The sequence below is a fragment of the Salvelinus sp. IW2-2015 genome, unplaced genomic scaffold (assembly GCF_002910315.2).
Source record: "Salvelinus sp. IW2-2015 unplaced genomic scaffold, ASM291031v2 Un_scaffold1167, whole genome shotgun sequence".
In the NCBI taxonomy this organism is placed as follows: Eukaryota; Metazoa; Chordata; class Actinopteri; order Salmoniformes; family Salmonidae; genus Salvelinus; species Salvelinus sp. IW2-2015.
The window spans coordinates 108,811-166,700 of NW_019942761.1; the positions used below are offsets into that span (position 1 = coordinate 108,811).

At 42.6% G+C, this 57,890-nt stretch overlaps 1 protein-coding gene across 1 annotated transcript; it reads left to right on the plus strand.

Moving 5' to 3' along the window:
- Positions 1-3,937: 3,937 nt before the first annotated feature.
- On the plus strand, positions 3,938-39,089 carry LOC112069947 (fidgetin-like). The gene is made up of 2 exons (XM_024137347.2): positions 3,938-4,077; positions 32,757-39,089. The coding sequence occupies exons 1-2, from the start codon at positions 4,014-4,016 to the stop codon at positions 34,943-34,945; spliced, it is 2,253 nt and encodes a 750-aa protein (XP_023993115.1). The 5' UTR covers positions 3,938-4,013; the 3' UTR covers positions 34,946-39,089.
- Positions 39,090-57,890: the final 18,801 nt, after the last annotated feature.

The following is a 57,890-nucleotide window of genomic DNA, read 5'->3' on the forward strand; positions in this document are numbered from 1 at the left end:
AGAAGAGGTAAGATGAATAACTAGATCTAGCCAAGGACCAGAGCAGAACTGCATCATTTACAGTGAAAATTGTAGAGCGCCTAGCATAGGAGAGCTAAGAGAACCCGATGGCGGTCAATGACGCCAGCACTCTCCCACTCTTCGACATTAAAAGGGCGAACTCAGAATAGACCTTTTCAAGTAGTTAAGTTAGATGAAGCAGTCGTCATTCAGCGGAAGACTACGCCACAAACAAATGAGCTGGTTACCATCCATAGAGGCGCTGTTAAAAAAAATACGGGCTTATCACCAGGAAGATGTGAGTTCCGCTGCGATGTCTATGCAGCACGAAAGAGTCGTCAGGTTGAAATGCACGATAGGTGTCATTATATTTATTGGTGGCCTAATGACGGTCATTATGTGGCCAGCCCTGATTGAATTCCATTTGTTTAGTTTCCACATTTGAGCCGAGTTGGAATAATTACCAATTTAAGTGTCTCCATTAAAATTAAGTAAAAATTCGTTTCTATTCGGCCCAGCAAACGGTCTCTGGACTTTTTTTGAGACTATATACATGTATTCTTGAGTTACTGTGAACTGTTAAGAAGTATGTTTCATTTAGTTTAGTTGGTTAGATGAAGATTACCGATGGAATATAGATATTGGCGAGACGTAATATAGGCTGATTGTTAATGTTGATTTATTGGAATACATCTTAAGCAATTATTGCATAGTGTTAAAATCCCAAAATATGCATTATTAATTAATGTACATTTTAATCATTAAAGCATACCACATGGAAACATTAGACTATTTCAAGGTCCCATCAATGTACCAGTGCATTCGGAACAGTATTCAGACCTTTCGGAACTTTTTCCACGATTTTGTTACGTTACAACTGTTCTACAAAATTGAGGATTTAGTTTAATTCCCTATCATCTCTACACACCAATAACCCAAGCAACATTGACCAAAGGCAAAACACAGTGTTTTTTAGAAATTTCCTTGCAAATGTATATTTTTATTTACATTGAAATAGTTATACATTCTTAAGCACTTATCTTTAATATTCATGGACCTTGCTACCTATGTGACTACTTTGTTAGCGATTACAGTCCTTCTTGGGATACGACGCCTACACACCATTTCTAGATATTGCTTGGCACACCTCTATTTGGGCGAGTTTTTGAAAAACACTCCCACACAGCATGATGCTGCACCACATGCTTCCACCGTAGGGATGGTGCCGAGGTTTGGCATCAGACCAAAAGAGTTCAATCTTCGGTTCATCATACCAGAGAATCTTGTTTCTTCATTGGTCTGAGAGCCTTTAGAATGGCATTTGGCAAACAAAACGCAGGCTGTCCATGCTGCCTTTTATTCGAGGATGGCTTCCGTCTGGCCCCTCTACCATAAGAAGGACCATGAATACGGGTGGGAGAGATGCCAAGTCTATGGATGGTCTGTTCCTTCTGGAAGGTTCTCCCATCTCCACAGAGTACTCTGGGAGCTTACTTAAAAACTATGATTACTCTATTATATTTATTACCGGGTATAACAGATTGTACGGGTATAGTCATAATTTAGGCAGATATAATTCCTGAATATAGCCTACATAACAAGTGAATCCTGGGATACATTACTGTTAGTCTACTATTGCCCAAGCTCAGCGCGTGAAAGGGGTTCTGGGTGCAGCAATTCCGAAAACATAATCGGCATCATAATGATGTGCATTCAAAGCCAGCACAGACAGACGTCAAGGGTCCGTTTGCATTCACGGCGACCATCTGATGCGAGGAATATTCCATTAGGTATATCTATAGTAATCATTTGTTTTCCGAGAGTGGCAACAAAATTGGCCTAGATAGAGTCTGATGGCAAAATGATTTTGATATTTTTAATGCGTTTTAACTTGGAGCACAAGCCTGAAGGATGATAGGCCTACTAGCATGGAAAAATCAACATGTCAGGCCCTAACAATTGCTAAAGGCTCTCACAAACATGTACACGGCATGCAACATATCTCAGTTACATCAGTAACTATTTCCTGACATTATTTTAAAGAAACTGACACAAACACATGCTTGAACAAAGCACGGTCAAAACACCACAATTTAAAAATACACAACACAGTTCATCAAATGAAAGATTGGAAAAAATAACCTACCTAGACGCGCTGCTGCTACTGATCATTTCTCGCTGCGAATAAACGGGGAAGAAGAGGGGAGAGCATTGGATATGGAATTTGGACGAGGAGGAATTCCAAAGGTTGTTTTACATAAGAAGCACTAGCTCTCCTTCTAGTCAGGGTACTCAATACTCATTCTAACCTACATGTATACTATTACAGGGAAAGTGGCCGCTGGCAGCAGAAACGCGCTGTTGGATAGGCGCTGTAGAGGGGGGGGGGGGGGGGGGAAATCATATGATGGTGCACCCACTTGGTTCACACGCAGATCATTTGCCCATTGATTACTGTTTATTATGTTTCGAGAAATTACATGTGGTGATATCCTTCGGCCTAATAAAAATACACCAGGCTCTAGCATAGGCTACTCTCGTGCTTTAACAATAGATGGGCGTGTCAAAGGCCTGTGATATTGCATCCGCTCATGCGAAGTCATAAAGATGCATAGGGATACTTGTTGTAATCACCGTATGCATGTAATAAAAGTTGGCTACTTTGTAAACATTCAATATCGGCCAGCATCCCCACATGCAACTGTCATTCGAAACGAGCAATAGCCTTGGATCGCCTACATAAGAAACAACATACCCATGCGGTTTTAAGTGACACTAATCCAAAAGCGCAATGCGCTACTTTACAATCCTAAACGAACAAACTCGTTGATACAATGTTTGGCAAAACCACTAAAACTTGTTTTTAACTGTGAATGCTTAAATCCGTATGATTCATTGGCGTCTCGGAGGGTGGTGGTGTCTTTACGGATAAAGCGCTTAGGTGCCCTTGCTAAGGCAAGACTCGCTAATATCGGCTACTTTAATTGCGGACATCTCGAATCTGTTCTGTGAAAGGCTTACCTGTATGTGCGACAGGTCGACCTCTGGGGTTAGAGAAACATCGATCCACGGTAGAATTTGCTGATGAATGACTGTGCGGTGGGTTAAGCGAGGCTGCCTGCGATTTAAACCATTCCAAGTTAGCGCAGGCAACACTGACCACAGCCACTGCCATGTTGGATTTCAAACCCTAAAAAGCAGCTGCTTCGGAGACTGCCTACAATATGCTCGCAATTGCCGGGCATGTCGTCTAGCAAAGACCAGAAATTCAAAGTCCGCGTAAAGGGGGTAATTATGGCAAGGTTATTATCTTGTTATACTGCGACGACATCGAGGCAGCATTGTATTGGAAATAAGCAGAGCTCGTGATTGTGTTCAAGTAAAAGCTACAGTGACTATTGTAGCTATGAGATTGGATCTGTCAAGCAGATACTTTTAATCTATGGATTATTTATAATAGCGTGCAGATAAAATAAAGATCAATTGCAAATAAGAAATCAAGTAAGCGCGCCATTGTCCCATAATTGTAGAGAACTATCTGGGAATGTAGCCTATCGTGTGCATGTGTGATGCTGTGTGACACGACGCGCGCACAGCACAGACACGCAACTCATTCGCACTAGGCCGGCAGTGCTTGTATCTCCAATGATAATTATAGCACGCAATGTAGAATTATCTATCTGAGTCGCTAATTAGAGCTGAACTGTCCGCAGTTAACAGCCCTATCAGAAGGTCAAAAAAAACAAATATGTTAAGTGTTGTCTTTTGTGCTCTCCCCGTTTCAGCGAGCGAGGAATGACCCCAAGGGCTGTCTCTTATACACATCTAGATGTGTATAAGAGACAGCCCCTCTACAGCGCTATCCAACAGCGTTCTGCTGCCAGGGTCCACTTTCCCTGTAATAGTATACATGTAGGTTAGAATGAGTATTGAGTAGCCCTGACTAGAAGGAGAGTAGTGCTTCTTATGTAAAACAACCTTTGGAATTCCTCCTCGTCCAAATTCCAATTCCAATGCTCTCCCCTCTTCTTCCCCGTTATTCGCAGCGAGAAATGATCAGTAGCAGCAGCGTCTATGGTAGGTTATTTTTTCCAATCTTTCATTTGATGAACTGTTGTTGTTATTTTTAAATTGTGGTTGTTTTGACCGTGCTTGTGTTCAAGCATGTGTTTTGTGTCAGTTTCTTTAAAATAATGTCAGGAAATATTACTGATGTATACTGAGATATGTTGCATGCGTGTACATTGTTTTGTGAGAGTTTAGCAATGTAGGCCTACATGTTGATTTTTCCATGCTATTAGGCCTATCATCCTCAGGCTTGTGTCCAAGTTAAAACGATTAAAATATCAAAATCATTTTGCATCAGACTCTATCTAGGCCGAATTGTTGCCACTCTCGGAAAACAAATGATTACTATAGTATACCTAATGGAATATTCCTCGCATCAGATGGTCGCCGTGAATGCAAACGGACCCTTGACGTCTGTCTGTGCTGGCTTTGAATGCACATCATTATGATGCCGATATGTTTTCGGAATTGCTGCACCCAGAACCCCTTTCACGCGCTGAGCTTGGGCAATAGTAGACTAACAGTAATGTATCCCAGGTTCACTTGTTATGTAGGCTATATTCAGAATATATTAGTCTGCCTAAATTATGACTAATATACCGGTACAYGTGTTATACTAATCCTCAAACGTTGTTATTATGGATATACTACTAGTAAATGAGTATAATCAAATGATTAGGAGAATACACTATAAGGTTAGCTTTTGTTAGTCTCAGGTGTGGCAAACAATCTGTAATATAATCACAATATATCAGTCATTTATCAGTTTATCAGTTGAATAGAATGTTTCTTATACCAGAAACCTACCCTACAAATAAGAATTATAGATAGTAATTGATTATTAACCTCATCAGAAATGACAAACAGCAGTTTTAAGCAGCTATTAATAACACATTAAGAGATCATCTTTGTCACCATTAGGCCTTTATCAACATTGAACACTGAAATATATAGCCTAGTTAGGCTATTAGACACATATTTCAAATTGATAAAAGACTATTGAGATATTTTGCATCAAAACCAAAATATCCCGAATGAGCATGACAATAATTCTACTTCATCCTGAATATGTGAGCATAGAAGATTTAGGCCTATCCCATTTCTGGACTGGCTTTGTGGCGCTGATCCGTATGCATCATACAAACTATAATGTGAGGTGTGCAATTCAAAATGGACAAGAATTAACTTTTTTAAAGTCACAAAAAATAGTATTTGTTCATTAGATAATGTAGTGAAACATTCATCACAAGGTAGGCCAGACAGAATATTATGCACCAAGTCTAATTTGTATTTCTCTGTGTGTTCCGAGAAATAACAAACAGGACTTAGCCTACTTTCTTCAACATCAACATTTTGTTAATTTGTCATGTTAATCTGTCACTAAGTTTTCACTTGTTGTTTTATACCTTAGTATAGAGATGAATGTTAATATTAGCCTCTCTCTCTCTCTCTCTCTCTCTCTCTCTCTCTCTCTCTCTCTCTCTCTCTCTCTCTGAAACGCACCACAGCTCGTGGTGTAGTCAGTCACATATGTCGATTGATTATCCTTTTCCACCCCCTTACTTTACTAATTCATTAATTTCATGTAAATCCACTATATATTTGCCTGATGATAGAATAGATTTGTTTTCATTAGATTAGCCCACATAATGCAGCTTGTTATAGTGCAGGCTAATACAGCCAAGAACTTCTCTGGAATAAAGATGAAGACTGTTTCAGATCGAGATATTCCGTTGCATTGTAAAAATGTCCCCTTGCTATAATGCTGTTGCTTGATTCGTTCTCAAATGTATTTTGCTTGATTTATACAGCACATCTGTATTCTGATTCTATTACGCACATCATGGAGCCTGTTTGCAAATCCAAATATCTCAGTTTGGGCCCCTACAGATGAGTGATCTCTTGTCGCATAAGTCAAGGCAAAAGCCCGTGTGAACATTAAACACGATTTATTCCTTTTTTAAAATCAGGACAACTATCTGTACTGATATTTACTGGATTTAATTTGGTTATTTCCTAAATAAGGAAGTTGACGTTCTACGTCATTTAGTGTAGTGATGGATAGCTGGTATGCACTGAGCAGTCTCTTAATGGTGTGTTTCTACCCGGTGGTTCTCCTGATAAATTGATAGAGAGAAGGAAGTTGTGGAGGCTACAGGCACAGAGAGTGACTTATACCCCGTGTCATTTATACTGGCTGTTGCTGATGTAATGAGAGTTGTGTGTGTGTGGGACGGGGGTGGAGTGTGTGTATGTGTAGGTGTGTTGGATGTATGTGTGTGTGCGTGTGTGTGTGTGTGCTTATTCACTCTCACATAGTATTATCATGTTGTGCTAAAGATCTAAACACTAAAGATCACTATCCACTACACATCCCTACTATATTAGAAACTGAAACTGACAGCACCAATGATTCCCCTCATTATGTACATAATGTCTCATTTTATGTCTTTGTCAGAAGCGCCGTAATAGTTGCTCAAAGAGATAATGAAGGGGATAGTAGAGATATTAGAGAGGGTTAAAGAAAACGGTCTTCACAAACAGAGACACTAACATATAACAGTCTCCTCGCGATTACTTTGTTTATCTAGCTAGTGATTTTCCCTCTGACTCAGAATGAATACAGAGAGCGGTTTGGCGTTAAGGCTAGCTGGACTATTCCCTGTGGGACTAAAGACAGGAATTAGCCTGACAGTTTCTATCCGTCTGTAATGTTTACCATTAAAGAAGCCCTCTCTCTTATTAACGTTCCAAAATGACTCCCATGCATATACTGAACCCTGGGGAATTACTGCTCAGGAAGATGTATGTAGATGGATTCCTTGTAATGTTAAAGAAAGAGACACTTGTCAGACGCTCTCTCTCTCTCTCGCAAATATCAGTGGATTTCTCTCGTCTGCAGCTCCTGACAAAGGCCGGCTTCAAATGAGATCTAGGCAGGGTTGTCATCTTTTAGCAAATATGTTAAGTGTTGTCTTTTGTGCTCTCCCATTTCAGCGAGCGAGGAATGACCCCAAGGGAGCCTGGCTCCATGCAAATCCCCCCTCTTCTCCTCTCTGTCTCTCTTCTCTCTCTCTCTCATCTCTCTCTCTCTCTCTCTCTCTCTCTCGTCTCTCTCTCTCTCTCTCTCTCTCTCTCTCTCTCTCTCTCTCTGTCTTGCTCTCTCTCTCTCTCTCTCTCTCTCTCTCTCTCTCTCTCTCCTCTCTCTCTCTCTCTCTCTCTCCTCTCTTCTCTCTCTCCTCTCTCTCTCTCTCTCTCTCTCTCTCTCTCTTCTCCTCTCTCTTCTCTCCCTCTCTCTCGTCTTCTCTCTCTCTCTCTCTCTCTCTCTCCCTCTGCTTCTCTCTCTCTCTTCTCATCTCTCTCTCTCTCTCTCTCTCTCTCCAAAAAACTAGTCCTGGACTTGTTGGCAGCTGGGCTATGTTGTCTTTTGTGCGTGTCTCCTCTGGTGTGTGCTGACAACTCTCTCAGTGATCTAAGTTAGAGAGGCACACAGCGCTGGAACGGGAGGCAGCTTGTCTGTTGCTATACTGTCTGTGAGACGAAGAAGCATTCGTTCTGCTGCTGCAAAGATGAACGGCCGCCAATCCGTAAATCCTTGACATCAGGCCTGCCTGCCCTCGCTCTCTCCTGCACCCCCTCCTCGTCTTCCTCCTCCTTCATTTCTTTGGATCAGTCTGTCAGCTCTGGCTGTCTGTTTAGATGTTTTTGGTGTGTTTGGTGTTCCTCTGAATGACAGTGTATGGGCAAAGGCATTCTTTTGGAAGTATGATAGTCCCAGAGACAATGCTAAATCCTTCCTCTAGCCATTTGAACGGTGATCTGTTTGTGTCTTGCCTCCCCTCAGACTGTCATCATGCTGTTATCATTCTGAGTGCTGACAGCCCTGTGTCTTGTGGGGGTTTAGGAGAGAAAGAGGTCTCCTGATGTAGAGCATCTGGTTTAGTACAGTAATACTTGCTACTGTATCTGGTCTAGGAGCATATATACATTGCCTTCAGAAAGTATTCACACTTTTTCTACATTTTGTTGTGTTACAGCCTGAATTTAAAATTAATTCAATTTAGATTTGTTGTCACTGGCCAACACACAATACCCCAATATGTCAAAGTGGAATTATGTTTTTTGAAATATTTACAAATTCATAAAAAATGGAAAGCTGAAATGCCTTGAGTCAAGCCCTTTTCTATTGTAAATCTAAATAAGTCCAGGAGTAAAAATGTGCTTAAGAAGTCACATAATAAAACAAGCAGACATTTGATACACACTTTGGTTGGTGTGTCAATATACCCAGTCACTACAAAGGTACAGGTGTCCTTCCTAACTCAGTTGCCGGAGAGGAAGGAAACTGCTCAGGAATTTCACCATGAGGCCATTGGTGACTTTAAAATAGTTTCAGAGTTTAATATCTGTTATAGGAGAAAACTGAGGATGGATCAACAAAATTGTATTTACTCAACAGCACTAACCTAATTGACAGAGGGAAAAGAAGGAAGCATGTACAGAATACAAATATTCCAAAACATGCATCCTGTTTGCAATAAGGCACTAAAGTAATGCTGCAAAAAATGTGGCAAAGCCATACATTTTTTGTGTTAATACAACACATTACTGAGTACCACTCTCCATATTTTCAAGCATAGTGGTGGCTGCATCATGTTATGGGTATGCTTGTAATCGTTAAGACTGGGGAGTTTTTCAGGATAAAAAATCAATAGAATTGAGCTTAGCACAGGCAAAATCCTAGAGGAAAACCTGATTCAGTCTGCTTTCCACCAGACATTGAGAGATTAATTCACCTTTCAGAAGGACAATAACCTAAAATAGAAGGCCAAATCTACACTGGAGTTTCTTACCAAGATAACAGTGGATGTTCCTGAGTGCCCAAGTTACAGTTTTGACTCAAATCTACTTGAAAATGTATTGCAAGAGCTACAAATTATTGTCTAGCAATGACCAACAACCAATTTGACAGAGCTTGATTAACTTTTAAAAGAATAATGTGCAAATGTTGCACAATCCAGGTGTGCAAAGCTCTTAGAGACTAAACCAGAAAGATTCACAGCTGTAATCTTTGCAGGTGCTTCTACAAATTATAGACTCAGGGGTGTGAATACTTATGTAAATCAGACATGAATGTATTTAATTTTCAATACATTTGCAAAAAATGTCTAAAAACATGTTTTCACTTTGTCATTATGGGGTATTGTGTATAAATGAAAATAAATACATGTAATACATTTTGAATTCAAGCTGTTACACAACAGAGTGTGGAATACTGTAATTCAAGAGGTATGAATACTTTCTGAAGGCACAGTACTTTAGGTATCACCATATACCCAGTAGTAAGGGGAGGGATGTCTTTTTTTGTATGTATGGATGTTTTCATTATGGTGATGATAGTCAGCACTTTGTATTCATTAGCCTATTTAGTATTTTGAGTATGCTATTTTAAGTGGGGCCCATTATTGTAAAATCTATTGTTATCATTTTTTTACCGTAAAATACTTTCCCCATCATTCAACATTACAAGTGGGTTTCAGGGAGTTTTTTTTCTGACGTTGTAATTGTGTATGGTGCAGAAAGACAAGTGTGAGAGCTCAGGTGTGTGTTGAGATTGTGGTAGTAAATTAGTAGATAAGTAAAGGAATCAGTATGGGGCCTGGAAGGAGAAGCAGTGTCAGACAACAGTCCACTAGTGACCATCTACCGTTTCAAACACTTTACCCATCATGCAATTATACTCATCTGTGAACACTTGAGACAGACAGCACACATCTCGGGAACGTCGCACTGTTTCTTCATCCAGAGTTCAGCTGAATTCACCTTGGTGTGAATACAGGAATTAAAATAATATCTTCCCTGTGCATGGCAAGTGCTCAAAGTGTTTGAAGTTCCCCTGTTTTTTATGTAATGCACCATTTTCATAGGTTTAATCAAATCGAAGCTATGGATTTTTCCCCCTCTCTTTTTTTCACTGCCCATTTGGAATTTTAATCAGTCATTTCTCACCCCGCGTGGCTTCTCTGCTGCTCAATCTCTCCATACTACCCATGGCTAAGATTCTCTTAGATATTAACACATTCTACCGAGGTGATGGGAAAAGTTAAATATGCTAAAGACTTATTAAAGCCAACGTCCTGCCACCGGATATTCGGCTTCGTTAGATCCACTATAGACCACGGCTTATCCTGTACATTGTATTTTCAAATGAGACCTTCGATGATTCTAATTAAGTTATTGATATGGACATCTGAGTTAAACGGTGCGTTGATATGCGAATTGCCTGATGAGGGAACCAGTTATTAAACGATGACTGCTTTTTTTCAGGGCTGCTGGGTGGAGAGAAAAGACAGCAGCAGAGAGAGGGAGAGAATTGAGTCATCTCTCATCTGCCTGTGATCTGATCCTATATCTTACTCTGTGCGTCTCGGCTGGTGTACAGCTTGATTAGGCAGACGATCATTGGAGAATCGCGCAATCTCTCTCTCTCTCTTTCTCTTGTCAGCCGCGGTCAAGTAAGTCCCTGCCTGGCATATTTATTCACCCAGCCCCTCTCTCCGCAGAGTTGTGTGTGTGTGTGTGTGTCTGACAGCTTGGCAGGCTGCCAGGGGGTGGCATAAAGGACCTTGGTTGGCCTGGGCTGGGTGTAGTTAGTGATGTGTGTGTGTGTGTCTGTTGTGTGTGGTTGTGTGTGTGTGTGTGTGTGTGTGTGTGTGTGTGTGTGTGTGTGTGTGTGTGTGTGTGTGTGTGTGTGTGTGTGTGCGGCACGGCCAGCACGGCAGCCTGTGGCCTGTCTCCGGGAGGGAATGGTGAGAATCAGACAGCGAGGACGGAGGAGAAAAGTGTTTTGTAAAGTGCCGCGTCCAGCAGAAGCGTGTGCATAATCAGGTTGATCTGCGGGGGACCTGTGGAGAAGGGTGTGTGTCTGTGTGCGGCAATGTGTATGCAAGCATGTTTGTGTCTTTGTGGGTGTGCTTGCCAATTTGTGTGTTAGAGTCTCTATCAGTTTTTGTGTGTTTGTGTCGGGTGCAGGGTTTGGCTGTGTGTGAGAATGTAGACTCGGCTAAGGATGGTACTGTATGCACTGGGTAATGAGATGCAGCTCTGAGCTCCTCAACCTGGTTTCATACATTATCCATATAGGCAGATACACGCGTGGTATTGACTCTTGAGTGGGTGTGCATCAGTCGTGGGAGTTGTTTTGGGTCAAAGAGGAAGATTTTTTTTTTTTTTTTTTAAACCCAACCGATGCAATTGCTTCCATTATTTTCAGAAGGTTTTGTTTGACATGTAGAAAATATATCCTCTTCTACTTTTAACTCRCCACTCGCTTGTTTTAGTCTTATTAGATAGAAAACATGCAAAAATCGGTGTTTGTGTGTGTGGGTGTTCTTCTTGTATGTGTTTCTGTTCTTAGTGTGTGTGTGGCAAAAGAACCTCATCACATTTAGTGTTGAATTGAGAGACTTGGCCAACTTCCACCCTCCACCCGGTCGACACATTAATCCTGTTCCCCACACTCCTCCGGGCCAATGAGAACCCTGGGGGGGCTCAATGACATGATTACTAATGTGTGCTTTGGAAAAAAGACTGCCATTGTGTTCTGCAAAGCTCATAAACCACTGTATGATTTGTCCATTGTTGTCAAATCACTTTGCTTTCGTCAGGAACTAGGCATTTCACTTGAAGGCTTAATGCTTTTGAAACCATCAGCGACGTATTCGAGTTCCTCTTTTGTTACTTTGGCCGGGAAACTGCCAAGAGCGCTGCGCTGAATATTGTTGTCAGRAWAGAAAAGGGGGGTTTTGCCAGAAGAGTCCATTGAGCAGACTGAATGGACCATTCATATTTAAGAAGAATTACCCAGRCGCCATATTGTTGGCGCAACAAGGCTAAATGCTCTCCAACAAGGGCGACATTGTGGGTATTTTGGCGAGTTGTGAAAGTGTAAAAAGCATGGGTCCTTAAAAAAGTTTTTAAAAAGAACTGCGGTGGGCCGTATGAACGGAATAAAATCATTTTTGCAATATTATGAAAAGGAGTGTGAGTATTTTTAAAGTGGTAGTAGAAAGGGCTGGTAATTGGCAGGGACCTCACGGTACAATATTATCACCATACTTAGGTGTCGATACAATATGTATTGTGATTCTCACGGTTCTATATGTATTGCGATTCGAAGATGGAGAACAAGCTATAAAGGGAAAATACTGGAGTTTTAGTGCAGGTACAGCCAACTAGCGCACAAATAATATTGTAGTATTGTCAAAATGGTACGATGCGAAATATCGTCAAAAATAATATCCCGATATGTAACTGTATCGATTTTTTCCCACATCACTAACTGGTAGCTGTAGATTTATCTCAGGGTCGAACACATTTGTCATTTTAGAGACAGCTAGAGGTGATAGTTTTATGGTTGTACTTCAAAGCACCATATTAAATTCACAATGTATTGTTAAGAAAGCAAAAGGTTCACTTACTGTTCTCCAGAATGGGTTTTATTGACGCTCGTGATACTGCAACATTTCAACTGACCCATATTTGTCTGGTGCCAATGTCAGTTATCCCTCTCTTTCCATGAATTTTACAATGCAACCCAGTTATTTGCTACAGACACCTTTCCCCCAGCATTCTCCACTAATAATCCTAATAGCAGAATATTCTTAACAGACATAACCTTTAGAATGTACTACCCAGCTAACACATTTTGATTCCAAGAACATTGTAGGAGAACCAAAGGAGAACCTTTCGGGAATGTTACGGGAATGTTCTGTGCTAGCTGGGTACAGTACCACACCCTTTAATTTGTTCTGAAGCACTAGAATCTCTGCTCCCTTGGAAGGCAGTCCAGTCCTGTTTACAGTACGGTATTCGCTCGCTAGGCTAGCCCTTAGCAGAGTGTCATCTAGTCTAGAGCCTTTATGTCACCCTGGCCATGCATTCACCCGGGTATTAATCACCACTGTGGATCTGCGTCTTAGAGGATKATCAAATTTATTGTTTGGCTGCCYGGGACTGTAATGGGTGTTTAATTACTCAATAAAAGCGCTTTTATRGATTCCAGTCCTCCCGTGTATCGAGCAAATGGTATTGATCTGGCTCTCCSCTGCAACATGATCGCCTGTGAAGGAGAATTAGAGCTGCCCGCCTGCCTGCCAATGGGCCTGCTCGTTCATTAGTAGCACATTACATACTGRGTTGGTTCAGACATAAGATTGGTAAGATCAGGGTCTAGACGAGACAAACAGTTAGCGTCTGTACCTTAAACGTGTAGATTTCCTGATATTACACATTTATCATAAGGTAGTCTGATTTCAGTAGAATCATTATCAATATGGTTATGTGGTGTTCTGTTAGCACAATTAAGGCTCTCTCCGTTGACTTGCTATAGTCTAGCTGAGATAGAGTTAAGCTCTGAGATGTCTACCTGCTAAACGGCTTGTTTCTGTAATCTGYATGCCCATTGTGGTCTCCCAGGCACAATGCTCATAACACCGTATTTCTCCAGCCCTCCCCCTAACGATTACAGGGGTGTGAAATCATCCTAACATGAGGGAAAATGTACGTGTATTAGGAGATTATAGTAGTTGAGTGCTATCTTTAGGTAGGTATTTCATTGTGTGTGCGTGCATGCGCACATGCGTGAAATGACAGTACCAAATATCTGTGTTTTGCGATCTCTTGATTTTTAGGCCACACCTGACTAACTCGATAAATACTACATCTAAATCCTCAATACTGTAATTTGGGGTTCACTGGTGAACTCATTGGAGAGTAAGCTTATAGGTCACCTAAGGCCAATCAATCTTAGTCTCTCTCATATCTTCAAGCATTTCAAAGGAACGTTTCCCCACTTAACAGTGAGACAGAGGAGTCCGTGTGGAGATGTTAGTGAAAAAAGGAGAGGACCGCGTATCGTGGGGGAGACGGTCCTCGACAGACCATAACAGCAGCGCTGTCCAATATGGACTACAGTGCCTTTGTAGATAAAGGGAGTTTCATGGCGATTCACTTGAACACAGACATGGGTGAAATGTGCTCGGACTGTGGATAATATGAAGTTATTCTCACCKCTCGCAACTATAGTTGAAGTCCTGTGTGCTGCTGGTCAGGCAGGGGTCTTTTGCGGTTGTATTTAATAGATATTAGATTTAGAGCTTAGTGTCCGTGTGCGGCCACATCAGTCATCAACCACACTCCATCACTTGTAAATAACCTGAGATGATCATTACTTCAGTCCCGGGGTCGGAATGTATTTATCCACCATTTCCAACAATTGGAGACCAGAACGAACGAACATCTAATATTCATGACCGGGCCAGAGTATCCACCTAGTCTGCCCTCAGAATTAAATACCATATAGGAAATTGGACATATGAGTGAGCCAGCTCCGAGAGGATCATGTAATTTGCATTGATATAAAACACCCGAAAATATGGCTCATTCTCCCGGGGCGGACGGGCTTCTTTAATGGAAATGTTTGAGGGGAACGCCCGGATTATTCTAAACATACTTGTGTCGCACTTGCATTTGTCTATGTCTTGATTAATGTACATGAGCAATCTGTAAACATAAAGATATGCATATCCCTCCCCTTTTACCCTCATGTACCCCCCCCCAGTACCATCTCTCTGGTCAGAGTGAGTGTTGGAGAGATTTCATTCCGTGCTGAACCGGTGAACTAAGTAATCTGAATGGTGCAAGAGGGACAGACCTATTGGTTTACAAATCAATTGGCTGCATGTCCATGCCATTAGGTTGACATGTTACGACGCAGTAAGAAGTGGTCGTAGAGGCAGGCTGTGGTTTGTTCCCCTGCTCCCCTGGACCTAGTCCAGCTTACTAGACTCGCTTATCTCTTTTTCCATTCATTCTCTCTGTCTTTTCTTCGCTCCACCACTGTTTGGCTATTCTCAGTGGATGAGTGCTTCAGGGGATATTGCTTACTGGAAAGTAAGTGTGTGTTGTGTGTGTGTTGTGTGTGTGTGTGTGTGTGTTGTGTGTGTGTGTGTGTGTGTGTGTGTGTGTGTGTGTGTGTGTGTGTGTGTGTGTGTGTGTGTGTGTGGAGAGAGAGGAGATATTTTGGCCAATGAACCCTTGTTTAGCTCCATCCTCCAGCTTCTGCTTTCTTGGAGTGAGTAAGTGTTCCCAGGAGAGAGGGCGTAGTTTACCAGCCACACACACACACACAACACACACACCACACACACACACACACACACACACACACACACACACACACACACACACACACACACACACACACACACACACACACAACACACACACACACACACACACACACACACACACACTGGGCTCAGTGATGTGTGGTGCTGTGGGATAGAAAACAAAAGTAATCTTAACAGATTCCCATGTTGACACGGCCTCATAGCCTCATTTTACTTGGCTGAAGTCAATTTAGGACTATGTTTGAATAGCTAATTTAATACACAGTTCAAAATTGCCTCCGCCCCCATAATAAGGCCATAGCAAAATTTATATGTAATTCACTACGGTACCTTATGAGCTAGTCATAGCTGGGCTAGGATGTTGTAATTCACTACAGGTGTCATGTACAAATCTTCCCAGCGTGAAATAGTTCCCAATCGTTCTGATTGTGAAGTCATGTTGTAAACATTTTCACGCGAGGAAAATTGCCCAAAAATTGTGAAATTGCACACGCATCTGGGTGGTGGCTGAGTTCGTGCATATGTTTCTCTCACTCCTCCTCGCCTTGATTTAGCTAGCTAACTAGCATAATTAGCGTGTAAACTGGTGCGAGATGATTCTTCTCAGAGATGTGCAGTTTTAATTTGTTTGTATAGCTAAATAACTAACTAACAAACAAATATATTGCACTGTCAATCGGAAAACGTAGCGCCAAGTCTTTGCAATCGCAAAAAATCTCTCCTTTCTATCAACCCTCAGCACTTTGAACATGTGAGTCCGGGTATTATATGCTGACCTCAACGCCTCACAACCTTTGATATGTCAAAAGTCAATACTCCTGGCCACAGGACTGGCAGAATTTGGAAGCAGAACACAGAACCGTTTTTCTGAGGTCGATGGCAGGTGTGAGAGAAACGATCCACACGAGCTCGAGCAGCCATTTCCACATTACAAGAGATGAAGTCTCAGCCATCTCACATAAAGAGATGAGCTCATCAGCCATCCACATAAAGAGATGAGCTCAGCTAGGCCACATAGATGAGATGAGGTAGGAAACCACAACATTAGGTGCTCAGCCATCCACAATAAAGAGATGAGCTCAGCCATCCACATAAAGAGATGAGCTCAGCCATCCACATAAAGAGATGAGCTCAGCCATCCACATAAAGAGATGAGCTCAGCCATCCACATAAAGAGATGCGCATGCAATTATTTAACTGGGAACATTTTCACACTGGGAAGATTATTACATGACACAGGTACYTGTGTGAGCTAGGCTAGCTGGGCAACATGCTAATCCAGCGAGCGTTGCTCACTTGGTACTCTACCCTGCACCTTAGAGACCTCTGCCCTATGCACATGGTCATTGAACACTGGTCACTTTAATAATATTTACATAATGTTTTACCCACTTCATATCTATATACTGTATTCTAGTCAAGGCTCATCCTATATAACTACTGCCATACACACCTTTGCTATTCATATACTGTCCATACTGTCTATACACAACATTATATACATATACACTGTATATATTTATACTCCCGACTGACATTGCTCTTTCTTTTTCTTAATTTCTTTTTATTTTGGGGATTTTTGTGTATTGTTACGTATATTGCACTGTTGGAGCATGAGCATTTTGCTGCACCTGCAAAATATGTCTAGCAACCAATAACATTTGATTTGATTTGTAATTGGGTGTGAGCTAGGCTAGCATGGCTATCATGTTGTAATTGGGCTAATGTATAGAGCTAGGCTAGCTGGGCTAGCATGTTGTAATTGGGTTAATGTGTAGAGCTAGGCTAGCATGTTTTAATTGGGATAATGTGTAGAGCTAGGCTAGCTGGGCTAACCTGTTGTAGTTGGGCTAATGATTAGAGCTAGGCTAGCTGGGCTAGCGTGTTGTAATTGGGTTAATGTGTACCTGGTCTTCGAGGGTCAGTCAAGTGAGCGTGTCAGTGTGGTGTGTCGCATTTCCTTTCCTTTATTTTCCTTTCCTCTCTCATGCTCTCTCTTTCTGTTAGCCTCCCCCTCTCTCTCTCTCACTGATTGTCTGAAAGTGTGATCACAGTAAGGTAGGAGATGACTGACTTATTGCAGTACTGTGTTGTCCAGAGGAAAGGGGGTAGACGTTGCCCCTAGCAACTGATTTAGGGTCAGATATTTTCACCGAAGCTAATGATGTCATCTCCTCAGCACCGTGAAGGTTCATTGCACTCTTTCACTTTGACCCTTGCGAAGCCATTTTAGACATTCTCATTCAAATCAATGTCCTTGTTTTTTTGAAGTGAGATACTGGTCAAATGTTTGATGGTGCTCACAAGAAAAGTCTGTTTCTAATATCCGCTTTATACGGGTTTATCTGTAGTACAGCTTAGACCACTCTAACACCTTTCGGGTACATTAACAGTGAATGTGATTAAAGCCAGAGATCGATAGAGACTGACACACTGCTGGTGGGTGTCACTAGAGGTGTGTGTGTGTGTGTGTGTCACGGTGCACCCACCCCAGTAATGGGAGAGCAGACGCTGCCTGTTAACAGGCCTACAGCTGCTGTCAGGCACTCTCTCTAACTCTGTTAGGGCCCTTATTGATTGCTCATTATTACTGTTCCCTGAAAGATGAGCTTCCCTTATGATTACATTAAATCTGCTCTCTCTTATTCCTCTGAGACACCGTCTGGCTTATTGCTACCCCCCATCACGTTCCAACCTCCAAGATGCCATATTAAGGAGGAGGTAGGCATTTTGTAGTCGCCGCGGTTTTGACTGTTTAGTTCGATGCTTCCAAATACCTGTCTGGAAATTGTTTGAGGAATTGACTAGCCTGGTCTCTCTGAAATGGAAATAAGCGATGATTGATATTATTTTTTGTCAATTGTAATTATACTTTTTGCCAAACTTACAATAATGATTTTCTTTTTTGATTTCCTCCCCACTAATTTGATGTAATACTAAAACAGTCATTGTTCAACAAAAGGGAAAATAGAGGATAGGAGATGAAATAATGACCATTGACACTAAGAAAATAGTTTTAAAATGAAGCAAGTATCTGTGTCTTTCCTCGTTCTGTGGTGTGATATCATGAGTGAGTTGTCTGAAATATTGATCCGTCAGTCACGGGCTGGTTCTTTTAAAGTTTGGACTTTTTCAAATCTACCCCTCAGTCTCAGAGCTGCATCAGAGGCCATCTTATCACTCAGTCCCGATGAATTATTCAAAGGAATCGACTGCGTCAGTTCAGTCTGAGGACCTGTGATGATGTTACGCTGACTGCCTAGCTGGCCTGATATTCACTCAGAGAACTGAAATGGATGCCCTCATAGAGTCAAACTAACAGCTCATTCCAACTTCCAAAGACACAAATGTCTCGGGAGCAAAGAGACTGAAATATTTGTGCTGTAGTTTGGTTGGTGTTATTTATATTTTGAGTGTGTGTGTGGGGGGGGGGGAGTGTGTGTGTGTGTGTGTGTGTGTGTGTGTGTTGCGGCTCCTCAGCGGTAGACTGGGGAACGCTAGTGAGAATCTCTTGCCCCCTCGACACGTCTGGCTCAGTCTCAATGCCACAGATCGATGGCCATATTGATCCACTGTTTGAGTGCTTAGACAACCTGTGTGAGTTACACCAGAATGAAATCCACATTGAATTCAAAGTAGAGGTATTTTAGACTCCAAATGAGTCTGGAATTAACCAATGGTTTCGTCACGTTTTACAAAATTGTTCAATATTATGAGCAATGTTAAAGTAAACGCATTTTTCTTATTCAGTATAATTTCAGATATGAATGAAAGAATTGCAAACTGTCAATAATGTCCTTTTATTTGGTGYGTCTGTATCCCTTCATGTAGATGTTTGTTGGATGAAAAACCCGCCTGAGCTGGCAGGGCCTGATGTGAAGTGTGAAAGACTTGACACCTTTGACGTCCAAACTGATCCCATGCATTTACAGTTCAATATGGAGGTTGGGGTTATTTCAGAATGGTGCTGTTCAGTAGTAGAGACAGGCTGTGCTCTGCTGAAGGCAGTTTTTAATCTGAGCCAACTCCTGTTTGGAGCGGGCCTCTGACCCCCATCTCACCAACACGCGGTCGCCCGCCTTTTCCTCTTTTGGAGGATTGTCAGGGTGGCTATCATCAGATAATTAGCAGCAGCAGAACTCTTAACTGGTGACTCCTSTCTCTGTTGGAGGGGTTTGCACTATTGGCTATGGCAGTGTAGAATTTATTCTGACACAAACAACTATCAAGAAGTGCATGCATTTGATGCACGCACGCACGCACATTCATTCACAAACAGTGTCACTTTGACAGCCACGCCTGGCTCGTCTGTCAAGAGCTTAACGTTACCGTGTCTGCCGCAGCGCACACACACACAGACAGACAGCCAGTGACAACAGACAAAGTGAAACATCGTTGGGAATCCGCTTTTTCTAACATTCAGGAGGAAATCAGTGGCTGGTGTTAAATAACCATTCAAGAGGAAACTCTGATTCCACTGTTGTCCGAAGGTTAAAAGTTATGTGACAAAACTCTTTCAAATGAAGATAATAGTAATTGTAGATATTTCTTGTACGTTAAATGTACCAAATTGGCTTTAATTGACATTTGATTTCGATGAACAATATTTTTCAATAGCTTTAGTGTTTACGATGTTGATGGATTATCTAATGAGAGATCACAGCTGTTTTTTAATTGGCTGTGCACCCCCCAAGTTGACACCATACTGGCACTCAAGGAATTACACAGGAATTTGAACAAATTGGAAACAGCAAACTGCATATCTTGAGGCCACATTCGTTGTAGCCGGGGACTTTAACAAAATACATCGAAGGAAAGTTCTCCCAAAAATCCACCAACACATCTCTTGCCTCTTGCAGGAAAAATAAGTTGGACAATTGTTATTCTCCATTCCGAGATGGATACAAAGCCTTCCTTCGACCCCTTTCGGAAAATCAGACCACACCTTCATTCTGATCCTGCAAGTCTACAAACAAAAATTAAAGCAGGAAAAGCCATGGTAAGATTTGTTAAACGCTGGTCTGACCAATCAGAATTTATGCTACAAGACTGAGAAATTGTCTGGGTTGCCTCTGACAATAACATCAACGAGTACACAGACTCAGTCACAGGGTTCATCAGGAAATGCATAGAGGATGTTATCCCAACAATGACTATTCACACATATCCCAAACAGAAACTGTAGTTCAATAGCAACATCCGTGCAAAACTGAGAGCGCGAACCAGCGCATTCAACTTGGATTTCTGGGAATATGGATGAATACAAAAAGACCAGCTACGACCTCCAGAAATAAATCAAAAGACGAAAAAAGACAGTACAGGGATTGCATTTAGACGGCTGACGCTTGAAGCATGTGGCAAGGACTACAAACCATTGCGGACTACAAGGGGAAAACTATCAGCATGGCGAACACAGATGCCTTTCTCCTAGACAAGCTAAGCATCTTCTACTGTATGCTCATTTCGAGGAAATCAACACTGATCCCTCTACGAGGCCCCCCACTGCTGTAGAGGACTGAGCTCTCAATCTCTGTGACTGATGTGAGTAGGACCTTCAAGCATGTGAATACTCGCAGAGCAGACGGCATCCCCGGCCGCGTCCTCAGAGCATGTGCACACCAGCTGGCTGGAGTATTCAAACTCTCCCTGTCCCAGTCTGTGGTGACCACATGCTTCAAGATGTCCATCATTGTCCCTTTATCCAAGCAAACTAAGGCAACCCGCCTAAATTACTATCACCCTCGTAAGAATATTCAGCGATAAATACAAAGTGCAGAGAACTAGAGATCAATGGAACTAGTTGTTTTTCAGTTCAACATCTGTTTAGAATCTGTGTAGGGCTTCCAGTTTGGGACTCATAGCGCGTGTGGCAAGTTCTCATTGGTCCAAACTATCTATACATTGAAGCCTGAAACAGGATACTTTGTATTTGGCCATTGGCCCAATTTTACTGCAGTGAATTCTAGTTAGTCAACAACAGGCTAGGCGTCGGTATAAACTACATCCTGTCTCAGTGGAGAAACAACGAGAACAGGGAAGAATGACCATCGAACATCCACTTTCAAGCATAACAACTATGATTTGTTCTCTTTGAATAAATCTATTTTTCTCCCCCTGATTTGCTTTGGGGTCTGTGTTGTTGAAGAATAACATCAACTGCTAACATCCTGTAGCACTTACATCTGTTGTCATGAAGTGCTTCAAGAGGCTGGTCAAGGACCACATCAGCTCCACCTTACCTGACACCCTGGACCCACTCCAATTTGCATACCTCCCCAACAGATCCACAGATGACGCAATCACCATTGCGCTACACACTACCCTATCCCACCTGGACAAGAGGAACACCTATGTGAGAATGCTGTTCATTGCCTACAGCTCAGCGTTCAACACCATAGTCCCCTTCAAGCTTGACACTAAGCTCAAGGCCCTGGGTATGAGGACCATCTGCAATTGGATCCTGGACTTCCTGACAGGCAGACCCCAGGTGGTGAGGGTAGGCAACAACACCTCTGCCACGCTGACCCTCAACACGGGGGCCCCATACGGGTGCATGCTCAGCCCCCTCCTCTGCTCCTTGTGGTGTCAGGGAACAGCCTCTCCCTCAGCGTCAGCCAAACCAAGGAGCTGATCGTGGACTACAGGAAACAGGGGGAGGAGCCCTCCCCTATTGTCATTGACAGGGCTGCAGTGGAGAGGGTCTAAAGCTCCAAGTTCCTCGGCGTCCACATCACAGAGAACCTGACATGGTCCAATTACACTACCACCGTAGGCGCCTGAAGAAATTCGGCATGGGATCTCGGATCCTAATGAAGTTCTACAGCTGCACATTTGACAGCCTGGTACTCCTGGTATGGCAACTGCTTCGCCCTAAACCAGAAGGCCCTATAGAGGGCCTAATACATCACTTGGGGCGGACTTCCTGCCTTTCAGGACATCTACACCAGGCGGTGCCTGAGGAAGGCCCAAAAGATCATCAAGGACTCCAGTCACCCGAGCCACAGACTTTTCACTCTGCTACCATCCGGCAAGCGGTATCGGAATATCGGGTCCCAGACCAACAGGCTCCGAGACAGCTTCAACCACCAGGCCATCAGACTGCTGAAAAACTCAACCTAGCTGTCTCCCTGCACAGACCTGCTGCACATTAGAGACTATTTGCACCGGAGACTATATATGGACCATAGAAATTATTTGCACTGACTACCCACATATCCAACCCTTACACACAAACACACAAACACCCATAAACACACACATAAGCACACACAGAACTCTCACACACACACACACACACACACACACACACAGTCAACGCTGCTGTTCTATTATATACTATTGATCTCACTACCCACTTAATATTAGAAAATACAGTGTAAATCCAGTCCATTATTAATGTACAACTAGCTCTATTACATCTACTATTTTGGACTCTTCTCATTGTTATTATTAATCACTGGTTAATGTACTGCATTGTTATTATTGATCACTGGTTAATGTACTGCATTGCTATTATTAATCACTGGTTAATGTACTGCATTGTTATTATTAATCACGGGTTAATGTACTGCATTGTTATTATTAATCACTGGTTAATGTACTGCATTGTTATTATTAATCACTGGTTAATGTACTGCATTGTTATTATTAATCACTGGTTAATGTACTGCATTGTTGAGGGAGCTAGGACATAAGCATTTCGGTGCATCTTTTATACCTGCTGTAAATTGTGTTTGGAACAAATACATTTGATTTGATTTGACAATGAGATGTATGCATATGCTGATATTGTGTCTCATTTAGTACCTACGGACCGTGAATCCAATGGCCTGCTCTGTGATTTCGTTGTGTTTGTACGCGTCGTCGTGTGGATTATTCTCTGACTACAACATTAGAATAATGAGCGGGGAAAGAGCCTTTCTCTTCTAGTGTCTCTTTGTGCTGCCGCGGTAACGACCTCATGAATAGTTCTTCTGGATGACCTATCAAAGTCTTCTCTCGCCAAGCACCCAATAGATGGTACTTCCAGAAATGAGTCACTTGAAAATGATCATCGTCCAACACCGTGTAAGGTAATGGATAACCATCACACTCCATTTCCCTGCCTCCTCACCCACACAAACGCAGCGCTCTTGAAATATGATGCATCTACTGTGCTTAGCGGGCACTTAATGTCTGAAAGMAACCTGTTTGCGTTGATTTACCGACCGCAACGGTAAAAAAAAAGAGTGCGCCTCGCGACGTTCAGTGTCTCGCCKCTTGTTCACTCAATAATTATCTCATTTTATTTACGCAGACAGACAGCTTTAGACGAGGTGAGAGGCTTCCCTCCATTATCTGTGGGTGGGCCTCTCTCTCTGTCTTTCTACTACACCCCCTCTTAGTCCACAGTCCCTTAATGACGTCCTCCACGTCGAGGACTTTTCCAAGTTTCGATTTCACAAGGCACACACAGTGCACACACAGTGCACATAGACATGTAGGCACGGATGTGTGCACACACACACTCCACCTGTGTTAAAAAAAATAAACGTTGAACTAAATGACACAATGACTCTCCTCTGCCGGTCGTCCAATCAATGTGGTTTCTAAAAGGATTAGGGCCTTCAGTCTGAAATCTATTTTAATTACTTAACAAGCAGGTAAACAAACTCGCGGTCGCACCGCCGGTATAGATCCAGGCTGGGGTGTATCAATACCACCTAGCCCTGTGTTAACCCCTGCAGACCCCCTAAAGAAAGGAGATCTTGGGCCCCTCCCAAATGGCACCTTATTACCTATAAAGTGCACTACGTTTGAACAGGGCCCATATGGCACTGGTGGAAAGTAGTGCACTGTATAGGGAATAGGGTGCCATTTGGAACAAAGTCCTGGACTACGCCACCAGGAGGATCCCATCACCTCTAACAGGTTTAGAATATATGTAGATGAGGTCCCTCAGCAGTGGCTTACTGTTTTAAATGAGCCCTGTTTTTTTCTACCGTCCTGAGAATGTCAGCACATTCTGGGGACGTATTAGGACATGTCCATGCTTGTTAAGATGAATCTGCAGGATTGCAGTTTGTGTGTGATGGTGTGTGTGGTATGTGTTGGAGATGAGGGAGGAGTAAGAGGGGGGGTCATTAGGTTGGCTAACAGCGGTGAAAGGCATTGTCGGTGTTAACACTGGGTTAAAATGATCTGGTGTCTTGTCTCAGTGGGCTACAGGCCCGGTGTGTGTTTATGTATGTGTGTGCTGTGTCTTTGAGAATGCCATCGTGGGTATAACCGGGTGATTAGGCACGGTGCGCCAGTCACAGGAAATGGACTGTCTGAATGACAGGCCCGACTGCATTAAAGATGAATGGCGAGGCGCTAGGGCGTTAGCGTCCCCGTGTCGCCGCCGCGGCTTAGAGCTCACTCTGAATATCTCTCAATTTCCYCCCTGACTGACACGTGAAGCCATGCACAATTTCCTTGATCCGGAGCATTTGTTTAACTGCGCTCTCCGTTTAACCCAGAGCTCTGATAGTAGGTCTAGTRAAAGGCAATTTATCCAGTGTCAATTTATTATGCAGCTCAGGGGAAAGTGTCACTATATTTGCCTAGGTAGATTTGTTAGTGCTCAATGGAGTAATCAAAAGTGTCTGTATTGTCATGGGACATGGACTCTTCGTAACATTAGATCACTTTTAAGGTCTGAAACATCTGGCAAACCTTTACTGGAGTGTGAACTATCACTTTAACTATCCCTGAAAGCTGGCGGGTTATAGTTTGTAGAGCAAATCCATATATGAGGGAGAAAACTTGGTCCAAGTACTGTATTATTAGTAGGGATGAGGGATCACCAAATTACTAGGAATATTTCAAGGATATCTGCCGGATTTCCTAATATTACCTGTCACTCTGAATTTCCTGAATTCCAGTCGGTTTATATGTTTTTTTTAAATATAAAATCTCATTTTCATTGATGACAGCTTATCTTTTGTGTCTGTATTGAAAGTGGAAAGTCACTGCTTGCTGTCTGCGCTTTTATTAACTTGCTCTGTTTTCGTTGTTGTTTTCCCTCAGTCGAGTTGTTGTCATGGTAAGCCACTGAACAGCGGTTGGGCTTCAAAGACTGCAACGCTTGGTTTTTGTTTATCTTTACAGTTTCAGAAGAAATGGGGGGGGTGTTTGGTCTTTGCTTGGTCTGTGGGGGTTCGTAACTAATTTGACAGGCTTTGGGTTCAAGTTATTTTATTTTCATTTTGTTTTATATATATTTCTGTTTTGGAAGGGATCTGTGGAGTGACAGATAATATTTTTTGGGATGAAATAATCTAATCCTCAGACATTGAAATTGAAACTTTCACGCAGGGCATTTCAGCTCCATCTTCTCAGACACAAAGTACCTTTTTAAATCTGCATTTACATACCAACAGAGAGACAAATACTTCAAATATAACTTCATTTGTTCTGTTGTCTTTGAGGTTGAACCCAAGACTCCCAAGTCCTCGCTTTCTCTTCTGTTTCAAGCTTTATAACAGGCAGCTTGATTCTAAGTGGAGTTTTTTGCCTGACAATCTATTGTATACAGGTACCCACATTTCTGAACAGCACTATGAGTATTCGTGGGCCACCACACAATAGTTACCTTCATTAGAAGTACACAAGCGTTTATGAATCCAGATGACAACATTGATGCAATGTTATAGCTGGGTCATACGCTAAGAGTCAAACTGTAACTTCTTAGCTTAGGGACCTGACATCAGTATTTGTAAGTGCAGAGGTKCAATCAATTAACCAAAACACTGAAGCAATTTTGATTGCAGTGTCTGACACTCATTCACGACTAATTACTTAATTAATTGCATTTTAGAGGGCTTAATCACATTATTTTACACGGCAGGTAGCGTGCCAATACGGCATCGCCACTGGCTTAGTAACAGTGTCAATGTGGCAGCCTCATTAACAAGGTGACACACACACGCACACGCACACACACACACAATATCTCGCTGAATTCGGGGTTAAATGATGCCCTCTGCTCTATTTCAGTAATTGCTGTGACCGTTTCCTCATGAAATTTAATTGGTCTCTTATTCTCATTTGATGAAGTTAGATCACTTGTCAATCAGTTGCTGCCACAAATTCAGTCTTTCACCACATTTAATTTCAAAACCCGCTGCTGAACGTGTTCTGAATATATTGCGGCATAACTTGTTTGGTGTGCATAATATGAGATGACTCGTCGGAAGAGAAGGATCTTTGGATGTGTGTTTGTTCACGTGTCTGTCGCTGTAAAGGCATGGATCTTAATTATGACAGGGCTGAAATAGGTAGTCGCTCACACACTCTCTGTGCAGAATCACACAGCTTCAAAGAGCTCATTAGTGCTTTCTGAAGACCTGTTTACTCCACACACACAGACACACACGCACGCATACACACACACACCCCCCGTTCTAATATACAGCCGCGTTGATGCCAATGTCCAGAAGCAGAAACGAGTTTGATTCGACCTTCTATATGACGGACAGAAAAGACACGGACATGCCTTGATGCTCTTAGGACGCATCCAAATGTTGTTGGATGTTGTTGCAGCTGAGTGCGTTAATGCTCGGCCAGACTCACACAATCTCACTCTCTCTCAGAGAGCACACGCGCGCACACACACACACACACACACATACAAACACATAGTTTGTGATCAACGTCTAGTTGCTCTTGACAATTTTGCTACATGGTCATTCATGGTGATCCAAATTCAATCTTGCGTTAGATGTTGATATTTAGAATGTTTTCAATTCGAGAGGAATAATAGTTTTTATAAGATTAGAGATGTGTGTATTCCATGTTTTAACCATCGCATAGACTACAATGTACGATTCAAGTGCCAGTCTCAGGGCCTTATTCCATGTGTTTGTGGAAGTGCATGAGGTTCAAAGCCTTGAGTTCAAACTCATATGCCCTCATCTGAATAACGGGAGAGTAATCAGTGTTACCTGATTTAAATAGTGCAAGTTATCATTTGGCCCTCATTTGCATAGTGGAGGTAATCACTCTGGATGCGTCTCAAATAGCACCCTATTCCCTATATTCTGCACCTCTGGACCAGGGCCCATAGGGCTATGGTCAAAAGTAGTGCACTATGTAGGGAATAGGATACCATTGAGACGCATGCTGTGGCTTTACATTAACCCCCTGATTGGAGAGATGAAGGCACTGATGGAGCCTGACACGTCTCTTAGAAGTGTTGGCTTTATTGAGGATGGAATTATAAAGATTCCATGTTTTCTAAATGGATTTAAATAAGATAGGAGTGATTGAGGTTTTCTATGTTAATATTACGGTGATAAAAGGGAGGTTAGGGGGTTGTTTAAGTGGGCTGGAATTTGGAAGATGTGTTGTTGTTTTTTTACTGCGTAGAAGGTCGTGTGGGTGTGTATTTATTTGTGTGTGGGTGTGTATTTATGTGTGTGTGTGTGTGTGTGTGTGTGTGTGTGTGTGTGTGTGTGTNCACACACACACACACACACACACAATATCTCACTGAATTCGAGGTTAAATTATGCCCTCTGCTCTGTCTGACGAGGATATCAGTAATTGCTTTGACCATTTCCTCGTGAAATTGAATTGGTCTCTTATTCTCGTTTGATGAAGTTAGATCACTTGTCAATCAGTTGCTGCCASAAATTCAGTCTTTCACACATTTCATTTCAAAACCCGCTGCTGAACATGTTCTGAATATATTGCGGCATAACTTGTTTTGCGTGCATAATGCGAGATGACTCGTCGAAAGAGAAGGATCTTTGATGTGTGTTTGTTCACAGGTCTGTCTCTGTAAACGCACGGATCTTAATTATGACAGGGCTGAAATAGGTAGTCCGCTCAAACACTCTCTGTGCAGAATCACACAGCAGACGGACTTCAAAGAGCTCATTAGTGCTTTCTGAAGAGCTGTTTACCCCACACATACACACACACACACACCTTTCTAATATGCAGCCGTGTTGATGCCAATGTCCAGAAGCAGAAACGAGTTTGATTCGACCTTCTATATGACGGACAGAAAAGACACGGACATGCCTTGATGCTCTTAGGACGCATCCAAATGTTGTTGGATGTTGTTGCAGCTGAGTGCGTTAATGCTCGGCCAGACTCACACAATCTCACTCTCTCTCAGAGAGCACACGCGCGCACACACACACACACACACACACATACAAACACATAGTTTGTGATCAACGTCTAGTTGCTCTTGACAATTTTGCTACATGGTCATTCATGGTGATCCAAATTCAATCTTGCGTTAGATGTTGATATTTAGAATGTTTTCAATTCGAGAGGAATAATAGTTTTTATAAGATTAGAGATGTGTGTATTCCATGTTTTAACCATCGCATAGACTACAATGTACGATTCAAGTGCCAGTCTCAGGGCCTTATTCCATGYGTTTGTGGAAGTGCATGAGGTTCAAAGCCTTGAGTTCAAACTCATATGCCCTCATCTGAATAACGGGAGAGTAATCAGTGTTACCTGATTTAAATAGTGCAAGTTATCATTTGGCCCTCATTTGCATAGTGGAGGTAATCACTCTGGATGCGTCTCAAATAGCACCCTATTCCCTATATTCTGCACCTCTGGACCAGGGCCCATAGGGCTATGGTCAAAAGTAGTGCACTATGTAGGGAATAGGATACCATTGAGACGCATGCTGTGGCTTTACATTAACCCCCTGATTGGAGAGATGAAGGCACTGATGGAGCCTGACACGTCTCTTAGAAGTGTTGGCTTTATTGAGGATGGAATTATAAAGATTCCATGTTTTCTAAATGGATTTAAATAAGATAGGAGTGATTGAGGTTTTCTATGTTAATATTACAGTGATAAAAGGGAGGTTAGGTGGTTGTTTTAAGTGGGCTGGAATTTGGAAGATTTGGAAGATGTGGTTTTTTTTTGCCGCGTAGAAGGTTGTGTGTGTGTGTGTGTGTTTATCTGTGTGTGTGTGTGTGCTTGTATCTGTTGTTCTCTTGCCAAGTTGCCAGACTGGCACTGCATACCCTCTCTCTCACCCTCTATTTCCCCTATAGCTTCTCTCTCTCCCTTTGTCCCTCTCCCCCTCTCTCATCCTCCCTCTCTTTCCCTCCTTCCCTCCTGTGTGTTTCTCTCCATTGACATGCTGGCAGCTGAACCGTGGTCCCCAGAGCAAGGCCCGGTACACAGTACTAGGAGTCAGACTGTGAATTCTGCAACACAGGCAGGGAGGAGGGAGGGAGGCATCTCTAGTTAATAATAACACTGTGAGGAGAGAGACTACCTAGCATGCTGCTGTGAAGAGAGAGAGAGATATGTTGTTAGGGAAGACCAGGGTATTGTGAGAGAGATACAAGAAGATATACTGTTGTGTTGAAATATTGAAGAGAGATACAATATTTTTAAGAGAGTATAGAGACCGTGGTGTTAGAAGGGTATTTTTCTCTCCCAAACTGTTGCTACCATAACCTCTGAACTACTTAATACTCTGCTATCTACAATTGAAATGGTCATTCTTCCAATAAATTACATTTAGCCCCAAAATTGAAATGCCATCGAAGTATTTTAGAACTTTGGACAAATATTGCAGCTATCGTATAATGGGGCAATAGGGAGGTTTTTGAACCTCACAATTAGTGTAAAGGATGTGAGAATTACTGTAATAACCCCCCACATAGCTGTCGGGTGTAATGTCTTGCTGGGTACAAGACATAACATTCTCCATTAGCTAACCATGACAAATATTCTTCTGAACCAGAAAATCACAGAGTTTAGAACATTTGCTGCTGATGCTTTTTTGTTAAATGTCCATTTATTTAAATGCGGATGCATCATGTTTTAGAGTTCTCAAATGAGCTGCATTGGCAAATGCAAACCCTTTTGTTGTTAACTCCCACCCTTACCTAAACTTCAACTTTTTTGAATTTTAGGCAGTTCGTTTACTTCTGTGTCTAACCTCTAAGCCCAAAATATACGTTGAGTAAACATTCTAGTTGCATATTCAAATGCGTTTTACTGGGCAGAAATATAATTGTTTTACAAAACAAGAAAAGAATACAGATGGTATGTGAATAATTCTCAATAGCAACAATTATTCCCATCATGCAGCAGTTATTTTTCAGAAACAACTGTCAATGAAACGTCACGTCATGAAACACACCCCACTGTTCCATTCTTTTAGCTGATTGCTGTTTATTGATCAATATGATCCAGGTTGAAGTATTTCCAAGCCCTTTCTCTCCGTCGAGTTTCATATAGTCATTACATAAAGGAGCGTGACATGCGTGCCAGCCCCGGCAAGACTCCCCTCGGCTTAAACCTTGTAAATGAACACAATTAGCACATCGTCATCCTGCTAATTAGCTGCTGGTGTCTGGTGAGACGTCTGGGAGAGAGAATCAGAGAGGAGTCTGGGGAATTCCCCCGCTCTATTACCAAACAAACACCATGCTACGCTGACACGCCGAACCTACTGGAGAAGTGTGTTTGTGAATATGTGTGTTAGTGAATGTGTATGTGTGTGTTCACGCCAGTTCCACTTGTAAAAAACCCCCAAGAGGTACGTCGGTGGTACGGTAATTGTAAGACATGCAGTGCTTAAAGGGCYTCCAACAGTGGATTCGTAAGACATGCTACTGAGACTGAAGAAAGGACAGAGGATGGTCATAAATGATCCTCATAATCCGCTGTGTGTTAAATCAAATCAAACAGAGTCCGATCTGAGAGGAGGCTCCTACGACGATGTGGGTCTGGCCTTTGATAGCACCATGCTTTGATAGTGAGATGACTGTGTGTGTGTGCGTGTGCATGTATGTGTGAGTGTGCGTATGTGCGTGTGTGCGTGCGCGTGTTAGTATTTGCAGATAGTCTTTGGGGATTATATAAAATAGTGGCTCTTGAGCCTCAGAGGCAACAAAGGGAGCTAGGTGACTGAAGTGTGTGTGAGATGGAGCGAACGAGCCAGAGGCGGGGGGGGGTAGAAAAAGGGATGAGGACAAAGATGGGAGGGGGTAATGAGAGAGGGTGGACAGGGAAAAGGAGCAAGAGAGGAAGGGAAAGAGAAAGGTAGGAGACGAATGGAGATGGAAAGGCAGAGAGAGAGGTGACAGGGTGGAGGTGCAGTCAGGCACTGTGCGGTGTATAGCGGAGGCCTCATACACAGGGTGTTGTAATTCATAGCCAGCTGTGGCTCTGGTGTGTGTGTGTGTGTGTATTGATGAAAGCAGCAGAACACTGCCGGCGGGGGGAGATTGCTTTGCTGCACTAGGCGAGGCGCGTTCTGAAACCATCTCCGGCCGCCTGAGATGAGAGAGGGATTATGGAGTGACCTGCCATGTCTGTGTCATATTGTTCTGTGCAGGGTGCATTATTTTGTMCTAACCTGGTAGCGGCCAGCCCGGTCCCAAGGCAGAGAGGCAGTGTCCTTCATGTGATCTGTCATTACTCGTGTCATATTTACCATCCGTGTTCCAAGAAACAAAAKAAATGCGAGAGGCGAAAATAATCAGGCGACTTAAATGTCAAGAATTTTCGTTAGTTAGTCATTTTCATGAATATATTATTTTACATTTATTTTAAAGATGCACTTTGCAGAAATCGCTCTGCCGTTTCCTGGCTGCAAAAATTATAACAGTTAGGGTTAGGGTTAATTTCAGTTTATGTGACCAAACAAGCAAGTATAGTATAGAGAATCATTGTACCATCTAAACCGCTGTGTAATATATTTTCCATAACCAAAATATTGTATTTTTAGCTGTTTGAAGCTGGTGTACAAAACCGAAAGTAAAAGACACAAAAACTAAGCTTAAGAACAGAAAGCATGAAAATAGCGCACATAGAACAGATCTACCGCYTCTTAGACTTGCGTTCAATGAGAATGGCAGATCTATAAAACACATTTCTATGTGAATTTGGTCGGGTCGCCCCAAAAAGTGACTTATTGGATCTTTAAGCCATTCACTAAATGAAACTGATGGACGTCAAATATAAAATTATTATTCACAGTAATTATTATTCAATAATGTAAAATTTCATTAAACTAGAACACATTTTGCTCAGTAGTACATTAGTCATCGTGGATGTTAATTATTGATCATGATGTGTGAATCGTGTCATAAATGACCCACTGTATAACCTCATAAATGACCCACTGTATAACCTCCGAGCTCTGATTCATATACATATTCATGAGTTGTATTCTCGATTTTATATTGAAGAAATGGCAGTAGTGAATCTCCATGATTAAGCAAAATACAGTGCGTACTATCATAAGCATGACAGTGTTTGATCACACCCAATAAACTGTCATCACATCACAGCCATTAAAATCAATCTGTTGACAGCATAACGAAGACCAATTGACAGAGTGAAGAGATGCTGAGTGAAGAGTGAAGTGAAGAGCCTAAGTGAAGAGATGCTGAATTTTGAGTGGCTGTACCTTGTCTTATAAATAAGACCAACCTAACTGTCCTGTCTGTCTCTATGCTCTTGCCGTTGCAGGCCTAAAGATGCAGTGGACCCCAGAGCACGCGCAGTGGGCGGAGCAGCACTTTGACATCACCTCCACCACGCGCTCGCCGGCCCACAAGGCCGAGGCTTACCGGGGYCACCTGCAGCGYGGCGGCAGCACMTACCAGTACGCCTGGGCCAACGACGACATCTCTGCGCTCACCGCCTCCAACCTGCTCAAGAAGTACGCTGAGAAGTACTCTGGCATCCTGGAGATGCCCAGTGARAGGGCCCTGCTGAACTCCTACGCCGAGGCCGGGATGAACGGCAGGAAGGGGGAGGGYGAGGCCTGGCAGGAGGGGGTMTACTGCGTCCCCGAGGGGATGTCCATGAGGAAAGGAGGGGTGGCGGCGGAGGTGGCTGGTATGTGCAGCTCKCCRTCCCCGGGCCTGGCCTCCAGCGGCCTGACAGAGCCTGGTTACTCCAGCAGCAGCTGTGGTAGTCACAYCGYCACGGCYCTCCACTCYTCTGCAGGCTCCTCTCAGGAATACGGCCCCAGCTACAGTGGCTCCTAYCTGGGCTACAGCTCCCAGGTCACCACCTCCCCACTGCACAGCTCCGGTCTCTTGCAGCCCCCTCCTCCGCCCCCACACCCCTCCCTGGTCCCGACCTACAATGGGGGATCCTCCAACCTCTCGGGCTACAATTACCCCCATGCCGGGTACCCCTCCCAGAGCGCTGTGGGGCCAGGCTACAGCCCCGGGGGAGCCCCCCCTCCATCCTCCTACCTACCGTCAGGGATCGCCGCTCCCACCCCCCTGCCTCCCTCCTCTACGCTCCCCGGGTACCCCTACCAGTCGCACAACCTTGGCCCCATCGCGCCCACGCCTCTGAACGGCAGCTCGTCCAACTCTCTGAAGAGAAAAGCCTTCTACATGACAGGGCAAGGAGAGATGGACTCCACTTATGGAAATTTTGTCTAYGGCCAGGCGCGCAGCTCCGCAGAGAGCCCCATGTACAGGGTACCGGACAGCAGCATCTCAAATGCGGGCGGAGGGAACAGTTTTGACAGGAACGCTGACAAGTCATCTTTGCCGTTTCATACCCAAAAGCAGCCCATGGCCTCTGAGCAGTCTGCGGGTGGAGCACTCACCCCTCCGTCCTATGCCTCCACTCGGGGTGGCTCGCGCTCAGCCGACTCCCTGGGCAGCTTCACCTCTCCCTCCCTGAGCGACCAAGGGGACGAGCACCGCCTGCACCTCTCCCACCTCTCCCTGACGGGGGCGACCTCATCCTCCCRGCCCGCTGAGGAKCAGCTGAAGAGCAGCGACCCCCACCTCCTGGACATGGTGACCTCTGAGATCCTGCAGCAGGGACCCCCAGTGGACTGGAGTGACATTGCAGGCCTGGAGCTGGCCAAGGCCACTCTGAAGGAGGAGGTTCTCTGGCCCATGCTACGTCCGGACATGTTCARCGGCCTAGGTTCAGCCCCGAAGTGCGTTCTACTGTTCGGCCCCAGAGGGACGGGCCGGACGTTGCTGGGCCGCTGCATGGCAAGCCAGCTGGGGGCACCCTTCCTGCAGCTCAAAGGCTCCACCTTGGCCACCAAGTGGCTGGCAGAGGGTGACAAGATCCTGCGGGCCTCCTTCTTGGTGGCGCGCTGCCGCCAGCCCTCAGTGCTGTTCATCAGCGACGTGGACATGCTGCTGTCAGCCCAGCTCAGCAACGAGAGCCCCGTTCACCGGCTTAAGGCCGAGCTCCTGGCCCAGCTTGATGCGCTGCTCCTGGGGCCGGCCGATGACTCCAACAACCACGTCCTGGTGGTCTGCTCCACCAGCAAGCCCCAGGACATGGACGAGGGGCTGCGACGGTACTTTGGCCGGCGGGTCCTGGTGCCGCTGCCAGACGGTTCGTCCCGCCACCACATGCTGAGCCAGCTGCTGTCCCAGTCCCAGCGCAAGTACTGCCTCAGTGAGGAGGAGCTGGTGCTGCTGGTCCAGCGCACAGAGGGCTTCTCCGGCCTGGACGTGGCAAGGCTGTGCCAGGAGGCCCTGGTGGGCATGCTGCAYACCTCTTCCCAAGGCCTGGACCTCTCGGTGAGCATCATGCCCACGGGCCAGATGCGACCCCTCACCTACCAGGACTTTGACAGTGTTTTTTGCAAATTCCAGCCCAGTATATCGCAGAAAGAGATCGACACGTACACCGAGTGGAACAAAATGTTTGGGTGCGGTCAGTGAACCTCGGGGGGGAAAGTCCTCAAGAAAGAGGCGTTGGGAATTCTTTGACCTGGCTGTGGTGCTAACCAGAGAGGAAGGCACACAAGAGGGGYGACGTAACCCCCCACGTGCGAGACCTGACACCAGAGGTGGAGAAACATCAAGAGACTTGGTTGGAGTGATACCTGATGGTTTTGCAGGTAACGAGCAGAGATTTCATTAGGATGCTTGACGCTGCTAAAGTCAGGCATAGTTATACACATTAAGAAGGGGTCAACTTGAGAAGAGACAGAGGAGGACCCTGTGTGTATATATACATTTGTTGTTGTCCCCTAAAATGTAATTGGCTAACCAAGTGCCTGTAGTGGTGCTTTCTTAATTCTAATTTCTTTTTTTATGTATTATGATTTTGTTTGCCTCACAATCTACATTAATGGCATGTGCTGATATTATGAGCTTTAAACTTCAACAGCAAAATTAAAATTAGAGTGGCAGTTGCCATTTTCTCCTGCCATTTCACCAAGTATCAACAGTATTCCTCAGGGGGTGACAGTAATCTGGACCCCCGATCCATGCACTTCATCTCTTTTGGTCCTCTGTCTGCAAAAAAACTCAGGAAAGTGTTTGTGAATTGTACAGTACCTCAACGTCATCACCACACAAAAGCACTACAATCCTCTGAGAGTATTAAGACCAAGATTTGAGTCATTTATATAATATCTAGAGAACCAGTGTTAGGTTTACCTCGAACCTTCTAGGSGAGACGGTCGAGGAGATGAAAATGAATGTAACCAGATTTAGTTCTGGAACGACGGGACAAATAAGTCAATATGGAGATTCCTCTTTTTCTTATCCGAAGGTGCTTAAATGAAGATTTTGGTGATGAGTTCAGTTTCCATTTGAAGGTTTTTAGAAAATGCGATGCCCGAGTGTGTTTTTTCTGATCCTGAGTTGTGTATTGATTGACTCWAGAGAGTTGTTCCCCTGATGTTTTAAGGGGGCACTGATGACCACGTATAGTGGCTCATATGAATGTTAGGGGGATGTTGTCAACAACGAACAACTCTTTAGATGGAACGATGGACTTCAGTTGCTATTGTGTTATCACAGGAAGCCATAGAATTACTGTAGTTGACGATGAAGCAGAAACGCCACCAAATGGAAAAAAAGCGAGCGGTGCCGTGACAGTGTGTGATTCCGTATTTCCCAGAATAAATGCAACATCAGGATCACACATACTTTCTGTTCTACCTCAGTTGGTTTCAACTCATCTAGGAGGCAGCAGAGCAGTCGGGGACATCCTCAGATCCAAAATGGCCAATTGCTAATTACTGCTATATGTCAGCCAGTTGAGTCAGTTTGAATGAGAAAAGGCTGCCAGCTTTATTCATCACCAAGGTCAAAGGTTCAGCACCAGGGCTCAATTCCAAACCTGTTTTCAGTTCCTTACCAGAGGTCCTCATTGGCTTATCCAGGTACAGATCTGACATGATTAGATTGTTCACAACACTATGGCTATAACGATTGATCTCTGGAATGCTCTGGAGATTTCCGGTCATATTGCTAACACCTATCCAGTTGTGTCATCTCTGCAAGGAGACTCAACAAGGGCTTGCGGGTAGGAGCTAGGTATTGTTTAAGGTATTTGGCCAATTGCATCCTCATTGTATAGTATGTACACACATTACCCCAAGCACATGGTCAGGGTGGATATACCACTAATTGGACACTCATCCTGGCTCTTAAAGGCCCAGTACAGTCCAAAAAATGATTGTCCTGTGTTTTATATATATTTTCACACTATGAGGTTGGAATAATACTGGGAAATTGTGAAAATTATGATAATGTCATTTTAGTGTACGMGCTATTTGAAAAGACTGCCTGAAATTTCTGCCTGTTTTGGTGRGATGGAGTTTTGGCCATTCATGGTGATATCACCATGCGGTAAAATAGTTAATAGACCAATAAGAAAGAGAGTTCCAAACCTCTCTGCCAATAACAGCACCCCACTCAGACCACTCCCAGAACGTCCTAGCAAAATTCTTGCTTTAGAATTTGCCCTTTGCTGAGAAGYTATATTTKYTTYTTTTTAACCATTTTAATTKAAATCAATCACAGTGAGGTACTTCAATGTTTCCCAGAAAYKATTTGATGTTGAGATAAAAACAGCTGCATTGGACCTTTAAGAAACGTTCAGTCAACCTACTGTGGTCAGTTCCAAAAGACCCACAGAACAGTGATTCATAGCTCATTGCATTTGAATGTATTTTGTTGCTCTTCTTTTGTTCTCTGTACGTAACTGTTGCTATGCACAACCATGGTGGTGTTGATGTACCGTAGGTGTATCATTATTGTACAACAGCTGCACTATAGCATTCCTTTGTGTGTATTTTTGTTTTGGTGTTCATAATCACTGGTTTGCAATCCCCGAGCACTGAGATTGCCAGCACCATGTTGCTTGCCTTTACGTTTTTGTTTGTTTTGTCAGCTTGTGACTAGTGTAACGTTTATCTCTTCCTTTGATTGGTAATATTTCCAATTCTAGTTTGCATACCTTTTCCATTTTAGCACTCAATGGAATTTAGATGGAACTTGCTGTGACTGCACATTGCACTAGTCTACCACGATGTCTCGGCTATTTAAGATTTAACACTTCTCCAATTTCTCTCACTTGGGTAGATAAGAGGGTAGATCCACAGAAGTAACATGACCGTAATATAACCRCTTACATGGCCTTTGAAAGTTTGACYCAAATTATACTTCACTCATATAAAATATTGGTAGGCGGGTGAAATGTACAATGTTTTATTGATATACTACACACAAACAAACCTTAAAACACAAAACATCCACGTCAACCTGTCAGATTTAGTTTACCTCTGGAGTTACTTAAGAATTACCTGAATGCACTTTCACATAACTTTAATTCATCGGAATGTTCAAATGTTTCACAAACATGATACAGTGTCAACAGACTGATTCTCACAGCCTGATTGTACTTTATGTGTAAAAGCTCATTACTAGAAGGCTTGTTCTGGAAATAGAAAATGGAGTCTCGCTCCCTACTCCTTGACCCACAGCCCAGGCGTGTGAATCTCACTTCTCCTCTCACTGAGGAGAGGAAAGGACACGCTGGGGTGTGTTTGTGTGTGTGTGTGTGACAGCGCGTCAACAGCACATGGAAACTGCAGTGCAGTCTGTCAACAGACTGACCACAACGCGGTCTATCCCATAATTCAGTCTGCCCTCTCTAAACTGAAACCTACTGATGTACTTGAGAGCACAAAAAGCCCATTCCTTCACATATACAGTACTTTCGAAACAACCAAATCACTTGAATTGTACTATCCAACCAATCATCTTGTCTTGTCTTTGTTTTGTTGCTATGTACTTTTCTCTTGGCTTCCTTTTTTACTTTGTTTACCAGAACTGGCAAACAATGTTATTGGTGGTTTCTGTGTTTGTTTATTTTCCCCGCTTTCTATTCAATCATTTTTATTATAGTGTTCTTTGAGACATTTCTACCTCATGGCTACATATTATACATGTAGTATTTCATTTGTGTCTTTTGAATGTCCTACATTTGTTGACAAATCGAACAAAAGAAAAACAAAAAAGGAAGTGGGTGGGAGCAGGAAATCACAGGTCCTTGAGCTGGAGTCTACCTCAGAGGCACTGAGCAGAGGAGATGGTGGTAGAGTCTAACGTGTGTCTGACAGCTGGATGCACACTCACTCAAGACACCGAGCGACAGACAGACACACAACACCCYGCAAGGGAACATTTCTGGTGGACGGGAGGAAACTGTTGGACTTTGCAGGTCCTCTCCGAGGTTTCTCTTGATGCATAATCCAATGCGTTGCTTTAATCTTTGGTGAGCTGTAGTTGTGTGATTGTGTATATTACGTGGGCACACATGAATATGATTTGGTTTGTGTGGGATTTTATATATAATTAGTATATATAAAACACACTTGCACAAAACTTTAACTGAGTGTAACGTGTTTCTGTTGTACATATTTATATACATAAATACATACAAAATGCACCACATACATGTTTATATGTGTGAATATGTTGCCATACTTGCAGTCGACTTAAATGTATTTTCATGTAATCTGTCTGAGGTACAAAAGACAACAACTGATTCATTAAAGATGYTTTCTTGAAATKATGTTTTCTTTTTGTATTTTTTAAGATCTAAGGTCTTCAATTGAGTTTSTGTTCCTTGAAAATGAAGCTTGTTTTCATGACATTCTCTCACTTTGTTGAATGCCAACATAACAGTACAGAGTTTACACTTAGAAAAAGAGGTGCTATGTTGAACCGTATAGGGTTCTCCGGTTTGTCCCCATAGGGGAACCCTTTTTGGTGCTAGGTAGAACCCTTTATCTAAAACCCTATATATATGGTTCTTTAAAGAACCAGCCGTATATGGTTCTACCTAGAACCCTCTGAAGGATCCTACCAATAACCATTTTATAATCTAAAGGTTCTTCCCTCTATGAATGGTTCTGCCAGCCTTTAAATGAATTATAACAATACATTATGCACTGAGTGTACAAAACATTAGGAACACCTTCTTACTAATGAGTTGCACCCCCTCCCCCCTTTTGCCCTCAGAAGCACCTTAATTCATCAGGGCATGGACTCYACAAGGTTACGAAAGCGTTCCAAAGGGATGCTGGCCCATGTTGATTCCAGTGCTTCCCACAGTTGTTAGCTGGATGCCCTTTGGGTGATGGACCATTCTTGATACACMCAGGAAGCTGTGATAAACCCAGCAGCGTTGCAGTTCTTGACACACTCAAACCGGTGTACCTGGCACCTACTACCATATCCCTTTCAAACGCACTGAATGGCACACATACACATTCCATGTCTCAATTGTCTCAAGGCTTAAAAATCCCCTCCCCTTGAAGTGGTTTTAACTGTTGACATCAATAAGGGATCATAGCTTTCACCTGGTCAGTCTAAGTCACRGAAAGAGCAGGTGTTCCTAATGCTTTGTACACTCRGAGTTAGGATATCCAACAAGTGGAATTTGTATCACCCACAACCTGCATTCAGAATGACTGCCAGCGTAGGGAAGATTGAATACTGAGACTACCTCAATGATCTACACTGGAATAACCATCTCTTTAACAGGTGTAATAAGTCCAACTACTAACAGATTGGTTTAGTTMAAAAAAKATGTTATTAATCTTTGTGTAGCATAAAATGTAYCAACCAATCAATGTACRTGCAAAATTTTAAAACAATTCAAAAAATCACCCTGCAATAGAGCATGCTGGGAAATATGATATATGGTTCTATGTTAAATCCCTCTTACCTTCCAAAGATCCTTTCTTGCCTTCCGAAGAATCATCAGAGAACCTTTCTTCCAAAAACAGTTCTTAGGATGTTAAAATTCTAGGTACAACTCTTTGCCTTACAAAGAAACGTTGTCTTCCAGAAGGGGTTCTTCAGATCAAAACAGTTCTTGGTAGAACCCTATCCCTCCGCAAAGAACCCTTTTGGAACCCTTTTTTGTAAGGGTGTAGTTTAGATTTAAATCAAGGCTGTACTTTCGAAAAAAAACTAAGATCTTTGTCATCTTTTTTTTGGGGGGGGGTTAATTGAATTGTTTAAATGTACTTTAGTGTTAAATGSGTTGTTTTTACACAATGTACATTTCCTGTAGTGCAAATTATTTGATATCAAACACMGATAATATGGAATATCTTCACAGCAAGATGCACTGTGTATGCAGTATATAGTAGATAATGCACATTTTTTAACAAACCTCAACCTACAACGTGTGCAATTAAAATATATCTCTGTTATGTTGCAGAGCACCAAAAGTGTAGTCATACATTTCTCTCATTAAAATGTAACAATTCATTTACTTTTTGGGGAAAAGTGTCAAGTAAAAACACTAAAACCTTACCTCACACAAAGAATTCACATAAAGTGACTACTATGAATGTAAATTAGGTGCTTTTATCCCTACCATTTTTGAAAGCATCATTATATGGTTGATGGTAAGCGTAGGAAGCTAGCTACAGTGTAATTAGCTGTGCAAAGCAGACTGAGATTTCAGGTTGCTGAGCAATGGAGTGTCTGCTTGGTCTTTGTCCATTGTACTTTGCTTTATGAGGTCTGTGAGATTTGAGGTTCAGCCACTGTTCTTTTTTCTTACCTTGTTTTTAAAACAAAACATGAARWWTTAAGTTGATTTGAGAAGCTACAACCAGTCCCATCCTTACTGCGTGTATGTACATTCTATTACAATTTGGCCCTGAGAGTCTACATAGCAACAATATGTTGCAGGTCCAAGGTCTTCKCATTACAATACAAACCTTGGATGGGTTTATAGATACAGTACATAATGTTAGTTAATTCAGGTTTCATTGAAACAGTTATATATGTATGTATTGTTATGGTAATCGTATGAGTACCGGTAGATCATTAGTGGAGTGCTGTTAAATCAATGTGTTGTCATTTTGTTGATATCAAAGAGGCACTTACTCCTGTGCTCTTCATTTGCATTGCAAATATTGGTGTGTGTGCGTGCCTGCCTGCGTGCGTGTGTGTGTTTGTGTATGTGTGAACTTGGAGGGTTACTCTGGTCACCACTGCACACCTAGAATCACCTGGCCAGAGCCAGACTCAACAGGATACACCTAACATACCTCTCCCCGCACAACAATTAAAATATGCAAAGTGATAATCCCCTTTAAGTAGCCTTCAATGTGCAATCGATTCAAATTGTGAGAGGAAATTGCCCAAAGCTCTAGAAGAGGTGGATGGAAAGAATACATTATGCAAATAACACAAAGGACTGGAGCACTTGAAAGCCTAATTCCACTATAATCAGCATACTGTGTCGTTTAATATGTTTTCACCTCTTATTAAAAGYGACTGTTCTTCTGCACTGTCAGCCGGCTGGATCTGACATTGGACTGAGACAGCGGAGAGACCATCACGCTAACGCACTTCTGCCTCCACAGCTTTTAGATGATGGTTCCATAATTCCCCCCCCCCCCCCCCACACAAGTAATTATGCGCCGGAGAGTCCAGAAATAAGGTTTAATTACACAGTAATCGCCCCTGATGGACATGAGGAAGTGGTGAGCACTGCCAGACTGCAATCCATCAATGACAAACCTCTATCCACTTTTAATTCCTCCTCATTTGCATCATAACCTCCGCACCAAGTTGCACAAACGCTGTTAAATGTCAATGGGACCTGTCTCTCCACTCAAAATGAATGCTTAAGCCCCATTTCACTCCCTCGCTCTTTTTTTCCCACTCTCACCCATTCTCTCTCACTGTCCATCGCTTCTCCCTTTCTCTCCTCTTTCCTCTCCCTATCTCTCCCTCCCTGCTCATCCCTCCCTCCGTCTCTCAGCCAGCGTTACGGGTGAAGAGAACCCACAGCTTGGTCAGTGATGCGCTAATTGGGAGCAACACTTCCAGTTTTATCTCTCCAGCACTAATAGTGGCCCTGCACCGACAACCTCAGCATGGGTGGTGGAGGGTGTGAGAGGGGGAGAGTATTGGGCATGTCCTGCATAGAAAATGTAGACCACAGCACGGATCTAAGTATGATTGGCCCCTCCAGTCATAGTTAATGCGAGTCTGGAGGGACCCAGCACACAATTTCCAGCTTCATTAATTGAAAATTGTGGCTTTTTCCTTTTTGGGGGGGATGTGAATAAAATAAAACACCGTGGCCATTTATTAAGCATTTTGTCTGTTTTTATTCCCCCACTCCTTGACGATGAAGTGGGGGACAATCTCATTATCGGTGCCGTCTTGAAGAGTCGCTATAATCAAAGCCTTGATTGTTTCAACCGCGCTAAGAGAGATAAATACCCACAATGTTTTGTTGTGTTGATGCAGACACTGTGTTGAAGGGAATCATTGAAAGTCTCATCACAACACAACATCCATGGAAAATAAATCTGATATTAAATATTCCACACTGGCTCTTGATAGCGCACACAAACACCTTCTTTTTTCATCATTAGCACATCTTGTTCATTGCTTTTTACCATAATTGGAATCAACATGCATTGTTCTAATTCATGACCTCCTACTTGTTTTCCCTCAGACGCACAAAAACAATATATTAATGTTGAGAGGGACCGATAGCAAAGAACACAAGGTACTATTTTTTTTATTATCATTTGTTTTATTAGCAAAGTGTTTCATTTAGCAAAGTGTTGTTGAAAGTGGTCCTTACTGAGTGATTCAAAGTTCCTWTTTGAATCAATTTCAGTATTTTAGAATAAGAATTTTGCAAAGAAAATACATTCTACTACTTAATCTAAAGTGTGTCTCCATTCAAACAGGTCATATTTTTAAGCAACTTCTTTGGGATGTAGGTTTTTAGAACAAAACTTGAGACAAATTCTTAAGTATAATCTTGAACAGTGCACAGACTTTGTTTTCTCAACAATGTCTGTTTTCCTAGTGCTGGTCTCTTCCGAACACTGTCACTCCTCAGGCAGCTAGTCAGCCTTCATGCCTCCCTGCCTGCCTCTCAGAAGACATGACATTCATTTGTGCCCTTTCAAAACAACGTGCTTGGAGGTTTCAGAGAGACACCGCAAAAAAATATATATATCTTACAATGTTTTTAAAGGGATAGTTCACCCAAATWACAAAATAACAATTCGTTTTTTTCGTCATTTGAGTGAACAATCCCTTTAAGGTTGTAAGGACTGGATTTTTTTTTGCTGATGCTTAATATGTAACTCTGGTTTATTAGTCGTTTCCCTATGCAAATTATAAATTATTAATAAAGTATTTTTTTTATGATAATACATGATTATGATAATGAGAGACATCTTTAATGCATGACATTGACATTGAGATATTGATAACACGTTGTATTTTGTCATGCAAATTGTATGYCTGGAACTTATGGAGTAAGCCTAATTGACACTTACTTCAGGTTGTCAATAAATACATGGACTGTTCAGTCCAAGAGATAACCGCCATTTGTTATACTGAAGATACCCTTATAATTCAAGCCAATGCACCATTCACTTATTCAGTTTCATTCATGATGCCTTATCATATCCGATAGAGACAAGATCAAATGTTCTCTCTCTTCACTATAGCATTGCTATTCATAGATGTACAGTATCTTCATTGACTATCGTCACAAGTCATCGGAGATGTAGCCTATCCGTATCCCTGCCCATACATTTTAGATTAGAGTTGATAGAGCTAATAGAAAATATGGCGGGTTTGACGTCCCTTATCAGTGCGGCGCTCTGTCTATTACTGAGCCCCAAATGTCCGCTAATGACTCAAACAAGCGGAGATCCGTTTCGTCCAGTCCCCCTCAATAACGGGGAGTCAGATGCTGAAGTCTTAATTTCATCTCCCTTCTCCCACCTTTAGAGCTTAAAAGGAACGCTCAGTTGAGTCGGTCATCACAGGAGAGTAGAGCTTTATTAAAACAATGGTTATAGATTAGAGCTTTATTAAAACAATGGCTATAGAGTAGAGCTTTATTAAAACAAGGGTTATAGAGTAGAGCTTTATTAAAACAATGGCTATAGAGTAGAGCTTTATTAAAACAATGGTTATAGATTAGAGCTTTATTAAAAACAATGCCTATAGAGTAGAGCTTTATTAAAACAATGGTTATAGAGTAGAGCTTTATTWAAACAATGGCTATAGAGTAGAGCTTTATTAAAACAATGGTTATAGAGTAGAGCTTTATTAAAACAATGGTTATAGAGTAGAGCGTTCATTGTTTTTTTAGAGCTCTTACTGCTTTGTKTTGTCAGATTCCACTGTGCTTTAGCGCTCTCAGACACACAGGCAGAGGCTGACAGATGGACAGGCAGACAGATATGCAGCAGAGGCCTACTGAGGGGCATCAGCGTGCGTTCAYATAGTGTGATAGCACTGCTAGATAGCCTGACAAAAGACAGACTGTGAAGTTCTGAAGGGATTTTTTTTGTCGTTTTCTCCTCAAAGATATAKTCTAGTGTGTGTGTGTGTGTGTGTGTGTTTGTCAGATTGACTGCTTGACTGCTTTTTGTTCAGATCATTTAACAATAGTCTTTCCATCGTTTGTTCCTTTCTGTAGACAGTGGAGTAAAACATTGTTGGGAGAAAGACAAAAAAAMCTATCACATGGAATTGAAGCCGAAGCAAAGGACATTCCTGATCCTTCAACATCAACCTGGTCTCAGAGCATTTCGTATTATTTTGTATGTAAAACCCGGATTTACATTTACATTGTTACGTGAGATCCGGCTGTCAACATAGACGGTTTGGTGTCACTTTCTWTGAGGACCTCTGTTCATAGCAGTGGAGGCTGGTGACTTGAATGATTGAGGAGGATGGGAGACCCATGGTATAGGCACGGAATGCACAGACACRACAAAATGTGTTTAAAAATTWGTCAAAGACTAATTATTTTAACTTAAAGCCTTTAATAAAGRCATTTCTAGTACAATATTATGGGGAATGGGAATGAGAGGGCAACTTACACAGTGTTGGAAAAGGATCACAGCAGTGATTGAATGAGGGTATGAGGCATGAGTTGAGGTGTTCAGAGGCTTGACCAGTGCAGGACAGGATTTGACTGGGAAGACAAAAAACAATAACACAACACACTACACAGTTAGACAAAAGAGCTAAGAATGAGTTAGTCCAAGCAAGGAGTAAAATCATTGATGTGTAATAATGTGATTGTGCTGTGTATGTGTGTCACGGTGAGCGTACATTTTACTTTATTTAAGAATGACGCCGACAATAAACCATACAAAACAAACCGTGAAGCTAAGGCAATAGTGCCACAAACAAGACAACTTCCCACAAAGAACGGTGAAAAAAGCTACCTAAGTATGGTTCCCAATCAGAGACAACAATAGACAGCTGTTCTGATTGAGACCATACCCGCAAAAACATAGAATAAAAGCATAGAATGCCCACCCAACTCACGCCCTGACCAAACCAAAATAGAGACATAAAAAGGTCTCTAAGGTCAGGGCGTGACAATGTGATTGAGTCTACATACAGTAGTGGGGAGAAAATTGATATGGGTACTCACAGTGCTTGGAGGGGAAGCATTCAATTGTGCCAGTGTATGAGCGGGGCACATTGAGAAGGGGCTTCAGTATCGTAATTGTCAAGGAGGGAAAGATTGACAATGGTAGCCAAACCCACTGGCTCCAGGTCATCTACAAGACCCTGCTAGGTAAAGTTCCCCCCTTATCTTCTCGCTCGCTGTGTCACCATAGAAGCAGCACCCAACCTGTAGCACGGCGCTCCGCAAGCAGGTATATCTCTCTGGTCACTACGCCCAAAAGCCAATTCCTCCTCTGGCCGCCTTTCCTTAGTTCTCGTACCTTGCTGCCAATGAACTGGAAAACGAACTACAAAATCTCTGAAACTGGAATAACACTTATCTCCCTCACTAGCTTTAAGCACCAGCTGTCAGAGCAGCTCACAGATTACTGCACCTGTACAATAGCCCATCTATATTTATTCCGCCAAACAACTACCCTTCTCCCTACTGTATTTATGTATTTATTTTGCTCCTTTGCACACCATTGGATTGTATATTTCTATTCTTATGCATATTCTTCCAGCTGCAAATCTACCATTCCACAGTGTTTTAAACTTGCTATATGTATTTACTCAAGTGTTCTTGCCACCAATGGCCTTTTTGCCTTTTACCTTCTCCTCTTTATCTCACCTCATTTGCTCACATTGATAGATAGATGTTACTTTTCTAACTGTATTATTGACTGAGTTTTGTTTTACTCCATGTGGTAACTCTGTGTTGTTGACACTGGTTCCGACACTGCTTTGCTTTATCTTGGCCAGGTCCACAATTGTAAATGAGAACTTGTTCTCGAACTTGCCTACCTGGTTAAATAAAGGTGAAATAACCATAAATTAGAATAAAAATCAGGAAACAGGAGGGGAATTAGCTGTAAATAGAAATAGCAGATACATTCCATTACAGCTGTGCCATCGTAGGTTTGGACAACGAGTTGCTCTATGAWGTCTCAAAATTCATAAAGTCATACACGGACTACGCATCTCGCCCACTTGACACATCAAAGTAGCCCAAGAAATGTTCCTGAACAAWGCCCTGATTATCCACATASCAAATGATAACTGACAACTGCAAGCAGACTGGTGGCACCATAGGTCCCAGAGCGGTGGGGCAATTTTTACCCACTGGGGCCTGGAGTTTTTCTTTAYATAACTAGGACAACTCTATGAGAGTGTATGACAGCGATTAGTCAGTTGTAAAAAGGTTTWATATGSGCTATGATGTGACCAGTCACATGGTTTTAAAAAACTCCTGAAAAAAACWGCTGACAACGTGGGGGATGAAAACCCTGTCAAACTCCCTTATTGTCCTCTCCTTGTTTGGGCGGCGCTTAACTCTTGCGGCGGTCTTCTAGCCATCATCGATCCACTTTTCATTTTCCATTTGTTTTGTCTTGTTTTCCTCACACCTGGTTTCAATCCCCTCAATCACTATTTAACCCTCTGTTCCCCCCATGTCTTTGTGTGGGATTGTTTATTGTTTGATGTATGCGCTGGGTTAGACTGGTTACGCTTGGTTATGTCAACCCGTATTGTATTTCGTGTTCGTTGTGCCGTGTGTTTTTGGTTCGCCTAAATAAAAGGCTACGTTTGCTACCCAATATCTGCTCTCCTGCGCCTGACTCCCGTACAGCCATTTACGCATACCTGACACTTATATTTGTTCATATTCATTATATGTAGACTAGATTAAGAGGGGGATTTCCTCTACCCAGACACATAGACGACAACTGATAGACAATAGAACTCACAGGGCTGAGCTTGCTTTATAAATGTTTGCATAAACTGTAGGCCTTATAAAAAAAAAAATCTCACATCTGCCATCACTTTTATGTTGATTCATTAATTCCACTTAATCGTTTTTGATTAAAAAAAGTATAGGCAGCCTAGCCAGCCCAATTTTGAATATAAACAAAATTTGATCACATTCACATTTTCCCTTGACACASAAATGGACTATAAATACATAAAGTTACCAATTAGTTTACCCTGACCAGATGGACAGGGTGCATAGGCTGTATGCAGCTGCTCTTATTAGTACCCTACAGTTGATCAGACTGAAACATAGACTCGTTTTCATCCCATATAGCAGGTATTCCCAAACTGGGGTACGCCAAATAAAAATATGATTCACATTATGCATTTTTCTTCTTCTTTTAATTAACAGTACATTTATATTTTCCATCGGGGCTGTACATTTGGGTGAGTTTATTTCTCGCTTGAGTATAGTTAAACCATCTAGTGTTCAGCGAAATAACAACACAATGTCAAATACAGGTAGCCTAGTAAAATAATTAACATCCAATCACATTAACCGTTACTCTCTCGCGGGAAACCTTAACTCTTGCGCAGACATTTAGAAACGGAACATGACAATTTGAAAAATAAGCCACAGGAGTTTTTTGAGCGAGAATAGAGACGACTTTCGAGTAGTAAGACACATATAAAAGCAACAGATACCATTAATAATCCAGATCTATAGACATAATCAGGAGCTTTGCCAGGCCGCCCTTCTGGTTACTATCAGCTGTAACACGTATAATTCACTGGCTTGTACGCGAAGCAGTAATTGGTTCAAAACATCTCCTGCCATGTCACCATGGTCGTGAAGGACAGATTGGTCCAACGTTCCTGAAAACCTAATGTCGTTAGTTGTTGTCATGTGTTTAGTTGGTCAGACGTGAGTTTGGGTGGGCATTCTATGTTTGTCTGTTTCTATGTTGGTTTAAGGTTGCCTGTATGGTCCAATTAGAGGCAGGTGTTTTGGCGTTCCTCTAATTGAGATGTCATATTTAGGTAGGTTGTTTCACAGTGTTCGTTGTGGTGGGTTTGTTCCGTCTGTCAGTTGGTTGTGTCGCACCTACGGACTGTTCGGTTTGTTGTCTTTCATGCATTTATGTGTAGGCGTTTTCCCTTGTTCGTGGCTGTTCCCGGTGTTTAAATAAGTTTGTCGGTTCAGGTCTGTCTCTCGTTTGTGTTTTGTTAGTTTATAGTGAAGTTCGTGTTTCGTCTTGTCTTTATTAATTTATGTGTTCACAACGCCGCTCTCGCCTTGGGGTTCCCTCAATACTTCCTTCTTTTCGGTTGAAGTAGGAGAGGACCCACCGCTTACAGCAGTTTTGTTTGATGAAGGCATTGTCTGTATAGTTTTTTTGGCCTTTCCCCAGCATTGCCCAGCCTATTAAGTCCTCCACAATAGTATGGGGCTTGCCTGTCCTAGCCACTCGGTAGCTCACCATCTAAGACGCACCTAGCCCCTTATGATTAATGGTATCTGTTGCTTTTATATGTGTCTTACTACTCGAAAGTCGTCTCTATTCTCGCTCAAAAACTCCTGTGGCTTATTTTTTCAAATTGTCATGTTCCGTTGCTAAATGTCTGCGCAAGAGTTAAGGGTTTCCCGCGAGAGAGTAACGGTTAAGTGTGATTGGATGTAATTTTTTACTAGGCTACCTGTATTTGACAGATTGGTTGTTTATTTCGTGAACACTAGATGTTTAACTATACTCAAAGCGGAGAAATTACTCACCCAAATGGTACAGCCCCGGATGGAAAATTAAAATGTACTGTTAATTAAAAGAAGAAGAAATTGCTAATGTGGTGAATTATTATTTTTATTTGGCGTACCCCAGTTTGGGAATCTGCTATATGGGATGAAAACGAGTCTATGTTTCAGTCTGATCAACTGTAGGTACTAATAAGGAGCAGCCTGCCATACAGCGCTATGCACTCTTGTCATGCGTTGTCATCGGTATGTAATTTGTCGGTACGGTTTTTGTTATTTTCAAGTAGTGTGCCATGTTCTGTGTCATAGGTGATACATCAGGGTGTCTGGGGAGAGTGGTGAATCACATTCTTTTTGTTTGTCTAGCTTGGCCAATTAATTGGGTGCTCATGGCCCGAGGGGGTTTCTGTCCTTCCCTCATACTTTGATTTTATGCGAAGTGAGATATATCGTATCTTATAGTCGGATTAATTGAGTCAACATAAAAGTGATAAGGCAGAATATGTCGAGATTTTGCCCGTTTGGGTTTCTTTATTTACTAGAGCCTACTTGAGTTTATTCTTTTAGTTTGCATAATCAGGCTTTTGGAGTAAAGCTCTAGCATCTACGGCGCTGTGATCTATAGTATATCAGTGTGTCGGTCTAGTGTGGTCTGGGGTGAGAGGAAATCCCTTAATGTAGGTCGCCTACATCTAATGGAGGATAGGTGTAAAAATGGATAAGGTTGTCGAGGTATGGCGTAGATGGGCTTACGGAAGGAGGTCAGGGCGGCAGGAGAGGCAGATAGTGGGTAGAAGCAACGGGTAGCCTTAGTTGATTTAGGCGAACCAAAAACTACACGGGACCAGATCGGAGACGACGGAATACGAAGATAGCGGGTTGACGATGAAAAGCAATCGTAACCAGGTCGCCTACACCCAGCGCAGAATACATCGAAACAATGAAACAAGTCCAAGACAGACATGGGGGAAGAGAGGGTGAAATAGTGATGGAGGGGATGGAAAGCCAGGGGTGAGGAAGACAAGACAAAACAATGCGAAGAAGTGAAAAGCGTGATCGTAGTGATGGCTAGAGAGACCGAGCAAGAGTGAAAGGCGCCGCCCAAGGACGAAGGAAGAGGGACCGAATAAGGAGTGTTGGACAGGGTTTTCGCATCCCGCACGTATGTCAGCTGGTTTTTAATTCAGGAGATTTGTTTTAGAGAACCATGGTTGGACTGGTCGGACATCATAGCGCATGTTAAGAGCCTTTTGTACAAACTGAGCTAATTGCGGTTGGTTTTGGCGATTACACTCTCATTGAGTTCGGGTCTAGGGTTGATTACTTTACAAGAGGGTCCCCAAACAAAAGCTCACAGGTTCCGCATTGTCGGCGGTAGGGATCAAGTTGCACTGCACCGCGCTCTGTTGCGACCTATGGTGTGCCACCGGGAGTGCTTGCTTCCTTTGTCAGTGTGGGTCGAGGTTATCATTGTGTATGTTGGATAACTTCATGCGTGGCGTTCATGTTCAGTGAGATCTGCGTCTGGTTCTTCGGGCTAGTCGTCTTCTGGATGAGGCTGCGTCTAAGGGGGGGCTCTTGGGTCGAGAGTGACGTGCTAGGTCTGAGTTGATGATCTGTAGTTGACCATTTGTCTTTGAATGAGGGACATTCCGCATATGGAAGTCGTCAATCGGCGGTGTCGCTGCAACTGGCCTCTCTGTAGGGAACTAGGTGCTCTTGTTAATGCTAACTGGGGAGAGTTGCTCCTTATGGTGTGCTAGTTCTCCTTGAGGGAGTCTGTACAGCTAATAACTTGCCCTGCCGCCTCTGTTGCTCCCGGCGTTTCTGGATTTCTTCTTTGGGATGTTTAGTCTCGGTTATGTTATTTTCTTTCCGTGACTGTATTTTCGCTCACGTCCATGGGTGTGGAAATGATCTGTCGTGGGATAACAATGCTGTGTCCTCCTAATAAGGTTTTGGTGACGCAATTGTTGGGCATCTGGTTGCCTTGCTGAAGCTATGGAATCTACTGATGGTCCCGCAGGTCTTCGACCATATGTGCATACCACGAGCTGGTACTCATGACATGAGTCAACACAGAAACATTGACATGTCAATAATAAGCTAGAAGATAATAAGTGCTAATATACACAGTGTACTAGAATGAGGTGAATTGATATAGAGAGGTGGACAGAGAAAAAGAAAAAGGCGATGTGGTGGAACGAGAGTAAATGATAAGAGTAATGTAGCTAAAAGTAAATGACACTGGGGAAGATAAGGGTAGGAAATTTGTCAGGTGGAAAAAATTGCGTGCAAAGTAGTAAGATATGTATAATGGTAATGGGGCTGCCAAAATGGAGCAATAATAAATACTGAAATACGATTCAGTAATGGGATGGATAGAAAGTGTGGAGTCGTACTTCTGGGATAAGAAATATCTCATTTGGAGGGTGATGATTGGGTACCTTAGGTGCACACTCCAATCTGTGCCAGACTTCCTGCTCTGTATCAGCCTGGTTGCTTAATAACAGCTATCAGTCGCGGAGAGAAATAGGTTAAGACTATTCCCACACGGGCTTTGTTCAGAACACGATTTTCCCTGTGTAGGTTTCGTTGCAGTCACTCTGGCCAAGAGAACTGAAAGGAAAAGCGTCTGACAGCCAGAGGAGGAATTGAGCTTGGAGGCGTGACACCAGAGCAGATATCCTTGCTTCGGCAGACGGTGAGCCTTACACAAGGTGGGTGCTGCTATGCGTAGACTCCGGAGGCGGAGCTTGAGATTAAGGGGGGTCTACTGGTTTCATTAGGCCTGGGTCTCGCTGTAGATCACCTGGAGCCAGTGGGTTTGGCTACCTTTCATCTGTTTGTCACTTTCATCTAGAGAGCTAACTGAAGCGCCTCACTTCATGGTCATAGTGCGTCTTCTATGACAATCGGGCAAAGTATGAACGCTCTGGCACTCTACAATGAACGTGTGAGTAGTTCGGGCATTTCATTTACATTCTCCCGAACTACTGTCTGTGGGAAAGGTCGATGACTGGGCTCAGAATTCAGAGTTGGTGGGGGCCATCGTGTTAACCGACCCCAGTTGAGGAGGTGGCAAGTTGGTGATGGTGGCCCGTGCGTATTGTGGGGGGTAGGTGGGTACAGGGGAAGGTGAGTGTGGGGGTGGGGCTGTGCGTATGGGCATGGGTTTAATTTGAACTCATGGGCTATGTTTTGTTTGGGGGCAGCGGAAGTGATGACTTTCTCGAATGAGGCATGGGAACAAGGCTGAAGTGATTGATGGTTGTCTGGTGAGTGGTGGGAACCATACTAGATAGGTAGCGTTTTTTGCACCACGGGCAGTTGTCTATTGTGAGGTGGCATAGGGGTCTTTTGGGTTGTGTGCACTAATGGGGGAGTTTTGGAGCTTAACACGGGTTTGGAGTTGGTAGGGTTTGTCGTCGGACCGGGGTCGAATTACTATGAAATATAAGTAGGAGAGTAGGCGTGTCACCGAAGTACGCTATCGATGCATACATGCACTTAAACCAACAAGATCCAAATAGGGTTACTGATAAACCGGGTAACAGCAATAGATGTTTGCAACTGGGCTCTCCTTTGCTTAGAGATCTTTAACTACCATATCTAATGGAGCTCATTTGTAATCGTATGATTACAACTGAGTGAGATGTTGTTTGCGTGGCACGGGAGATCGTTAATCGGTTGTTATGTTCTTTCAAATATCCTACAGTAACTCACTACGCAGAGATCTTTTTCAGGCAAATGCCTCTTGCCCAATACATGTACTGGCATTCTAACTCATTGTGCTGTCTATGTCTCAGTGGGTATAGACGGACAGTAGACTCGAGACTACTGATCATATCACTATCGCCTCATATCTATCAGATCATATATTTGGCTCATGAGACTCGAGTAATCAGCGCAATACGGAAGTGCGGGAATTAACAGGCAATAACTACTTGATTGGCTATACGTCGTAGTCAATTCCACATCATCATTCTTCCGGATTCCAACAAAACAATACTGTGACCAGTAAACTGCCTTTAATATTGAAATGTGCTTTAAGTGTAAGACTGGATGTAACTTTGTCGCTCTCTTGTTCAATTATTCGTCTAAGAACATCATAGTTCTTTTGTGTGTGCCTGCTCAGTCTCTCAAGTGCCCCTTGAAATACTTCTACTTGCGTTCTTGCCATGCCTTCTCTAGCTTCTCGGTCATGATCCATGCTGTCTTCTCAGAAGTAATCCTAGCTCTCTCTATCGTTGGTCATTGGTAATGACTAAAGAGCGTTTCCTCTCTAACCATGGATCCTTAATCGTGTACTCTTTCACCTATTTCATTAAGCAATACCACGTTTAGTATAATGTTTCTTGATATGTAGACGACTTGGCCCGTGAAATCCGTAAGGGAACACCAGTTAGGAGTCTAAACTGCCGCTTGGTTTAAGATATGTAGAGCAAGAACGTACACGATGTCGTGTTTTTACTTTGGCGATACAAAATAATTATCAATCAACGAAAACACTTTTCTTCGCTTACTGGCACGAACCGCTCTAAACGTGTAGTGATTAGCCTGCTGCCCTGAATGAATAGTGTCTTAATGTGAGTGAGAATGGTTATGTATGTCTATCTGTATTGTTAGCTTGTATTCGGGGATCGCTTTACTGATTATGTTTTTGCATATGGCATGTGATAGGTCTGTTTTTGTTGTCGTCTGTTCTGTTCTGCACTGGTCCTGCTCGAACATGATCTGTGTCTGTTCTGTTGTTTGTCTGTCTGGATCCTGTGTCCACCTGTGTCTTTCCTTGTCTGTCTGCTCTGAGACAAGTGCGGAGAACTAGAATCGCACTTTGGGAATTAGCTTCTTCATGCTTTTATCTCTCTTTATCTTCTCTGTCTGAGTCTGGAACTTGGATCCTGTTGTCTGTCTCGTCTGAATACTGAAACTGATCCTGTGTGTTCCATGTATTGCTCATAGTCTGTGCCTGATGTCTTGTCCCTAAGTTCCTTGCTGACCTGTACTGCTAGCGTGTACAGTATCAACACCCATACATTACCAAACACTCTATTCGTACATCTCTGATCACTACTTACGTTGTTCATAGTTTTGGAGCGCAAGATGAATAACGACACCAACCACAAAATTCCCTTAATAGAACTTCAACAGTCTGTGCATTTTAAGTCTAGTGCTTAAGTCGTTTCTAGCATAAGCTTGTCTTACTCACACTATATCTCTGTATGCAACGTTCCAAAACGCTGAGTTGCCCCACATCATGTAGGCCCTCTGCCCTGCATATCGTGTTCTCTTGTTTCCCCTGTCCCATTCCTGTCAGCCCAAACTCGCGACTCTGTGAATGTGCTTCTGAGAACACGCTAAAGCATCAAGGTGGAATCTGACAAAACAAAGCATGTTGAATGTAGCTCCTATATAAAAACCCCAACATGAAACGCATACTTTACTCACTATATACCAATGGGCTGCCGCTCATTTACAATACAAGCTCTACTCTATAGACTTGTTTTGTAATAAGCTCTAGCTCTCTACGCCATTTGTTTTACATTAAAGCTTCACTACGTCTATTATTACCCCAACCATGGCTGATTTGGCTTTGAGATAAGCTCTAGCTGCTAGTAGGACAATGGGGTTATTGATAATAAAGATTGATGTCTCCAGAGGCTAGTAAACATTTGGTGGTGGGTAAATAAAGCTCTTAAGGCTCTAATGAGGCGTGCAGGGTTGTGTTTAATGTGAAAAGCTCCTAACTATCCTATAACCATCCATTAGCTGTCATTGAAGCCATGGTTAAAGGAAGGCTTCTACCACATTGGGCTCCTACAAGAGCTGGCTATCCTGACTCAGCCCTGCAAGCATTTGGCAGTCTTAACTCTACAGAGGTAGAGGATTGAAGGTTTGCAAAGACTTAACGAAATTAAGACGGATATATGCACCATCTGATCGCTGCTTCGGGTTATTGACGCGGGAAACTGCTTGACGAAAATCGGGGGATCTACTGAATGTTTTGTTTTGGTTGGTAGTTTCATGCCAAGCGCACTATTTATGAGGGTACAATGTAATAAGAACGACGGTACGAGCGCCGGGCACTGATAGATAAAGAGGACGTTACAGACACCGCACTATATTTTTCTATTGGGAAGCACTCCTATAGCTGCAATTTCTTTCAATCTTAAAATGTTCCATGGTGAGAGGGCCTGATTCGGATCAACGGCTTTTCCTTAGCTTCATTCTATTCCTTCTCATGCAATTGGAGGCTTATAAGTTGTGACTGGAATACAGGTCAAATGAAGATACTGCTACAAATCTAGGTGCCTAGCAACTGCTTATTTGAAACCCATTTGGAAAAGGATATATTGTGTAAGGAGGGAGAGAACGATTTTGGGGTATTCTTGGTTTAACAATTCTTCTATCGGTTGATGAATGTCATGACATGAGCAATCAACGAAATTGAAACTGTAAGGATTAAGTGAATGAGTGATTTGGCTTGTTAATTATCTAGTGGTATTTCACGATATAAACAAATGGTACGGTTTATCTTGACTGTGATACTTTTTGGACTTGGAAGCAACAGTTTGCCAGTATTGGGTAGATATAATGGAGAAATAGAACAGCCTGTGAAGTTAAGATGAACTCTTAATTGTTTAGGCTTAGCTCCATATTGAGTATCCGCCGACGCGACATCACTTACACCCATTGCCAATGGGGACAAAAATCAGGCGGGTAATATGTTTATATTCCAAATTTGTGAAAGATATGAATCATAGGACGAACATTATACAAGAGTATCGATTGTGAACAATCTCATCATGGTTAGGGTAGTGGATAATCGATGTGAGTTATCTTATATAGGAGAGAACGAGGAATGACTTATTAATTAAGTCTCCTTATAATTATGCATAGGATGCGAAACGATCTATCACAATAAACATGAAGAGATTAATCTGTAATCTTCAAAGAATCACTCCAGCAAACAAACCAAATCTCAGTCCTTATAGTATAACGTCTTCTAAATGGATTGGTTCATTCCAAAGTCGACGAAAAAGTGCAATCTGGGTGCATTAAATGCTATTATAGTTATATATTCGGTTAATGAATTATTATAATTGTGTGGATTACTATATTCGTCTTTTAAAAATACAGGTTGTAGAACTATATTTTATTTCTCATCTTATAAACATAGCGAAGTGTTATGCCAATACTCTGACAAACGGTCCACAGCACTAGTTGATTAATGTAAAGAATAAAAGAATAGAGAAGGACGAAGATATGCTAAAATGTCCTTCTGAGGAGGCTCGAAAATGAAGTTAGTCATTTGAATAGCTGTCCTCCAGCTAGACTCGGACAAGGCTAGTGGACATATTGATGTCGGGGATAAGTGTGCTCGAGTGTCTGATGGATGATGACAGATCGATTGGTTGTGGAGTGATGGAGATGATAGAATGAGCGTGTCCGTGGTTGCTGTGGCGATGTGTGTGTTTCAGTGGTGTGTAGTAGCTTGATGTGAATTTTTGTGTGTCTTGCATGTTGTTTGTGTTGTCGTATATACGCTGTACATCTGTGCTAAAGGGAATGGTGTTGTGCTGTGTAGGAATGGTAATATTGTGACTGTCGATGTGTTGTTGAATGTGTGGTAGGGATCACAGAATATGATTTTCCGCACAGGTTCATTACATTGATTGTGATCAAACATGCTATTCTTTAGATGCAAAAAAGGCTACTGTATAATTCTATCTAAGAAATATCTGAATTCGCCATTGATTTATAAAAGAGACATTTTGAATACCCTCACTAAAGGATCCACTTTCACATAGCACTTTTGTGTTAAATGAAAACTTTCTGCTAATATAAACAATAAGCTCGTATAACCTAAAAAAAAGATAGTACTTCTTGTCGTGTTTCTTTGCATCAGGTCCCGTCTCAACATTAATATATTGTTTTTTAGGGATGCGTCTAGAAGGAGAAAACAAAGCATAGTGAGGCTCAATGCATTAAGAACATCATGTTGATTGTCAATTCTCGCGTTAAAGGGAAGCCAATGAATAAGGAGTGTGCTAATGATAGTAATAAATACGAACGTGTTCTGGATGTGTGCAGGTTAAGAGAGCCATGTGAGTTAGGAGTAGTTTAATAGTCAGGATTTATTTACCTATGATTTGTGTGCTGTGATGTGAGACTTCAAATGATTTAGTGTCCTCAGCAACATGTGATCTGCATCAACCATTACAGATAAAACATTAGTGGGTAAGTTTATGCTCTCTCTTGAAAGCGAGGTGAGAACAAAGGTCTACAGAACTCTTGCCCGCACTGGTTACTTGTCGCTCTCGAAGCAACGGCACCGAAAATTATAAACCATTTGAATCGTGTCGCCCACTCGATCGG